Source organism: Lactuca saligna, chromosome 8 (assembly GCF_052625555.1).
Source record: "Lactuca saligna cultivar CGN05327 chromosome 8, ASM5262555v1, whole genome shotgun sequence".
Lineage (NCBI taxonomy): Eukaryota > Viridiplantae > Streptophyta > Magnoliopsida > Asterales > Asteraceae > Lactuca > Lactuca saligna.
The window spans coordinates 24027605-24099693 of record NC_136424.1 but is presented as its reverse complement, the minus strand read 5'-3'; the positions used below and the strand labels follow the sequence as shown (position 1 = coordinate 24099693).

Here is a 72089-nt window from a genome sequence, read left to right as displayed (position 1 = left end):
GCCTGGGATGTGTTACTCTGATAATAAGCTTATGTTTGAATTAATCTGAGCCTCATTGCATGTGATGGTATTCAGGTGGTGGCTAATTGGCATTACAAGGAGGCCGTCAGCACCTGAGGATTGGTTTGGGTGGAGTCAGAGGTTCCCTAGGGCAAGCCTAGGATGAGAGTAGCAAAGATTAGCAGTAGAGAAAAGGGACTTGGTGGAGTTGAGGTAGCTCTTGAGGAAAGTACGGATAGATGTGGAAGGTAGTATGGGCCCGTACTACTGAAAGCAGAGGATCCATACTCGATTCAAGAGGGGCCGAGGAAAAACCAGGGAACTAGTAGAGGGTGTGAGAAGTCCCTCTGCAGTGGTGTGTATTGGTTAGTAATGTCTTATGTTTTTAGCATGGTGACGTTGCGTGAGATATCAGTTGGCAGTTCAGGTGCCGGGGAGAGATTTGGCTCAGGTTCTAGAGCTGGGCAGTTTACAGATCGGATGAGGGATTTCGTTTCCGCAGAGGTCTTGCGCAACATCATTGATCAGACTCCAGTGATTTTTGGTTCAGTTAGGGAGGCCATTATGGAGCTTTTGGACAGTCGTCTTTAGGCCTTTAGGGCCGGGATAGTTTCAGGGTAGTTTGGGCTTGTCTAGAGCGTGATTCTTATGGAGTTCAGGGATCCATCAGGAGGGACATCTGCATGATTGGATAGTTAGGGAGGTTTTGAGAGCCATTCGCGAGGATCTGCCCTACGTTGTCGTGAAGGTCACTGATAGGTTGACCGCGAAGCTCCAGACTCGGACAACGGTTATTCAGACGACGAGGTAACGCATGAGCGAGAGTCGGGCAGGAAGTCGGAAAGGAAGAGGAAAACGGATGAGACTTAGATAGCCACAGGTTTGGGAAAGAGGCCCAAGGGGTCGGATTTGAGATCGAGGGACTACTAGAGCGCAATCGATGCAGGAAGTGTGGTAGGACGCAAGAGGGTACGTGCAGGCGTAGAAGTGGTGGCAATGGTGGATGTTTCAAGTGCGGCCGGATTGGCCATTTTAGCAGAGATTTTATTGTTACCATTGCCCAAGGACTTGACCCGATATGTTTCCATAGCAGTCAGAAGGGCCACAAGAAGGCCCACTGTCCGAGTTTGGATACAGCAGGGCAGGTGCCAGCTTTTGCCCCTGGGACTTTGAGAGCCACCAGTAAACATCAGGTTCAGGCATGGGCGCCTACGGCTCGGATCCGAGTATTCTGGTTGATTTCATCAAGGATTCGAGCAACACTGAATAATGGGGGACGTATCTTTTACCTTCCTGCCAACTATTATTCGTGATATTATTGTTATGTTACGACATTGAAATCAATAAGCATATGTGTTGGGGTATTATATTACATGCCTATGGTTAAGTCATATGCCAGTTGCATACCTTGGGATTAGAATGGTGAATTGGAGGTCGTCCCTTCTAGGGCAGGTTACTTTGGATACTGTAACTGTAGCATGTATATGTAAGATTCAGTAGTGCCTCACTACTTGCGGAAGGTGTTAGTCGGGTAATGATCAGTTATATTCTCAGTAGTGACAATCCAGAGTTTCTAGTGGAGTAGCTAGCAGTCGATATGGAAGTGGGTTTGAGATGTTCACCTAAGCGCAAGCTCTTAGGATGCAGTCATTAAAACAAGTACAATTAAGGATTGAAGGGTGCTCGGTTAGTTAGCAAGAATGATTCGGATCTGGTAAGGGTTAGAGGGAACGCCATCAGAGGTAAACGTGGGCGGGAAGTGGATTGCCCTTTTTATGGAAGGAATGTTGGGGAATCCTTTCGACCAGTAAGCAGTAAGGAGTTAGCTAGATCCAAGTGGGGGAGAACCCTTCGAGTATTCAAGGGTAAGAGTATGCAGATCCATAATGGGTACGCGACCTCTGAGAAGAAAAGATAGTAGCAACGATTGATGGATTGAGGAGTTCAGGATTGGGAGTTTGAGGAACTTCCCAACAGATAGTTCATATATTCAAGGTGGTTAGTAGCTGGTTGGGAATCCAGGTTGGAGGACCACCTGTAGGACTCTAGTAAGTCGGGATGAGGATCTTGAGAACAGTTAGCAAGAGATGCTTCCGTGTTAGTAGTTAGTAGCAGATACAAAGCATGGTAGAGCGGTGGGAAAGCCGCAACATTTTTTTCTAGCAGTCAGATAGTAGTAGTAGTGTTGTAAGTCTGCGGGGGTAGCCGTAGCATACACTAGCAGTCAGGTAGTAGTAGTAGTGTTGTAAGTCTGCGGGGGTAGCCGTAGCATACACTAGCAGTCAGATAGTAGTAGTAGTGTTGTAAGTCTGCGGGGGTAGCCGTAGCATTCACTAGCAGTCAGATAGCAGTAGTGTTGTAAGTCTGCAGGGGTAGCCATAGCAGTTACTAGCAGCCAAATCGTACTAGGGAGTTGTGAGCCTGCGGATGTAGCCATAAAATTCATCAGGTCAATAGTCTGCATGAGTGCATTGTTTGAACGCGAGGGAAGCAGTAGTACCCACCAGTTTGGGTTTAGTAGTAAGGATATGGGAATCCACCGGTTAGATTTCGGATTTCCCAAATGGTTCAGTTATGGTTAAGCCGACGATTCGATAGTTGGATTGTCTCCACAATTATAAGATCAGGGAAGCAGTGGACCGTTTAGGTTCGTGTATGTTAAGGGCTACCGTTAGTCTGGGAGCCATCATTTTTAGTCCTGGATATGATGACATCAGGATGTGACGTTTGGACCTGATCGATGGATCGGGAGGTTGATAGAGCCGCAGTGATAGGATAACTAGTGGAAACTAGTTCCAGAGAAAGATTTTGTTCAGGAGTCATGGGAGAGACTAAGTGAGGAGTCCTTGGACTCCACAGTTGAGTTGGAACTTGGTGTTGTAAATAACCGATGAATGATTGGAGAGCAGGAAGGTCTCGAGATATTTTGGGAAGCAGCCATATAGCAGTTCAGTGCTTCAGTCAGTTTAGTGTTTCAGGCAGTTCAGTATTTCGTGCAGATCAGTGTTTCAGCCAGTTCAGTGCTTCAGCCATATCAGTGTTTCAGCCAGCTCAGTGCTTCAGCCAGTTTAGTGTTTCATCCAGTTCAGTGCTTCGGTCAGTTTAGTGTTTCAGTCAGTTCAGTGTTTCAGGAAGTTCAGTATTGCAGGCAGTTCAGTGTTTTGGGTAGTTGCAGTGTGATGTCCAGTATTAGTAATTGTGTTGGAATGCAAGTGCTGATAGTATAGTTGGTCGATTTGAAATGACAAATCCCTCTCAACAGGATCAGTTGAGTCTTCTGCCAAGTATAAGTGATCTGAAAGGATGATTGGGCAGGTAGCCTTTCTTTGAGGATGGAAGATACGAGTTATTAGACGTTGAGTAGTCGGATGAGAAATAAGCAGGCTAGTTCCAGCAGCATCGATTCAATATGGGTGGCAGAGTGGATAGAACAGTTATAGATAGTCGAAGTATCTTCAGAAGCCGCTGGGAGCGACTAGGAGATTACGATGGGATGTAGTGATCGGTGGGAGTCCGGTAATCCAGGTATTGGCAGATTAGTTGGACCAGGGTGGTCTCAGTGCATCCGGTAGGAGGATGAGGGGCAACAGAATTTTGAGTCAGAGGCAGCAAGTTGACAGATGGTGTTACGCCTCTCGTAGCAGGGTTGGATAATCTCGGAGTGGAGGGTTTGACCTTGTTGCGCAGCTCTCGTATGAGTCTTAACCATTGCAGTGATGAATCTTTCACTCGAAGGATTGTCTGATCCATTTGCTGGGACGGGTGCTCAACACTAATATATGGAAATAAGAAGCATTTAGTATGTTCCAACAATAGTGACCAACACTGAGAGTGGCTGGAGTGATGGATAAAAGGGTTAGAGTCACCAGGCAGGGTGTGGAAGGCGGATTGTAGGTCAGTTGACCGTAGCGGACTTCGAGGATGAAGTTTAGTTTAAGTGGGGGAGAGTTATAATGCCCTGTTCTAAAATATTCGTTTATGGAATTTTATAGGCCAAGGCCAGGGGCGTTTTAGTCCTTTATTAAAATTGGAGTTATTATTTAAGAAGTATTCAGGCCAGAGTGTGTTGTTAGAAGCGTAGGATTTCTCGCCACCTTTCCGTGGATATAAAGTTCATCAGAAACGGATCTAGAATGAAGGAGTTATGACACTTTGAAGATTTGGCGAGAACGTCCCTTATAGAGAAAAGTTTGCATGGAAAGCCAGACATGCATGTTTGGAACACGCGTGGGTACGCCCAACGTAAGCTGGCAACTTGGTCGCGGATGTCTAAGGCGTACACCCAGCGTACGCTAAAAGTTATGAAACCCTAATTTCGGATTGAGCACTATATAAAGGACATTATGGTTCCAACCCTAGCCCCCATATCAGCCTCCCTAACCTCAAAGGAAACCCTAGAACGTCCCTACCTTCATTTTATGAGATCTTAACCTTGGAGAACCCATTTTGGTGGATTAAAGCTTGGAAGAAAAGAGAAGAAGGTTGGTAAGGAGGAACCTTTGAAGCTAGAGCTTGTAGATCTAGGATAAGTGCTTCATTGTGGACCTCTGTAAGGTAAAAAGTCTTGAGCTTGATGATTAACCTCTTAGATATCCTTAGTACAAGTTTATGGACCTTTTTGGTCCCAAGATTGATACTTTATGACTTAAGCTCGTTTCTAAGACCTCCCTTATATTCATATGAGTCCCATAAGCAGTAAAGTTCCAATCTTTATGGTCCCAATGAGCTCATGCATGAGATCTAGCCTTGGTTTTAGAAGTGTATGGTCACCTTTTGAGTTTGAATGTATTTGGTGAATTGCAAGTCACCAAGTTAGTGACTTTATGGACTAAGACATCAGTATGGACCTGGATCTGAGTTAGTAGCCTTTGGAGTGGGAAATTAAGCACTTAATGGAAAAGTGTCTTAACAGGATGGTTACGCCGAGCGTAAGTGAAGGTACGCCCCGCGTACTCACCAACAGGCCAGTACGCTTAGCGTACAATGGAGTACGCCCAGTGTACTCAGCGGAGTTGGGCTTTGTGCATATTGGGCCTCGGTGTGGGCTGAGTTTCAAACTTAGGGTCCTTGGGCCTTAATGGTCCATCATCGGTTGCTAAGGACCAAGGATTTAGTATTGGTCTTGGGTAAGGCCCAATAAAGGGCTTTGGGCCCAATATAGCAAGTTGGGCCATTAATGGGCCAATAGTAAGCTTGGAAAGTCTATCATGTTGTTGGATCTCCAGAAGTTAGATTATTGGGCCAAGATTATTGTGGGCTGGTAGGGCCCATATGAGGGCATAGGCCCAATTCAAAAAATTGGGCCATTAGTGGGGCCATGGATGGACTTGGAAGGAATTGAGGGTTTGGGCTATATTGTGACCCATGCCATAGCATGGGTAAAATGGTCATTTTACCCATCAAATGATTCCCCTTTTGATTTAGTGTTTGACTTCTCATGATAGCTGGAGAGCAGCCGGGACAGCAGTCGGGGATCTTTCACTCGAGTTCTCAGCAGACATCATTCCAAGGTGAGTTTCCTTCCAGTGGAACGGGTCTAAGGCCACAATGTTGGCCCATTAAGTTAGCAGTAGTTTCCGGACTTTTGTCCGATGCAGTAGTTAGTATGTTTGATGCCTTCGTGGCTTAGACAGGATTTATGTGTTATGTGTTCCGGGTTACGGCCCGATGCAGTATGCAGTATATGTGTGTTCATGCTAGTTGATATGTTTATGTTATGCTTTGTTCAGTTAGTTCCGGACTTCGGTCCGATGCAGTTAGTCCGGACTCCGGTCTGATGCAGGGGAAAAGGTCCCAGTCAGTTTTGGACTTCGGTCCGATGCAGGGGGCAAGGCTCCAGTTAGTCCGGACTTCGGTCCGATGCAAGGGACAAGGTCCCAGTCAGTTTTCGGACTTCGGTCCGATGCAGGGGCAAGGCCCCAGTCAGTCCGGACCTCGGTCCGATGCAGTGGGCACGACCCAGTATGTGCTTTATATGTTATTGTATGGTATGTGGTACTTTGGGGGAGCTCACCAAGCTTCGTGCTTACGGTTTCAGGTTTTGGTTTCAGGTACTAAGTTTTCAAAAGAGGAGGTCGGAGGAATTGCAGTGCACACACCATAGTCAGCTAGCCTGGGATGTGTTACTCTGATAATAAGCTTATGTTTGAATTAATACTATGAAATTATGTATGACTTATGATACAATTTTATAAATATGGTTTCAGTAAAGTTTTGTTTTTTAAATAAATTTTTTGGGTCGTATTTTTCGGACGTTACACAGTGGATCTATCCTCATGTTATGCAACCATCCTTACTAATTCGTGGAAGCTCGTAAATGAAGAAGTGGTCACAACCTTCAACGGGAAATAGTTCCAAGTAGGCATCAATGAGAGTGAAAACAAGTCGGAACCATTCCTCGATAGAAGCTTTCCAGAAGCCCCTTTGTCGGAAGTTAGTGATTCTGAGGATAATGATGCCATAAATGAATAAGGTGACATATTTGGGGAAGATTCAGACGAAGAAGGTATCTCATAAATGTGGATTAACCGGGACATGATGGAAGGGATCGAAGACGGTGAGATTAATATGAAAGGATATGAGGCTTACGGAATAGCCACCGAAGACGGTAAGTAGTTGGCGGGAGAAGGTGAGTTTTCGAAAGGTCGTGATGAGAGAGAAGAATTAAATGCAAAAGTCAATTCATCTGAGGAAGGGGCAGTCCTAACTCTGGGTCGTTCAAAGTCCTCCCAACCAAATAACGGGCCTTATGACCCACCATCTCCAGGTAAATTCTGCAGTCCAATGGATAACAACTCTCACACCAATTCGGTAGCCCATATGATGCATACTAACACCAAACACACAAAATCCCAATCCAAAAAAAGGAAACTCATCCACCTTATCCCCAACTCTAATCTCAATACATCAGTCTTTCGTAATCTCGACCTTGAGTTCCAGCCAAGTAACCATCTCACTTTAGTTTCTGATAAATCCTTTGATCTTAATGTTGCACTCTCAGTTGGAAGCAACAATGGCGATCATGTGGATATATGTTCTTCCTCAAATGAAATTTCAAGCATTAGTAAAATTAGGAATGAAGTCGGATTCCATATTGGGGAGGATAACACTGGAATCTTGGAAGATGTTTTGGAGGTGGATGCAAATGGCGAAGGTGGTATTCATGTTTCCAAATGAATTTACCAAGCATCAATATTAGGGGGTTGAGTGAGCCTCGAAAAATTAACTGGGTCAAGGAACTGAGAATTAAACAAAAAATTGATTTCTTGGGGGTACAAGAAACTCACATCGCTAAGTTATCAAGAGACGATGTCTAAGGCTGTTGGGGTAACACCGATGTGGAATATGAAATTATACCTCCACATGGGAAATCCGGTGTTGTACTTTGTATGTGGGATCCAAAGTCTTTCCTCAAATCAAATGTCATCTCCTCGAGGTACTTCCTAGTAATATCAGGTAACTAGATGGGAATACCAGGATACACCACTCTTGTTAATGTATATTCTCCGCAATGAATCACTGACAAGAGAAAACTATGGGGGGGGGGACTCCTAAATATCAAGAACAGTGGCGGGATTTCAGTGTTTTTTGGCAACTTTAACACAGTTTACAGGAGGGACTAAAGGCTCAACTCAGCCTTCTGCAAATACACTACAACAGATTTTAACCAGTTCATTGCCAACGCAGGGTTAAAGTAACTTAAAATGGGTGGTTTAAAATACACTTATTATAGGGAGGAAGGGCATAAATTCAGCAAAATTGACCGGTTCCTTGTTTGCTCAAATTTCATCTGTTCCCAACCATCTTCCAGTGTCACAGCTCTGCCTAGGTTACATTCTGATCACTCCACGATTGTCTTAAAACCATCCATAGCATATTTTGGGCCCTGATATGTGCATATTTAGTGTGTATTAAGTATAGTTTTTTATTCATATATTAGCTAAATTATCGCATATTATGGACAAAAGATACTTAAAAGTGTTAAATTATGTTTTTCAGTCCAAAGATGAAGCTCGGAAGCAAAAGGAAGCAGGAGAAGCGGTTAGGAGCTCGAGAATGGAATGAAGAAGAAAAACACTAAAAATGGCACCTACTCGTCGAGTCAGATAGCCTACTCGACGAGTCCAGTCGAAGGATCATTAAGATAATGACTCGGGATTCCAGATAGTTATCGCAATACAGGGAATGTGAGAGGGACTCGACGAGTCACCACTTGACTCGACGAGTCGATTCGCTTATTTAAAGATAACTCCACAGATCGATTAGAGGGAGTTCTGGGACGATTCAGAAGTGTTTTGCTGCGATTTAGAAGCCATAAAAACCCTAGAAGTCGACAAAGAAAGCTAGAATTCAATTTCGGGGAGTAATTAAGGCACAATTTCATCATTCCACTTATTCTTTTGTTTTATCAATATGATTAAGCAACTTGACTTTGTTTGTTTGCTGTTATTTACTTTAATTATGAACTAAAACCTTTAGACTTCTGTTTGGGGATACAAAGTTGACAATATGGTTTGATTGATTGGTAGGATTAATTCCAAGTTGGTGAATTTTTGTTATTTTAGCTTGCTAAAGAATCTTGTGTGTGAATAATAATTAATTTTCTGTTAATAGGAAGATAATTGATTAGCATGGACATCTATTGATTATTGACCTCATATGATATGTGACCACTATACTATATGTCTAGGATTAATGAATATGAAACTAGAATTAATAAGAAAATTGAGTAAATTCATGTGCAAGCTTGTAAGATGACCATCAAACAAGAGGTTAATTAAAAATAATAAATTAATTAGCTATTGCAAGTCTAACTTAACCCGAATAATTAATCTAGTAAATATAATTAAATTAAACAATTGGCCACTGTTTGAGTTAGTTTATTTGCTAAGGATTAGGGTAGTGAACATGAACCTAATCACTTGAATCGGTAACCAACCAAAGAATTAATCTATTGCACTATTACCTTGAAATCAACCATAGAGTTAACCAAGTTGAACTAAACAGAAGTTCCTTTCCAATTATTGAATCTAGTTAAGTCGTTATTTTCTAGTCTTAAATTAGTTATAGTTAGTAAGTTTCTAGTCTTGTAAAACTAGAGAAAACCCCCTATTTCTTAATTAACTTAGATAGAATTAGTTTTTAATTTAATTTGTCGTTCCCTGTGTTCGATACCCTGCTTATTTAGCTATACCACAATTGATAGGTTCACTGCCTTTTGTGTGTTATTTGATAATTAAAGTAGGTTTAAAACTAAATGAGTTTTACACACATCAAGTTTTTGGCGCCGTTGCCGAGGAACGGTTCTAAAATTAGCATTAAAATTCTAATTCAATCGATCCTTTGTGTAAGATTCATCTTACACACAGTTAATTTCTGTTTAAGTTTTTAGGTATATAAAAATAAAAATAAAAATAAAAACCCTGATTTTACCTTGGACTCGCCGAGTGCATTCGCCCAGACTCGGCGTGTACAACGCAGAATCAGATTTAATTTTTTTTGTTCTTTTTACGCGTTTTCTGTTTTGTTTGCAGTTGTTCATGACCCGAGGATCTGATACGCCTCTGGTTCCCCCTCTTGAAGATCCGGAAACCGCATTAAGAAGGAACAAAGGCAAAACCGTTGGAGAATCCGCTTCTTCAAAGAACTTACCACTCAAAAACCTCAAATCCATTTTTAGCAAGAAAAGGAGTAGCAAATCAGGAGCATCCAGTGTATCGTTGACAATCGAAGACCCGATTCAAAAAGACACCGAGTACGAGACCGAGGAAGAAAACGAGCCCACATACGAGCACACATCCGAGTTTGAAGACGATTTAGCCACCGCTATGGCTAATATTGACGAAATCCCCATGGGGGAATGGAAGAAGAGGATGCGTGATGACACCGGCCCGAGACTTGTGCAACCCGCAATTCCCACAACCGCTACTTTTGAGCTAAAGGGACATATTCTCGCTCAACTCAAGGAGATTCCTTTTCACGGGAGAGATCACGAAGACGCCTATAAGCACTTGGATGAAGTAAATGATGTGGCAGATTACTTCAATGTACCCAATGTGCCTCGCGAGATCCAGCTTCTTCGCATGCTTCCTGTCACATTTAAAGGAGCTGCAAAAGTTTGGTTAAAGTCACTCCCTCCCGGATTGGTCACCACATGGGCCAAGATGAAAGAAGAGTTCATAGACCATTTTTGCCCACCTTCCAAGATAGCCAAGCTAAAGAAAGCCATTTCCAACTTCGAGCAACAACCCGGAGAATCTCTTTATGAAGCTTGGGAAAGGTACAAGAGCCTACTTAGAAATTACCCACACCATGACCTTAATAGCCAACAAGAGGTCTCCATCTTTTATGATGGAGTTAATGTCACCACGAGGCAACTACTCGATTCACAAGGCCCACTCACCAGAAAGCCACCTCCAGAAATAAAGGAATTAATTGAAGAATTCTCCAAGCATTCTAGAGAATACCACAATCCGAGGAATGAAGTGAGTTGTGGAGCAGTGAACTCGGTGAACGATAGCATGGCGGCAATAATAGCTAAACTCGATAGCCTAGACCGAAGAATGACGATAATGGATCAAACAATCCATGCTATTAGGGTAGGATGCAAAAATTGTGGCGGCCCCCACCTCACCAAGGATTGTGATCGAGATGAAAACGGAAATAAAAAGGCTCAAGTATTTTATTCCAGTGGCGATAGATACGATGAAGATTGGAGGAAACCGAAGAAGGAATGGCTCCCATACGAAGAATATAAAAAGGCTAAGGAGGAGAAATACAAACAGAGGGAGAGGGGATTCTATCAAAAGGAAGAGCTGATGACGGAAAAGAAGGCCAGTTTAGAAGATATGCTCACAAGATTCATAACCGCGTCCGAGAAAAGACACAATGATCATGATGTAGCAATGCAAGAAACCAGAAACATGTTGAGGAATCAGCAAGCATCCATTCTCAACATTGAGAAACAGCTGGGACAGCTTGCACATCAAGTGAATGAAAGAAGACCGGGCCAACTTCCGAGCAACACCGAACCCAATCCAAGAATGGAGAACGTAAGCGTATTAACCTCCAGCAGTGAAGGAAAATTTACAGAAGCACTAAGGATCTCCAAGAAGAAGGAAGAAAAGGTAGAAGAATCGGAGCCAGCAAAACCCGACCCGACTCGCCGAGTCACTCCATTGGACTCGACGAGTCCATGCGAAATTGAAACACCTATCAGTTCTTCAAAACCTTATAAGCCTCCGCTGCCATACCCAATCAAAGCCATGTCTGCAGAAAAAGTAGAAGCATACAGAACCTTCATGAATCATGTTAACGCTCTACAAGTTAATGTGGCATTTGTGGAAACAATACTTCAAACACCTAAATACTTCAACTTGCTTAAGGGCCTTTTTGCTGCTAGGAAGGATTTGGCTGAAGTCGCAGAAGTATTGATGAGTGAGCTACCTGAAAAGAAGGGTGATCCAGGAAATATTGTGCTTCCGTGCCAATTTGGTAATAAGGTCTTCACCCGAGCATTAGCTAACTCGGGGGCAAGCATCAATATGATGCCTTTTTCATTCTTTAAGAATTTGAATTTACCAGAACCAAAACCGGTGAATATGAAGATCCATTTGGCGGACAAGACAATAATTCATCCACAAGGCGTTTGTGAAGATCTCCTTATAAAAGTTGACAAGTTTATTTTCCTAGTAGACTTCGTGGTAGTTGATATGGAAGAAGACCCCGAAATTCCAATTATTTTGGGGAGATCCTTCTTGAACACCGCGTGTGCTTTAATTGATATATGTGAGTCTACATTGACATTAAGGGTGGGTGATGAGGCTGTGATGTTTAAAGCTACTCCAGAAATCAAGCAAAAAGAAGAAAAGATTGAAGAAGTCTCAATGATCCAACTGGATGATGACATATTAGAAAAAGAGCTTGCACGTTTGCTAAAAGAGGATCCAAGCAAGTTTGTGATACACTCTGAAGAAGAAGGAGATGTTAACAAGGACTTGGATGAATTAGAAAAGCTACTGGAAGGAGCCCACTAAAAAAAACCCAAGAATTGATGGAATTCGTTCCGACTCGCTGAGTCACTTTAATGGACTCGACGAGTCCAGTCGACTTGGGCAAACACTTGGCCGACTTAGATCTGCTTGTTACTAGTTCTTCACATACCTTGGATTTCGATAATATACATGATTCTTTAGAAGAACAAACAGCTGAAGGAGGAAAGGGAAGGAAAGTTCAATACGCCGATGTAGCATGTCTTGATACGGTTCATTTTGAGGATGGGTTAAGCACTGGAAAGGACGAAGAGATAAAGGAAAGGAGGGAGGAAGCTGATCACCTATTCACTACTAAACCTAAAGCACTATCCATCATGAAATGTGAAGTAATTAAATTTAAAGAGAAGGAGGTTCAAGAGAAGGTGAAGAAGAAGGGGGTAAAGAAGAAAAAGAGGAATAGGGAAGCCCAAGCAGCTGAGGATGAGGCCGTGAAAAAGAAAAGAGATGCATTGAAAAGGGCTTACAAAAAAAAGATCCACGCTTACAAGACCAAGTACAAATCACAAAAAGTTAGGCGTGCGTTCCCGATGCTCGGAGATGACGAAACGTAGATGGGAAGGAGTCTAGCTAATGACTCCTTAAAAAGAAGCGCTTGGCGGGAGGCAACCCGTTATATAGAGTTTGCTTTCTTTTACTTTTTAGTTTTTTTTATTTATTTTCCCTTCGTTTTTTTTGAATCTTAATCTTCCAAATCATCGTACATGTCTGCTTGAGAGTGTGCATAGGTTAAGTGTGGGGTGAAATGATTTACAATAAATAGCAAAATTTTGAAAATTATGCATTTTTTTAAGCGACTCCCCGAGTTGACCACTACTCGATGATTCCATATGGGTTTCAGAAAAAAAAACATGAATTCGCGACCAGACTCGCCGAGTCTGACCACGACTCGACGAGTCGGTATTATTTACAGAAAAAAAATAATTTCGAAATTACTTTTACAATGGGTAACTAGGGTTTTAACCCTAAGAATCAATTTTCACAAACATACTCGCCGGGTGCCGTCATCCTCTCTCTCTCTCAAGCATTCATCATTGTTCTTCAAGTTTCTTTCAAATTTCTCAAGCCTAATCTCAAAAGGTAACAAATTTCTTCTTGTTTTTTGTTAAGAACATGATTATAAGACCATCTATGGTAGCAATTGCATGAAAAACCCGTTTTTGAAAAGTACTAAATTTCTAGGGTTTTGATTTTTCATGAATTATGTTGTTTTGAATGCTTATTTTGGCCTTAATACATTAATACTAAGTGCTTAGACAAAACCCTTGACAAAATTTCCAGGTTTTATGGTCTAATCTGCATCGACCCGTCGACTGACTCGTACAGTTCGCGCGACTCGCCGAGTCGGACCTGGACTCGACGAGTCCAGTCGAGTAACATATAGCAGAAATTTTTTTAATTATATTCTGTGTTTTCTGGGTTTTGTGTGTTTGTTTTGTAGAAATCATGTTCAGAAGGGGACAAAGTTCCAATGGCAACCAAGGGGATTTTCCATGGCTAAACTTCCCACAAATCGAGTCCGCTTCGACAATGCGGAAATGGAAGAAGAAGCTGGATGATATCAAGAAGAAGGAGGTTTATGTGCCCAATCGGATAGATTGGGAGTGGCTGCAAAATTTTCGATATGAGGAGGAATTAGCTCCTTACCTTTTGAAGGAGTTTCACCATGAAGGCGAAACAATGGTCTGTGACGGGTGGAGCCGGGTCTTCCGTATTCAAGAGCCGGTTTATTTGGAGCTTTGTTTGGAGTTTTTCTCCACGATATCTTTCACCGGGGGAGTGGATGTTTATCACCCAGCCAGCTTTAGTTTTTGTCTTGGGGGCGAGTTTCGTCAATGCTCTGTGGTGGATCTTTCCTGTCGATTAGGGATCTACGATCAGCCCTTGGTTTCAACACACATCTTTCAGGCCTTTTTGGCACAAACCCATATGGTGTTTCCCGAGGGGGTTACGAGTACGGGCTGGTGGAATACTATTGGTAATAAAGTTTATATCCCAATGTCTGCACAGGAAGGGAGCATCCGATCCCCAACACACCACCTTATTTCATCTACCATCAATCAAAGAAAAGATGATGACAAGGTTTCCAACCTCGACGTCTTCTATTTAGGGAGCATCATTACACCCGGCGTCTTTTGCAACATTCCTTGGTGTTTAGCTTCATATCTCTCGGAGGGTGTGGTCAAAGATCGCAAAACTTCCCGAATTAATGGTGGGATGTTTGTCACCCGGTTGGCCAACTCATTCGGGATGATGAACCGCGGTGCATGGAACTTCATGACATTGATCCCTACACCTCCGTTCAATCCCATTCTTTTCCGAAGAGCGAGGATTATTGAAGATTATGGAGGTGGCCATTATGTCATCCCGAATGATGACCCCGTTGTTGGTCCCGAAGCACCGGGAAGGAGGGTAAGATCAAGAAGAGAGCGGGATGTGGAGGACGAGCCGCCGGTGATTCCGGTTGAGAATGAAGACGTACCAATGGATTGGTACAATGTGGAGATGAGGCGGCTACAGGATCAAATGGCGCGGGGGTTGAATTTTAGCAACCAATCTCATATCCGACTTTTTGACCACTTCAATATCCCACATATTGATGGTGGAAATTACCCATTTATTCCGTCTTGAGATGAGGTGATTGGTGCGAGAAGAAGTGGTGCCGGAGGAAGTGGAGCCGCCGCGGATGATGATGAGGAAGAAGATTGATTTGTGTTTTAATCAAACAATTTTTATTTTCTGTTTTTTTTTTTTTTATTATTATTTGGTGTGTATGATTTGTTCAAGACTTTATTGTGTTTAATGATTGTATGCATTAGTTATTTTTCAGGATTGGATTAGTATTGCTTGCTTAGGAAGCGTTTAGAGTTATAGCGAACGGGTGTTATTACAAGTGAAAGCGAGTCAAGGAAGCGGAACGTTAACGTCAAAGTGTCGAGTCCGGTCCCTAGGGGTATGAGCAATTAAGTCTATACGTGAGGAAGAGTTAGAGAAGTTCTTAGAGGCTGAGACAGTTGCAAAATGCCAATTTTTTTCGTTCAGTGGCCTACTCGTCGAGTGCACTTAACTGACTCGACGAGTCGCCTTGTATTTCCACATATTCTGAGATGGCGCGCTGGTACTCGACGAGTCGACCATATGACTCGACGAGTCATTCATTTTTTATACCGACGGACTGCTGATTTGATGCTGCTAAGTGTACCACTTGCTCACTTATTCTTCCATGTCCATTCTTGAAGATCTTCCATCGATTTCCGCGTATTTGGAGCGACCCACACGACACGAGACACCCAAGGCATGGATGAGATGTTACCATGTCTAAAGTTAATTGAAGTTGGAGCTTAAATGAAAGTGATCAACCTATCCACTGCTATCCCAGGGGAGTTTGTTCCAATTCCCTCTTTAGTTTTTTTATGTTTTTATGCATACTATGCAATGAGGGCATTGCATCACATAAGTGTGGGGTAGGGGGTTGGTTACATAATAGTCAATTTTATAGTCAATTTTAAAAAATTTTGCATACCAAAAGTATTATTTAGGACTTAATTAGAGAATTTTGGTAAAAAATTAGGATTCCATGTTAGAATTGTGTTGATAATTGCATGAAAACCCAAATGTTTAGTTGAGCCTATATACGTTCTAGTGCATTTGTGGCTTCCTTATTCCAGTGAAATCATGAGACAAAAACACGACCTTGCTCAGCCTGAGGGATGCAATATGTTTAGCAGCCTAAACCTGAAATGTATCCAGGAAATTTTTTATCGTTAGCCAATAAAGGTTGAGATTGAGCGCCCCTGCTTAAGCATGTAGGGATTTGAGTGACAAAAGTGAGGTATACATGTAAAAAAAAGAGAGAGAATTACAAGAAAAGTTGTAAGAATTTTGGAGCAAATGAAGTGAAGATCTAAAGATCAAAATTCCAAGAAATCCAAAAAAGTTGAAGATACCAAAAATAAATCAATACAAGTTGGTGAATTCAAAGAAATTAAAGATCAAATTATCAAGGAAGTGAAGAATTCAAAGAGCTCCATAGTCGTATCGAAAAGTTGTAATTCTAGAATATGTATGCTTGGGTTGCTCAATTCAAAATACCTTGAGGGTAAAGAGGTTTTCTGAGGATGGATTCGGAGGGTTGCATAAAATGAGCATAGTTTGGGGTGAGTGGGCGAATGTTTATGACGATTGTGAGTATTTGGAGTATGAGGGGTTCTTTAGGAAAATTTTTAGACACAAATGCATGCGTTGCAGTCTTGGCATAATGGCTGGGTTAGATTGGAGTTGTCATACATAATTCTAATGTGTTAAAATTCAGTTTTGCTTGGGGGCAAGCAAAAGTCAAGTGTGGGGTATTTTGATATGTGCATATTTAGTGTGTATTAAGTATAGTTTTTTATTCATATATTAGCCAAATAATCGCATATTATGGACAAAAGATACTTAAAAGTGTTAAATTATGTTTTTCAGTCCAAAGATGAAGCTCGGAAGCAAAAGGAAGCAGGAGAAGCGGTTAGGAGCTCGAGAATGGAATGAAGAAGAAAAACACTAAAAATGGCACCTACTCGTCAAGTCAGATAGCCTACTCGACGAGTCCAGTCAAAGGATCATTAAGATAATGACTCGGGATTCCAGATAGTTATCGCAATACGGGGAATGTGATAGGGACTCGACGAGTCACCACTTGACTCGACGAGTCGATTCGCTTATTTAAAGATAACTCCACAGATCGATTAGAGGGAGTTCTGGGACGATTCAGAAGTGTTTTGCTGCGATTGAGAAGCCAGAAAAACCCTAGAAGTCGACAAAGAAAGCTAGAATTCAATTCCGGGGAGTAATTAAGGCACAATTTCATCATTCCACTTATTCTTTTGTTTTATCAATATGATTAAGCAACTTGACTTTGTTTGTTTGTTGTTATTTACTTTAATTATGAACTAAAACCTTTAGACTTCTGTTTGGGGATACAAAGTTGACAATATGGTTTGATTGATTGGTAGGATTAATTCCAAGTTGGTGAATTTTTGTTATTTTAGCTTGCTAAAGAACCTTGTGTGTGAATAATAATTAATTTTCTGTTAATAGGAAGATAATTGACTAGCATGGACATCTATTGATTATTGACCTCATATGATATGTGACCACTATACTATATGTCTAGGATTAATGAATATGAAACTAGAATTAATAAGAAAATTGAGTAAATTCATGTGCAAGCTTGTAAGATGACCATCAAACAAGAGGTTAATTAAAAATAATAAATTAATTAGCTATTGCAAGTCTAACTTAACCCGAATAATTAATCTAGTAAATATAATTAAATTAAACAATTGGCCACTGCTTGAGTTAGTTTATTTGCTAAGGATTAGGGTAGTGAACATAAACCTAATCACTTGAATCGGTAACCAACGAAAGAATTAATCTATTGCACTATTACCTTGAAATCAACCATAGAGTTAACCAAGTTGAACTAAACAGAAGTTCCTTTCCAATTATTGAATCTAGTTAAGTCGTTATTTTCTAGTCTTAAATTAGTTATAGTTAGTAAGTTTCTAGTCTTGTAAAACTAGAGAAAAACCCCTATTTCTTAATTAACTTAGATAGAATTAGTTTTTAATTTAATTTGCCGTTCCCTGTGTTCGATACCCTGCTTATTTAGCTATACCACAATTGATAGGTTCACTGACTTTTGTGTGTTATTTGATAATTAAAGTAGGTTTAAAACTAAGTGAGTTTTACACACATCAGACCCCCACCATTTCGTTTCTTTAATTCGTAGATCCTAAATGAGGAATTTATAAAGAATTTACTAATGCATGGAATAGCTTTCATGGATATGGCACACCCGATATTCTTCTCAGAGCAAAATTAAAATATGTAAAGAATCAAATTTGAAAATGGAAGAAGGATGACTCCAAAAATGGTTATGGTTCATTAACCGCAATAGCATCCAAGGGGAATGTCATGGAAAGAACAGCAGAGACCAGGTGCATTTCAGAATCTGAAAGAATAACATGGCAGGATGATAAAGCTAAATTAATGGAGCTAGAACACATTGTCAAACTCGAACTTCAACATATGTCGAAAATCAAATGGTTGACTGACGAGGACGAGAAATCGCGCTTCTTTCACGGCTCGCTAGCAAATACGAACATGAAAAATAAAATCCATGGTCTCTTGATCAATGGTTCATAGGAGGTGAACCCAGAGTTATTAAAATAGGAAACTTTCCAGTTCTTTTCCAGTAAGTTCAAAGAAAATTGGCCAATCCGACCCCTATTAATTAGCCCGCTCTTCAAGCAACTATCTATGGACCAACAACAGTCACTGAAACTTGATATTACCCCCGAGGAAATAAATAATGCAGTGTGGAGCTATGGTGGCAATAAGGCTCTGGGGCCCGATGATATTACTTTCAAAATCATAAAAAAATTAGGAATTAATGTCTGGTGACATCATCAATTTTGTTAAATACTTTGAGCAAAACACATCATTGGCAAATGGATGCAACCCGTCTTTGATAACTTTGATCCCCAAAGTTGGTGACCTAATTTCTCTTGCAGATTATAGACCTATCAGTCTTATCGGGTGTATGCACAAGATCATCGCCAAAGTTCCTGCCATAAGGTTAAAACCAGTAATTGGATCCGTAATCAGTTATATCCAATCAGCTTTTGTTCCTGGTAGGAACATTCTTGATGCTCCCCTTGTAATCAACGAAATCTTCTCGTTGGCCAAACGGTTCAAGAAAAAATTATTCCTCCTCAAAATCGATTTTGAAAAAGCCTTCGAGTGTATTAAGTGGAATTAATTAGACTCAATTATGATGCAAGATTTGGAGCTAAATGGAGAACTTGGATCAGGGGATGTCTTGCATCATCAATGGCTTCGATCCTTATCAACGGGTCCCCAACAACAGAATTTACCATATCACGAGGTGTCCAGTAGGGTGATCCCCTACTGCCTTTTCTTTTCATAATAGCAATGGAAGGATTGAACATAGCAATCAATCAAGCCTATAGCAAAATGTTAATCAAAGGTATCAAACTCCCAAATGGTGGTGCACTAATCTCCCATCTGTTCTATGCAGATGACACTATTTTTGCGGGTGAATGGTGCATCGAAAGCATAAAGAACTTATCACGAATTCTCAAATGTTTTCATTTATTATTTGGGCTCAAAGTTAACTTCCTCAAGTCCATACTTTTTGGCATAGGAGTGTCTTCTCAGGAGGTTCAATGAATGGCAAGATTCCTAGGGTGTACAGAAGTTACATTCCCATTCACCTATATGGGGGTTCCAGTTGGGACGAATATGGCACTAAAGAAAAATTGGCAGTCTATTGTAGATAAGTTTAAGTCAAAGCTATCAACCTGGAAAGCCAAATATCTTTCATTTGGTGGGCGCCTTACCCTAATAAAATCAGTTCTAAACAGCCTCCCAACCTACTATATGTCCTTGTTCAAAGCGCCAGAAGGCATTCTCGACCTTAAAATTAAGGCGCAAATTCTTATGGGGAGGGGTAAAGACAAAAACAAATTACATTGGGTGGACTGTCCAAGGTAATCGTAGAAAAAAGGTTGGAGGCCTCGGGGTTGGGTCATTAAAAGCTCAGAATATATCTCTTCTCACAGAGTGGTGGTGGAGGCTACGAAACGATCGAGATCAACTATGGAGAGATGTAATAACAAGTATTCATAACCTAAAAAAGAAGCTTGCAATGTATATTACAAGAGAAACATCGGCAGGGGCATGGTGTAACATATACAAGGTGATTCGTTACTTAGATGAGTTTAACATTGACTGGAAATCATTATTCAAGCTGAATCCAAGATATGGTTCCAACACCCTCTTTTGGAAGGACACTTGGTGTGGTGATTCCCCTTTTCAAGATCGGTTCCTGGGCCTATACAAGAGAGAAAAGGTAAAATCTTGCAGGTTAGAGGAGAGACTATCAGCCTCGGGATTCAACTGGAACTGGAATCAGGACCCAAATGACACTGTAACCTTAACTGAGCTTTGACAGTTATACCTATGTATCGGCTCTATGGAAATCCCACCTCAATCCCCCTTTGATTTCAGATTTATGCTAAATTCAGATGGATATTATTTTGTCAAAATCATGTGAAGATTCATAGATGCAAAGATCAACCCCCAACACGGTTCACCTATCTTTTGGGATAAGATGGTACCATTGAAAGTTCGTTGTTTCATATGGAGAGCTTCGTTATCTAGAATTCTTGTAGCAATGACACTAGCTGAAAGAGGCGTGTTAATCCCTAACCAATTGTGTCAATTGTGTTACAATAAGCCTGAATCTCTTGACCATCTTTTAGTTAAATGTGAGTTTGCAAAAGGGACCCATGGGTGGATCTTTAAATGGTGTGGCATCAATACACATGATTTCTCTCATATTATGGAGGTCATTGACTTTGCATCATCATGGGGGAACTGTCCACAGAAACGAATACTCTTCAACTCCATTGTGTACTGCCTACTTTGGAACATCTGGAAGGCAAGAAACGACAAAGTATTCAAGGAATTGAAAACATCTCACACAAAGGTGGCAGACAATGTTATTTCTATTTCCTACTTATGGTGCAAACATAGAAGTAAGTTCGGATGTGGGAACTGGGTGGAATGGAGCATATCACCATTTCTCTCTCTGTAATTCTATTATTTAATTGTCACTTTGAACTGTTGTGTACTCTGCTATTTGCTCCTTAGCATCTTGTGTTGGTGATTTAATCACCAAATATATTTTAGTGTAATGGATTTAACAAGTGTTTCAAGAATAGTGTTTTAGTTATAATACAAGTTAGGAGGTGTGGGAGTGCACACTTGTATTTACTAAACATTGTTAGAACAGTACAAGGACTAATCTGTCATTCTTTACAGATGCAAATTCAAGGACTAATTTGTCCTTTCTAAAAGATGTAAACTGTTCTCGTTTATCCGTTGAGTGGATAAATCCGGGAAATACAACGACTTCGTTGAAACACAGAAAATTGAAAAAAACGCCTTCTTATTCATTCTCTCTCAAAATTGATTATGTGTTTTGTGCCTAAAACAAGAATCGTTTCTTCAGGAATTATCCTAGTTTGGATTTCGTGATACCCAAGGCAATTAGGATCGAAATATCAAACAAGGAAAGTATATTACACGATTCCTGTTTGTGATCCAAATTTCCTATAACCCAATTCGAAATTCCCCAACATCTTGCTAAGTGTAGCGCATTTTATTTAATATATACTAGTTTATAACCCGTGATAACCACGGTTATAAAATTAATTAAAATTTCGTATTAAAAAATCAAAATTATTAATCAATTTTTTTAAATAAATTATTAATTAAGAGATATTTTTTAAGTTATATAAAATTAAAATCGTTTATTTAAATAAATACATGGAGTTATATCATTTTATAATTTATATTAATTTTATTTTATTTTTTAATCTAATCGTATTAATTTAATATAATTAAAGGGAGAAATTTTAAAATAAAGAATCAATTATTAATTTAATAAAATTAGAGTAGAAAATTTAAAATTTAAAATTTAAAATGAATAATTTATAGGTGACAAGTGGCATGATAAATGATATATAACATTAATAAAGGTTTCTAATTGAATGACACTTGTCAATATGTGATTAAACCTATTCTTTTATTAGAATACAGATTTCGTTTGCTGCTTAAAAAAAAAAGCAAAAACCAATTATATTTACCCTTTTAAGCAAGGTTGTCAAGATCGGGATCCTACCTAGGATCGTTTTTGGGTTTGCAAAATCGGAATCGTAAGATCGAGATCGAGATCCTAAGATCCCACAAAATAGAATATAATTTTAATTTATAATATTAATCATAAAAAATATTTTAAACATTTCATTTTTCGTTCAAAAGTTATAAAAACTTTAAAATATTAGTCGTAAGTCACAATAAAAATGATAAATGGTAGATTGGTAAAGGGTAAAAGACATAAAATGGTAAAAAAATTTCATTTGAAAAAAAAAATTAAAGGAAGGTAGGATCGGATCGGATCTCGATCCTACGATCCTACCTACGATCTTACGATCCTACCTGCGATCCTACCCAAAATACGATCCTTTTACGATCCGGATCGTTTTTCATACATAGGATCGTAGGATCGTACGATCCTACGATCAGGATCGCGATTTTGACAACCATGCTTTTAAGACGTCACTCAATGCTTTACAGGAGGCCAAGACTCCTTTCTTTTAGGCTTAAATTTTTTTGAACGGTCTTAATTTTTAATGGGTTTGTTATGTGAACATTATTGCAAATCTCTTTCATATTCATCATTGTACCTCTCTGCGATGATGCCATTAATTAATAGATTTTTTTTTTTGAGTTATGGACAACCGAAAATAATAAAAAAAGAAAAAGAAGATTGGAACAAAATGATAAATTTGAAAACAATAATCTAAATAGTAAAAAAAAAAAAAAAAAAAAAAAATCGTTTGAGATAATTTTCGAAGAAGCATTTGTTGTTTATGCTTCATGCCATACATTTTGAGCATTTAACAACCATGTAATGTCAAATAAGGATTTTACAAGTAAATAAAAAGAGGAGTGGAGTGGAGATACATGTTGAGCATTTGAGTGTGTGGGGATTGCAAAGAAATTATTTATGTATAAGAACCTTACCTACATATTTAACCCAAATCTTTTCAAACAAAGGCCATCCTATATTAAAATTAAAACGATGGTCAATGCCTGAAAACAGCAAAAAAAAAAAAAAAAAAAAAAAAAAAAAAAAAAAAAAAAAATACCACACAATGCATTAATGATTAATAACTGCAAATAAATCATTCCGGTCCTGTCGATTAAAAGTAGGTTAGGCCTTACGAAGATAAAGTTCCTAAACACCATTTTTAGCCAAAAAAAAAAGTCATTCAACTTTAATTTCATCAACAGGTAAATATGTATCTTCTTAATGAGGTGAAGTATGTTTGGTTTATATAAACATAAGTTTTTCCAGGTATTAATGAATATATAAATAAACAAATATTTTAAAATAATTAAAAAAATTGAAACAAGTTTTTTATTAAAAAATAAAATTTTTGGCGGTCACTAATGGTTGAGCTCGGAGAGCAAGCTGTGTGTCTCACGTCATTGTTAGTTGTCAGTAAAATGGATAGAACTATGTCAAAAATTACGAAAATATAATACCGAAAGCTTATTAATAAAAGAATTGGTGAAAAATTTTGTAAACATCATCAACTAAGCTATATAACTTGTTTTTTACTTTTAATGCAGAAAGGACGATCTAATATAGAAATTTAAAGAAAGAAGGCATTCCCCTTTAACTCCCAAAAATGTATAAAATTTCCTTTATGTATTAACCTTTTGATTTTCTTAGCCATATTTTAAACATAATGTTTTGTTTGATTTATAATCTATTTTGTGAAATATATAAATGAAAATTAAAGTTGTTTGTAAACAAATACTATATTTGATTTTGACCATATATATATATATATATATATATATATATATATATATATATATATATATATATATATATATATATATATATATATATATATATATATATATTCATTTGAAACCAACTATATTTTGTGAGATTGTGAGATGCATTTTTTTATTTTTTTTATTATTTTTAATTTTTTTTAGTTAATTCAAGTTCTGAAAATAATATTTAAAAAAAGAATTTTTGGATTTTTCCATTTATTTTGCATTTTAAAATTATTTTTTAAAATATGTAACGTGTAATATTCTATTAGAATATTTAACGTATTTTTCAAAAAAAAAAACCAGAGTTTTTTTAAAATTTTTTATAATTAATTCAAGTTCCGAAAATAATATTTAAAAAAAGCATTTTTAGATTTTTCCATTTATTTTGCATTTTAAAATTATTTTTTAGAATATGTACAGTGTAATATTCTATTAGAATATTTCACGTATTTTTCAAAAAAAAAATGGGATTTTTTATTTTTTTTTATTTTTTTAGTTAATTCAAGTTCCGAAAATAATATTTAAAAAAATAATTTTTAGATTTTTCCATTTATTTTGCATTTTAAAATTATTTTTTAGAATATGTCAGTATAATATTCTATTAGAATATTTCATGTATTTAAAAAAAACAGGATTTTATTTATTTATTTATTTATTTATTTATTTTTGTTAATTCAAGTTCCGAAAATAATAATTAAAAAAGAATTTTTGGATTTTTTTCATTTATTTTATTATAGTTATGAGTTTAGACACATAATCCAACAAAAAACACATGATCAAGACAAATGACCATGCCAAAAACACATGGGCAAAAGCTATGACCATGATAAAAACCCATGGCCTTATGGAAAGCACGTGAGTTTTATTAAAATATGGGGGACATCGCCATTTCACATGTGCTCCCCCTAATCGGTGCTCCAGGCATGGTCACCGCTAGGTATAGTCGAAGAGCGTGTTTTGGTTAGATAACTTGACAAGCGAGAGATTAACAGACGATACATTTACCTGGAGCGCCGATTAGGGGGAGAAGCGGTAAAAGACGATGAGAAGCAGAGAAAAGACGGTGTGAAGCATCTAGAGTCGGTCATTAACAGACGATGGGAAGTGGGTTAGGGCGGTGGTGGTGACAAAGCCTTTTTGGGTTTAATCGAGAAAAAAGAAGTAAGCAATGGAATAACAATAGAGCCAAGCGGTGACCATGGTATATTAAACTAACCCTACTTATGGTATCAGCATTTTTCTTTACCTCTTTTTTTTAGGTCTTTTTGAAATGAGATGGCCTGTAAGCATCAGATGTCAATAAACTCCACATCAACATAATTGCATAAATTGATAACAATGTCGGCCAAAACTGTTAAATGGAGTCCACCCCAGCCCAAAACGTCGTCCATCTTCCACTATTTTCACAGTCACACCACCGCTTCCCTCATCCATCATTTACACGAAGCAGCTCTCCTGTCCTCTCCACCGCTTCCCCCTTTCATCGTGAAACGCATATATATCTACCAACAGAAATTCACTGCTAGCTTCATTTCCAAAATCATTTTAGATTTTTATAATGGTTCTTCCACAATTTAATTGGGTTATCTTGATTCCTTTTATATATTTGCAATTGGTAACTGATGAGAGAGTTTGATAATTGATGTTTGATGATGCCTAATAGGTGTTCCATGAAATTGCCTTCAACGATCGTGATTTACAAAAGTGATTTATATATGGCCATTGTTATCATTTTATCAACTAATTGAACATGTGTCTCAAAGGTCATCATCACTATGTTGAAAAATTGAAGATGGGTTCAAACGAAACAAAATATTTTTCTTACTACAAAGATAAAATAAATGCGGGAGACTTCGTCTTCCTCCACCGACTAACTTCTCAAAATCACAAAGCATCGATACTCAAGCATTTCTTCCACTCTCACTGCCTGTCGACTGGAACCTATCCGATTCAATCGATTTTTAGAAGCGAGGCCGAGAATCCACTCTCCTCTGTTAGGGTTAAATCGGAAGTGTAAAATAATGCGGTTGCGTGTGAAAAATCAGATAAACGATGGATCCCCAACAAGAGAGATGAAAGTGCGATTACGATGGCGAAATTTTCAATCGGCGAAGACGATGACGATACTCCACTTGCCAATAAACGGCCAAGATTCGCTGAACCCGCATCTCAATCGCAACCCCGGTCTCAGAGATTTGTCCCAGCGCAACCGCTGGTTGTGGCGGAGGAAGACGAAGATGAAGAGTTGATTGCAATAGAAGATGTAGAATCGGATTCGCAAGGATCTAAAGAAGAGGAAGACGATGATGAAGACGAGGTGGAAGCGGAAGCCGTGGAAGAGGAGGACGACGATGAAGAAGACGAAGACGTTGGAAGCGAGGACGGTGGTATTCAATTTACAGAGGTGCAGCCAGTATCAAAGGGGCAAAATCGGCCGGTGGCGGTGCGTTCGTTACACATAGGGTTATCAAATAGCACCGCTGCGATTAAAAGCTCTACTACTGCTCCGCCGGTGTTCTTGATCCATTGTCTTCCCCTGTCTTCTAGGTATTTCATCTCTCTTTATATACGTCTCTACATCTCACTTCATCTTCTTGTATTTGGAATTCAATTTTCATCAGTTTCGTAGAAGTATTGGTTAAGTAATTTGTGTTTTGAGATGTGGTTTGTTGAATAGTGTATAAAGCTGTTGTTGAAGGTGATTATGATTTTATTACACGCATCATTAATTAACTGTAGATGTAATCGATTTGAAAATATGTAAAGCAATGATACGTGTTCTGTATTTGAATTACTTATTCTAATAGTTGTATTTGAATGATACGTAAATAATAACGGTTGATTTTGTTAAAAATTTCTTCTTGTAGTGTAAGCAGTTGATTTGGTAAGTTAATTTGGATGTTAATGGCGACTTTTACAGAATTACTTTGTAGGGATGAGCAAAAACCAAACTGAAAAACCAAAAAAAACCGACATAATCGAAACCGAAAAACTGAAACCAAAGCAATAACCGACGGTTTGGATTTCAATTTTACAAAAACCGAAAAATAACGGTTTGGTTCAGTTTTGACGTATAAAACCGCCCATAAAAACCGAACCGACCTTCATATATATTATTTATATTATGATTTAAACTTTTAGTTTTAGACTTTAGATTTTATCTCTTTAATACTTTATGTTTATTTTCAACAAACTTTTGATGGTGTTAATCTTTAATCTTTTGAACACTTTTATGCTTTTATAATACTAGAATTCGTATTCTTAATTTTAGTATATTTAAAGTCGATACAATATTATTTATCGCAACGTATTTTCACTAGGTTTGAACCCAAAAACTAGAGAAAAAAAAAAAATAGGAGTTCATAAACCCACGGTTTAAAACCGAAAACCCATAAACCCAACCCGGAAAACCGAAAAACCGACCCATGCAAAAACCGAACCTATATGAGTTTAAAAACCTAAAAACCGACTTTCTACGGTTTGGTTTGGTTTTAGCCAAAAACCAACCCAAACCGACTCATGCTCATTCCTATAACTTTGTTGTTTTTTCAGTTAAAAGGAACGTGAATTATTTCTGCCGTTTATATAATGTTAAATCTGAAAATCCTTAAGAACAGTTATGTTGGGGGTTTCAGAGTTTCACCACAACAGTTTATGGAGCTTGGCAATTTTCATCCCTCAACTATCGATTTTTAGTCTGTGTCTTGGATCTGCCCAGGTTACTGTTTTGTGGTTATGTGATGTGTATGATTAAGAACTTTCAAAGCCTAGAGGAAGTGTAATACGAATTACTAAAAGATGGTTCTTTGAGGAACAATTACTAAGATGTTTTTTTTATATGTTTTTACAGATTGCTTAAGCTAGTTAATATTTTCAATTTTGTTATGAATTCATGATTAAGTATCAATTTCTTTTCACAAAGGTCAACCGGTTAACTTCCATCTCTTTTGGATCAAAATTTAGTCCATTTTACCTCTTGGACCAAATAGCATCTCAAATTTGGAAGCATTATTATTATTATTTTTTTTATTATTTTTTTTTTATCATGTGTTGTGATGCAAAAATGCTTGCTTTAACCTTCTCTCCTTTCTATTTTAGTTTCTTTGTGAAGTTTACTACTTATATCTCTTTACTTTCAACTCCTATAATGATTGTGTGGTATCTCCTATTCTAATAAAACAATATATTTATTGCCACGTGGCATCTCCTCAACCATCCTCAGTGTCTTTTTCCCACCTAAATTTATAAAGTGAAGTACCAAAAATACCCTTGTGATAGTTTAAAATATGGGTGCATTAAATCAGGAACCATGAATTAGCAGGAAATCAGCAACAAAAATCGCATCAAATCAGGATCATCTCCAAATTTGAATTAATCGGATTTCGTATGTAAATAGATGCTTTCTTTAATACAAGAAGAAGAAACCATAAAAGCTATGCAGAACCTATAGTCGTTGAAAGATTATCAAAGTTATTGATGATGGTTTGTAATCATAGAATCAATGTCTCAAAGTTAAACGAGTTCAAAAGAAATTGATTACTAGATCCAGATGAATATCTAATAAGAATCATACCTAAACATGTTTTAAGGTTACAATTGGTAACCCTCAAACTGGTTTTAGCGAAATTTCTAATAATTCAATCTGAAGATGTTTATTTTGATGTCCAGACTATGTGATACGATGATATCCACTGATAAGGTTAATTGGTATTCGTGTGCACGAAGTCAAGTCAACAAAGCCCTCTCTCATCATATTCTTTCTCCATCAATTTCTATCATTCCAACCAGGTTTATTAGAATAAGCATGCTTGATGAACATATCTGTAAATTTAAATGCACACCAAATCTTTGATGAAACGCCTTAATGGAAATTTTTTACTTTATTGCATTGTTTGATGATATTGTAGTGTATTGATTTCATAGATAATCTTCAATTATACATTTTTAGTGACTGACGAGAATGAATTCATGATTTTTTTTCTTTCTTGAAACTGCAACAATTGAATAAATGAAATCAGGGTAGTTATGACTGGCTCCACAAATTAGTACAATCATGGGCGATCTTTCTCGATTTTTAAAAAGTGAGCTCTTAGTCTTTCTAGATTTCTACCATAGCATTGCTCTCTGAGTAACTACCCAATTATAACATTGTATTTCCTTAATTTTACATCCAACAAATGTTTTGAGAGAAATAAATAATGGAATTTATAATCATGTCATGATGTAACCCAGTCACAAATATATTCAACATCTGCATTATTTTGTATGTTTGTGTATCTTTTCTGTTTTTGTGAGCAAATTATTATTCCAAAATTTTAATCACAACTTTAGAATAACCAGAAACCAAATCCCAAAGTAAGTTGTTGAGAAAGATCACATCAACATCCTTGAGAAAGGTATATAAAAGTAATTTATGAGTCATCAAATTAAACATTATGAAATGACCTGTATACTCCTATGATTTTATTAGATGCTTGAGAAAGTTGAATTATATTTAAATATCATAATTTGATGCAACCGTTTGATTAATACTATATTTTATACTGTATGCTAATGACTTAGTGAGTTTTAATTAAATTTACATGAGAATATGATCAATTAATTAAAGAATTTGAGCTCCTGATTGTAGAAATTAATGAACAAAATATATTTTTTACCTTAACTTGCCATTAGCTCAACCATGCACAAAATTGTAATTTATTTTCGTATAATATTGGTTCATAGTGATAAAAATATTGTTATAGAAAAGATATTGTTTTACCATTATTTTGTAAAATGGTCATTTTTAAAAATGATCTGCTTTTGAAAATTGATTTTAAAGATAATGTATTGAAATGCACAATTGCACATGTTTGATAAGTATTTGAAATCTGAAATGATTTTTAAAATGATTTTTTGAAAGGGACTTAATCTTTATATAAGTTTGCTTTTAGAATATCTAAAAATGTAGGCTATTCTTTTTTATTTATAAACTATAATAATTATAATTTCAATAATATTATTTATTATTTATAATTAATTTATAAATTACTTTTAAATAAACATAATAGCATCCTAGAGAAGTGTCCCCCGCTTTGCGGGGGCCGGAAGGCTTCAATGTCGTTTTTTGTTATAACTAAATGGTATTGTGTTTAGTAGTCATTAGTTTGATTACCACGTTTCTGGACCGCAGAGTAAGCTCATGTTCTTATTACAAACAGAACCAACAAAATTTGGTAAATGAAACTCAATTTCTTTTCAAAAGAAACCAGAAACCAAATTCAAATCTCTACAATACCATATCAACGATAAAGCATGCCCAAATAGTAATGAAAACATAAAAAATTATTGTTCCTTAAAATAAAGCCATTAATAATATGCATGTAAGCCCACAACGTCTTTGTTAAAATAAAGCCATTAATAATATGCATGTAAGCCCACAACGTCTTTGTTTTGTAGTCGATCCAACACCCCTATACCCTTGTGAGAAAATTCACAACCACCCTCTTATGCTACCTCTCCTTAACCCTAGGGGTCGATAAAATGATATTTCTCCATTCATGCATGCTATCTCAAAAACACATAATCAAGTTCATGATTGAAGCAACTATCCATATGTTCGTATATATAGTAATACACGTATTCTATATTTTATACGATAATTATAAAGACACAGGTTAACGTAAACACTTACCAAAATATAATGCAAAAAGCGATTCATTGGGCCATAAATAGTGGAAAATATATTTAAATGGCTGGAAAATTCGTTGTAAAGAATTAAGATTTAACATAAACAGTGTCATTGAAAATACCTCAGCCCTAACAGGAAAACCAACTTCCATAAATCATGCTGCAAAAACAATAAGCAAGAACACATTAAACAATTAAAACAAAGTATACAATTAAAAGAAAACATCAAGTTTTGACACTAGTCAGCACCACATAGGGTGGGTGACCGTTTGTAGGAGGTAAGAATCGGATAATGGGCAAAACTGAACATATTTTCGGAAATGTAACGACATTAATGTACCAAAAAACAGACTTAGGACGTAACTGACTATTCTATGTAAAAATGGGGGCTTTTATAGCAATAACCCTAAAATATAGGTGGCAAGACAATAAGAACATATTTTATTATCACACGTAATACCAATGTAGTTAGCCTTTAGATAACACACTTCACAATTTTTCAATGATTTCATGAAGATTAAGAAAAAAAACATAGAATTGCCCTTGTCCCATGTGATCATGCCAATACTCTAAAAACCTTTCTATAAGCCCTTTAACTCTTCTATTAATTTCCTTATTGCATCAATATCCCATCTAAACAAAATGCAGTCTTGATAAGGAATAAAAAAATGCACATCAAAATGACTAAAAACCCTTATAACCATCCATTTTCTTCCTAATTATATCAGTGTCATTCACATGCTGAAAAACCGAATGCTATAACAGTGTTGTAACGACCCAAAAATCACGACTAAAAATTTCTTTTAAAACATTACTAAAACCATATTTATAAAACCGTATCATAAGTCATAACATAATTTTTGAGTATTAATTCAAAACATAATCTCATTATCAGAGTAAAACATTCCCAGGCTAACTGACTATGGTGTGTGCACTGCAACCTCTCCGAGCTCCACTTTTAAAAACTGAGTACCTGAAACCAAAATTGAAAACCGTAAGCACGAAGCTTAGTGAGCTCCCCCAAACTACCACATACCATACAATAGCATATAAAGCACATACTGGATCTTGCCCACTGTATCGGACCGAGGTCCGGATTAAGGCCTTGCCCCCTGCATCGGAACGAAATCCAGAAACTGACTGGGACCTTGTCCCCTGCATCAGACTGAAGTCCACACTATCTGGGGCCTTGCCCCCTGCATTGGACCGAAGTCCGGAAACTGACTGAGACCTTGTCCCCTGCATCGGACCGAAGTCCTGACTAACTAGGGCATTGCCCCCTGCATCGGATTGAAGTCCAGAAACTGACTGAACAAAGCATAACATAAACATATCAACTAACATGAACACACATACTGCATACTGCATCGGGCCGTAGCCCGGAACACATAACACATAAGTCCTGTCTGAGCCACGAAGGCATCAAACATACTAACTCCTGCATCGAACCGAAGTTCGAAAACTACTGCTAGCTAAACGGGTCGGCATTGTGGCCTTAGACCCGTTCCTACTGGAAGGAAACTCACCTGGTACTACTGAACTTGCTGATAACCCTCTGGCTGCTTGCTAACCGACAACCTTCTGAGCTGCTGCTCCTCTAGCTCTTTGAGCTACCAATATCAAAATGATACTTAGTCTGACAGTCCTTCAAAAGTCAACTAAGTCAACTCTGGTCAAAGTCAAAGTCCAGGTCACAGTCAACCTTCGAGGTTGATCCTACTCGCCGAGTCAACCTACTAACTCGCCGAGTTCATAAGCTCTGAAATCCCTTTCATTCGCGACTCGACTCGCCGAGTCAGACCATGACTCGCCGAGTCTACTGATTTCTGAGTCCTGACCTGTCCACTCACTGGGTCCCCACTCAACTCACTGATTCGAGTCTTAACTTGAGGGGTTTCGGGTTTTGCGACTTGACTCGCCGAGTCCAAGAACAGACTCGCCGAGTCCAAGGCAATCTTCAACAGACTCGCCGAGTTGTTCTTCCAACTCGTCGAGTTGCTTCCTAACTTCATCCAACTCACCGAGTACACCCATGTGACTCGCCGAGTCTCTTCAGTTCTTAATCCATATAGTGGCTTTTTGAGCCATGTAGGGGCTCAAATCCATAGATCCATTCCTCTAGAGCCTAACCCCCACGTAAAGTGGCAAACTTTACTTGTAACCAAGGAGTTATAGGCTTAGAACACTCTAGGGCTAGGGTTTGTAACAAAGGAGCTTCACCAACAACTTATTGGCCTAAACTTAATGACTTTCTGGGTTATTACCAACCTAGGTCTGAGGTAGCAACCTCAGATCTACTCCAAACTCGAAATAGATCTCATCCATACTTAAAATGCCCAAAACTCAAACATAAGATAGATCTAAATGCACATAACCCAAACAACAGACTATTACCTCAAATGAAAGCTCCAACTCAAGTAAATCCCGGATCTACACCACTCCTTTGCAGCAAAGCCCTTGCTCTTCAAGCCCCTCTCTAAGATTCTCTCCTCCAAGGCTCTATTCTCTCAAATAATGAAGGCTCACTCAATTCTAGGGTTTCTGGAACTAAAAAGGGGAGCAAAGAGGCTGAGGGTGGATTATAATGTGCTTTATATAGGGCACAACCTCTGGGATTAGGGTTTTTCTCGCCCATACCAAACTCGCCGAGTCCACTCACTGACTCACCGAGTCGATCACTTACTCAGTGACCCGGATCCCGCTACGACTCGTCGAGTTCCTCCCTGGACTCGACGAGTTGACTCTTGATGTAGAGCTTAACCTTTCTTTTCTTGGTCTTCCTGATTCTTGGTGTTACAAGTGTAGATTTTTCAAAGTACAACGCCTTAAGAAGAAAAAGAGCAATGATTTAATAGAAAGGAAAGAAAGTATGATGCCATAATGAACCACTAAAAGAAAGTATGTTTCTATCTCTTGCAATTTAACCATAAATAGAATAGATTGTACCTTGTAAGAACCCACATGGATGCCATTTCGATGCACAAACTTGTTATCGGGAAAAAAAAACAAATTAAAAAAAAACAAATTTTTTTTAAAAAGAAACTATAACCTTATACCTGGGACATTATTGTAAAGTATGATGGTAGTAAATTTTTATACAAAACAGGGATAAGATAGAAAGGCTTACATATGTTTAACATCTTCAAGGCCTACAGGGCCAGACCGACTTAAACCAAGGGTAATTCTAACATTTGTAAAATCTATTTCTAATTTGTTTGACATATATAAATATCCATCGTCACCTTCAAGATCATCTTCACCCACATGTCAATGTCCGAATAAAGAATACCTATAGTGAGTTTAGTTGAAACCAAATCCAAAGTCAAAACCACATAAGTTACTTTTTTTGTTTACCAAAGCCATAACAACAAAAGGAGTAGAAGAAGGGTTACCTTATCCATTTCTGAAAAGAACCCGATATGGTTTCATTTTAAGTGTTGGATTTACAGTAAACAATTCCACATGTTGTTTTTGATGCTAAAGTCTGTAATGTTGGTAAAGTTCCCTTTGTATCATATCCATCTCCTACATACAACCTATCAATCTACATAAAATGAAGATTTATTATCAACAAAATCTCAAAAATACTGTGATTGAATCAGAAAATGTTACATAACATGGAAGATGAATAATAAGAATCAAGGAGATTGAGAAAGGAAAATTGAAGAAAGTATTGACATATCATCTGATTTGAGATATTAACCGATAAAATAGTTACAGCTATATCATCTGCCTTTTTCTTTGGCTTAAAATCGATAACCATAGGCGATCATTGATAATTAGCAGACCTCCAAAAGGTTTTAAGTACCTACCAATGGAGGGTTTTCACATGCTGGAACTTGGTTGCAAACGAAAATGTTTAAATACAATCTATCGTATTAAATCAAAACAGGAAAACATGAGAGAAAAGAAAGGCAAAAAGATTGAAACCATTCAAGTTACATATGTTTAGAATTCGAAATCAAATTGGGAATATTTTGGGAAGAACAGGTCTCTTAAACTATCCAAAAGTAGAAAAAAGAACAATCAATACACTTCCCAAAAGCTGGCACAATCAGAATTTCATAATTATCAATAAAACATAAACCCTAAACTTATAGAATGACAAAATTTCATAGAAAGAAATTAACCTTGAAGGTAGGCAAATTCCCAGCAACTACTCATCTATATATTCGACTTTTCTACAACCTAATCTGCATCAAAACACATAAATTTCAACTCCGATGAAAAAACTGAAACAAATTCAAAGAAATTCAATTACAAAATCTCCATCGTCATATGAAGTTGAGTAAAAATCAACTAAAAAAACGTCTAATAGATAAAAGATGATATGATTAGACACCTTCAGCGAAGAGCATATAAACAAAGTTGACGATAAATATTGAAATTAGGTTAAATCCCCAGGAACCACTCATCACAATATACCTTTTTCTACAACCTAATCTGCAAAAAAAAAAAAAAAAACACACACACACACACACAAATTTCAACTCAAATAGAAAAACACAAAAAATTTCCATCAAATTCACCTAAAAAATCTACATCTTCATATGAAGTTGAGTAGAAATCAACCGAAAAAAATTCGAACAGAGTGAAGAGCATATGATCAAACATATAGTGTACACATTAGATTTGAGGTCGGGTAATTACAACCCCCAATCAATTCTTCGTTCACCTCAAAAGGATATGTTATCCGTCATTTGGGAATGAGACAATCTTTGTCGCCCAAAACTTCTTGGGCTAAGGAGGCGGTGGTCGATTGAGTCAAACGATGATGGTGGGTGATAATCGATAGTTCAGGACGGTAAGCGGTGATGATGATGGAGGTAGATAACGGAAACCGATCGGGTTAAGGAGAACCTAGCGAAGAAGTCAAGCAGTGGAGAAGATGGAGTAGACATCGGCTGCAGCACATAGAAACCCTAGGAAGATTACGTTGCAACAATGAGCATTGGTGGAGCGGTGGTAGGGAGTTAGACCAGTGGTGAGTGCACAGAAAAGCGGAGGATAAGCATAAGCGATCAAGAAAAGAAGGAAAAACAGAAGCGACACTTCGATTGCAGCACATAGAAACCCTAACAAAATCACTTTTAAGTGATGAGCATTAGTGGACCGGAAGGATCTGGAAGCATTGACAATGGTAGATTGCTAACACGTGTGAAGAAGCAACCAAAGTGGTGGTGCTCGTGGAGAAGCCAACAAACAGTAGTGGAGAAGCCAACGAACAGTACAATCGATTTATTTATGAGAAAGGGAACCAAAATTGAAATGGCTTTTTGCCTTAATGGAGGTAAAGGCAGAGGTGGTGGTGGAATAAAGGAGTATTAGATTAGGTGGTGGAGGAATAAGCAAGAGATTCTAGAAGTTGGAAGCGGTGGGATAAGAGAGGCAGAAGCAACCCAGGTAAAGTAAATAACCTAATGAACAATACCTAACCATTGTTCCTAAGATTCACTGTAAACAAGTCAAGCCGAGTCCGAGCCCGATCAAGCTCGAGCACGACTCTTTTAACTTTATGGAAGCTCGAGCTCGATTCGAGCCTTAAAATCAAGCTCGATCTTGGCTCGTGAACAATTTAGTGGGCTCTCTCTCTCTCTCTCTCTCTCTCTCTCTCTCTCTCTCTCTCTCTCTCTCTATATATATATATATATATATATATATATATATATATATATGAGTGTCTGTGTGCATGCGTGTATGTATGTATGTACAGATGTACGTACGTATGTATGTGTGTGTGTGCATGCGTGTATGTAAGTATGTATGTACAGATGTACGCACGTAAGTATGTGTGTGTGTGTGTGTATATATATATATATATATATAGAGAGAGAGAGAGAAAGAGAGGATCGTTTAGTATCGCGAGTCCATAGAACCGAATCTCGGCTCGAGCTCATTTAATAAACGAGCCTCATATTTAGGCTTGAGCTCGGCTCAGGCTCCTTTAATTCGAGCTCGAGTCGAGCTTTTAACGAATCAATCCCGAGTAGCTCATGAGTAGCTTGACTCACTTACACCCCTATTCACTTACATAATATATATATATATATATATATATATATATATATATATATATATATATATATATATATATATATATTCCAATGTGTTTTACAAATATTGGTTTTCAAAATTTGTGATTGATGCTTAACAATTATCTAATATTTTTATTCTTTTAATATTTTAACCGTGTGGAACACGGACTATAACCTAGTAAACTATATAAAAACTGGGAAGATACCCCTGATAGCTTTTGTGGTAATAAAGGCAACTCTACTAACTAATTGTCTAATTCCAAAATTTTTAATATGCCATTCATTTTACTTTATTTCCTATTTTCTCTTACCTTTTGAAAAATTAAATATCCTCTTACTTTTGTTCCTACAAATATTTCTATCTAATTATCTAATTAAATGACGACATGTGTCATATTAATATACTAAAATTTCATTAAATTTCATTAAATGAGTATTAAATATTACACACATTATTATTTAATCGGATAAGAGCATTTGTAAGAACAAAAAGTATAATGATATTTAATTTATCTTATCTTTTTCTTTCTAAAAAAATTGAGTAAATTACTGAAATCGTCCTTATGGTTTAGTAAAAATTATACGTTTGGTCCCTAACATGTTTTTTGCACTCGAATCGTCCCTATGGTTTGATTTTGTTGCGTTTTTCGTCCCTGTGGTTTTGTCAAAATTGCACGTTTGGTCCCTAACTTTATGTATGTAAGGGACGAAAAATGCAACAAAATCAAACCATAGGGACGACCCGAGTGCAAAAAAAAGTTAGGGACCAAACGTGCAATTTTGACCAAACCATAGGGAAGATTTCAATAATTTACTCTAAAAAATTTTGTGAGAAAAAATTATTATTGTCGTGTCATTGAATTTTGTCCAACAATAGTTATTAAAAAACCTATGTAAAGTTGATGGCAATATATATAATATCCGAAACATACTAATTAAATCTCATGACAACATGACGAAATAGTCCGATCCAATCTAATGAATTTGAAAGAACATTTCCAACCCATGCGAAGCATGGGTCTTTTTTTAGTTAGATTACAATACGAGATATGGGATCCTACATTGTTGAAAATAAGAAAGAAAAGGCAATCCAAAGTTTTATAAAGTAGAGATTAAGTTGAAAACACAAACGACGTGTTCGGCATGAGGTGTTTAGGAGCGTTTGAGAGCTTTAATTCTAGTGATTTGACAAAATGTTCATTTTTGAACAGAAAATCTCGTTTGGCGCTACAAGTTTCTAGCATTTAGTCTAAACAAAACGTTCCAAATCCAAATGCTACTTTATGTAGCATTTAACAAAATGCTACAAGCTACAAGTTACGAGCTTCAAGCTAGTTTTATCGAACATGTCATTTGAATATGCTATTCAGAAATAGGTCATTCTCATTCCTCCCACCTCCAAAAAGACATATTTTTGAAAAATGTTTTCTTTTATCGTTAATCTTCCATGAATGGTGTTTCTTCCATGTTTTCTGAACAGTGACTGCAATTGTGTCTTGGTGCATGCATAATATGTTTACAAAGTTGTTTTTTGATATCAGCAGGTAATTCAGCTAATTGATGAGAAAAATTTTCGAAAGGTTATTCGAAGATTTGAATTGCTTTCATTGCTTTCGGAGTGATTTCACTATCTGTTAACGAATAGATAATGAAAGTTTTACTATCGTAATTCACTCTAATTCTTGACTTTTGATCTTTAACGTTGCCTATGCGTGATGATGCTAAATAGACACCGGCGAGTGCAAAAATTAGATGATCTTGTGTTGGTGATTCTCGTGGTAGATCATCTTTTGTTGGTTTTGAGCCGTTGCTTATTCCCATGTTTGTGAAAGTAATACTTGGGACAATTAGTTGAGAGTCTTCATCAAAAATTGGATAGCTAGAATGCATTTTAATGAATAATCCTCTTTCCTATTTTGCAAATCGTATCTTATAATTTCTGATGATAGTTTGCACAACAGAAGGGAACTCGCTGATGCAGTGTAAATTGGTGCCTTCTAGATAGATGGTGTCGATGAATCCATGAATAAAATAATCACATAAAGTCATAGGATCTGATAAGTCGGCTAAGAAAACTGCTTTAGGACCTGGGCGTCTGGCTACTGGGTAAAAGCCCATCAAGGAATGGACTTCGGTGTATGAAATGAGGTTGTCCCATAATTCGGCAAATTTTTTGGCAGATGGTTTTTTCATGGCTTCTTTTTCTTTGGTTGATAGAATGGATTAAAGGGCAATTTTTGCATTTAATTGGTTAAGGGATCTTGGGATGGATACAGGTTTTTGTGGTGTGAAGTTGGATATAGGTTTTTGTGGTGTTAGGAGAACTGTTTTTGAACATTCGATGTTATCTTTTATTACTGCTTTGTATGCTTTGTTGTATGCGGTTTCTGCTTCATTTTTCGTTCTGTAACTTTTGTGAATGATATTTTTTCCAAGAATATATGAACTAGCGATTCCCCAATCGTCATATACTCCTTTGTTTTCTCCGTTGAAAATTACGTACCATTTCTTTATATTTTTATGATCTGTTTGTAGTGGTGGATACTCCTCCTGGTTTAGCGTCATAGTTTGTTTTTCTGTTTCGAGTACTATTTGTGGTTGACTTTCATCGGATGATATTTCTTGAATTTCTTCTTTTGGTTGCTTTGTTGTTGAGCTGTTGGCTGCTTCTTCTTTAGATGTTGAATAAGATGATAGAATTTGTATTGTTTGTTGTAGTTGCTCTTTTTTACGTTTGACTACTTCAAGCTGTCTGATTAATGATGCTTCTTGCTCCTCTTTTGTCTGAACTGGTGTTTGACTTGCTTCATGATGGCTTCCATTTCAATATTTCTGCTGAATGAATATTTGCGCCTTTTGGGTACCTGAATGATTGCTGAATTTTGTTTGCTTTTAATATTTTAAATGATGATATGAGAATTTTCATATCAATGTATGCTTTGGTGATATTTTCATATCACTGTATACTTTATCATTGTTTGCTTTGGATGGTATTTTCATACCAATATATGCTTTAGCAATGTATACTTTGGATAGGTTAGATATGAGGTTTTCCTCATGTTCTAAACCCAATAATGCTTTCTTCATAGGACTATTTATCTGAATCAGAATCAGTATCAGTTGTATATGCATAAATATCTATATCTGAATCTATTCCTGAATCTTCTATAGGTTCATACCCGAGATCATATGCAATTTTTAATAAGTTTGTTTCTTTTTCTTTTTTAGTCTTTTTTGGACATTCGTAGGCTTTGTGTCAGTCTTCTTGACATATCCAACATTTACAATCTTTTTTATTAGATGGACAGTAATTTGTGTTAGATTGATATTTTTTCTTATATTGTTTTCTGTCTCGAAAATATTTTCTTTCACCTTGTTTATAATATTGTTTATATTTAGGTTTATAAGTTTGTTTTTCCAAATTTTCTTTTTATATTTTTGTTTTTTTATTGTCTTTACAACCATATTGATTGACTTTATTAAATAAGGTATCACAGCATAAATCAGTTCTTGCATCTTGTGTTGTTTTTGGTTCTAAACATTTTTTCTGCATCCATGCTTTTAATATACTTATCCTTGCTCCTAAGGTATCTGCAATTTTATTTTGTTGTAATTCTTATTGGAAATCTTTTATTACACTTTGACTTACTAATGATGGTAATTTTTGGTAAAACATGTCTAATGCTATCTTTTTTCTAGTAAAATCTAGATTATAATAATGTTCAGAATATTCGCATATAAATGGGTCTAAATAACACATGTTACAAATTCGTAAGTTAGTTAGATGTCATAATGATTCTAATTGAAAAGCTTCTTGAGATGTTTTATCTTCTATTTGTTTTCCTATGAATTCTTGAATACGCCGATTTAATACATTTTTAAATGTTTCCATAGCATCAGTGGTTGCTATCATCATCGTCTCTGTTTCATCGAGAGATGAAAGGAAATGATATGCATTGCCATGTGTTTTATGTATAATATAATTAAGAAAATTTTTTGGATGTAGATTTCTTAATTCTTCAGTTAGTTGAATTTGAATTCCCATTTTATTACTCCATTCTTGAATTTTTGCTTCGGGATTTTGCTCACAATCAATAAAAAGAATATCTGAATTTGTTGGAAAAGTAAATAGTTTAGGTATATATTGTGGAGGTATTTTTTTTCCCATTTGTTTTGTTTATTTTTGACCATTCCTTGCCTATATAAAAAATTTTCTTCTAACGAAGGTGGTCCATAAATATATTGACTTTGATAATCGTCTTCAACATATGATTGTTTTCGTTTTGATCCAAAATTGTGTTATGAATCTCTATATGGGTTTGAATAAGGATTTTCATCATCTGAAGAAAAATCATATATTACTTCTGCATCATCATTATCTGAATTATTTTCTATTATATTATTTTCTTGAGTTTCGAACGAAATTTCTAATGCTGCAAATAATTTAGTTAGTATTTCTACTTTTTCCTTGTAAAGTTTCCATATATATTAAATAAAATTTTTAGTTTCTTTTTTCTAGTGAATTAGTTATTATTAACGCTTTTTCTATTTTTTGAAACTTATTTAACAAATTAATTTTGTTATCTTATCTTCAAGGTTTTTTATTTGTTCTTGTTTCCAATTTATACTATTATTTATTATATGTATTGCTTCAATATTAGATATACAATTTATTATTGATATGTTAGAATCTATTTTTAAATTTAGAAAAAAAAATTTAGACTGTTTTAATGTTTTACGAAAAAAATTTAATTATTGTTTATTTGTGTTTAGGCTTGAAAAACTCATAATTATAACGTTAATAACTTATAATGATGATTATTTATATAATGTTTATGATGACAAATAAAGACGGTCATACCAAGAATAGAAATAATAGTACAAATGAATGTTTATTAATATTTAAAAGTTATATGTTTTATTTTAAAATACAAATAGTTTTGTTTTTAGATGATGTATTTGCTTGTAACGAATTTTAATACTAGTTCTTATAAAATATGTAACATCATGAATATGGTTATTGTTTAAAACCGTACCTTGATTATTAGGTTCGTAAGAATCCTTGAGATTTTGCTCAGAATTACTTATAGATTCATGGATTTGCTGTATTCTTAAAATAGTATCTCTATTAGGAATATAATTCATCAAAATTTTGTTAGACATAAATATATATTTCAAGCATGAATTTGATTATTATTAAAAACGAGTATTATTTTAATAAAAATTTCAAATTTTGTAGAATTAATAGTTAGAAAAACTCGAAATGATACTATCATGGAGAAATAAAAGTAATATAACAATTGAAAATATCTTGAGACATATTTATGATATTAAATCTTCTTATGATAAATATTTTAATTGTTGGTGATGACTTTTTAAATATGAGTATTTAAAAACAATGATTTTTCGTTATTATGTTTACGATGTTGCATATGTTCATTTTCTTATTGACGATAGATTGAATATGTAAAATAATAAGAACGTTACTTAGTTCTGATACCAAATTTTGCAACATTACGAATAAATGAATATTATGATAAGATTATACCCGAATGATGCGTTGAGATGGATTAACGATGGATTGTATGATTTATGTTACGTGATTATCTTGGATATGTTTGGATAGAACTCTGCTATTCAGAAATAGATAAACTATTTTAACAGATGAAGAACTTTGAGATCAACTCAAGTCTTAAACACTCAAACTTAACTTGTTTATTTCATATGAGCGAAGGCCCTATTTATAGACTCGAAGGAGCCGGTTACAATTATTGTTACAATCTTTTGATTGCAATACGGCACACATAATTTACAATATAGACCCCTAGACTATGGAGGGTCTTACATCCTACCGACACTATTTTAATACAAACGACAAATACAAATTATTCTTGCCGACACTTACATAATTACAAAAGACAAGATAGAATTATTATCTTCTATAATGTTTCGTTATCTTCATTGATGTGTTTTCTTTAATAATGATTGCTTACGTCATTCTCATTCTGTTCTTGCCCTGGAAAGCCTTCGAAGCTATCAGGTACTTTTTTCCATCTTATTTGTGTGTCTCAATCAATTCATGTATCTATTTTTTAAACTCGACTCTAGCGACATTTTGACACAAGTAGGTTTTTTCTCTGATGTTAGTTGCTTAATTTTGTTGTACTTCTTTTTTATCTAATACCTAATCGGAACTTTTTTGTCCGTTTATTTGACCTTCCAACATTGACATCGGCAACTCTGTCTGGCAGCCGTCTCATCATCACCAACGCACGATAAGCCAAGAATGGTTTTAGGTTTCTGGTTGGGTTGGGTATACATTGATAAAAAGGATCGACACTGGTGTATATGATGGCGTCTGTGTTTTCCCTGATGTCTTGCCCTCCCAATCGTACACTTAACCGCTTCCTGCTTTTTCATAAGATATTATCAAGGTTATACTTCATTTGTTTTAGGGTTGATAAGTAAGATTTAATCGATTTTTGTTTACGAATCATGTTTTATATTTGATTGATTTCATGTTTCTTTTTTCAGGTATCGTCAACACATAAGGTATTAAAAATACAAGGTTTTCTTGTGTGGTTTTCCCCAGCTATGTCTCTCAATCCAAAGTTTTGTTTTTGTTGATTCAGATAATGTTCTCTTGATGTAATACAGTTCAGATGGCTTTTGGTAATTAGTTCTGATATTAATGATTTATTGGTTAATTTAGAAGAATGTTTGATTTGTATATTTAGAAGTATTTTTTGGAGTTTATTTTAATTTTCATCATTTTGGTTAGATATTTCCCCTCCTACTGCTAAAAAGGCAAAATTATTATAGATGTCCTCAGTTTTAGTTTTTCAGAAATAACAACACTAACTCAGGGATGTCGTAATGTGGTTTTCTTTCGCCATTGGTTTGCATGTCCATTGTAGCCCTGCACTTTGGTTTTATGTGTAATAAATGGCATGCCCTATATTTAATAATAGTTAACTTTTAATTAAAACCAAAATCAATACATACTATCTTTTAGCAGCATTGTTATTCAATTTCATAAATGCGTATTTACCTTCAGCTTATATTGTCCCTAAACCTGCACAAAACAAAATTTTCCCCCTGAATAGCACAAAATCATTTATAATAATTAATGTTTCATGTGTGATTCTTTTTCAACATATCCACATCTTCTAGGTTTTATTTTATTTAGAGTCCATCATATATGATCTATTTCAACTCAAGTTGCTACTTTGGTTGCAGATCAAAGGGCAACACGACATTGATACTAGCAGAAAGGAAATACAATAAATATGTTAGCTCCATAAAGCAACTCCTGATGGTATTCATTTAGTGAAAATAGAAAATTAAAGTTTATTATTAGAGAAGGTAACAGAATTGTGAAGAAGAAAAAGTGACACCTTTTACACAACATATATTACTCATGAATCATGATACATTTTTTTTATATTGTAGGATAAATTAAGCAATATACAAGAAGATCTTCTACCTGAGAAAAAAAATCAAAGAATGCAAATGAAAAAGAACAAATTACTATACAGAATAAAGTACTCAGAAAGCAAACATGATTTTGAGGTATTTTAGATTTTTTATTTTATTTTTCATGTTAGATATATTGAGATTGCTATTTATTATATTTAACTTTTAGTAAGACAAGCAACACTCTAAACTTTACACTAAGTTTTTTTTACAATCATTTATGGTTAGTTTCATGATTATGTTATGCCATTTTGACTTAATTTTACATATAAAAACTCATATTAGATAGTTATATGATATTGTTTAGTATTTTCATTATGAACAAACATTTAAATAGTTTAGTACCTTTATTTGTGTATATAATTCTTCAGTTAATTCAATCTCTCACCGTTTTAACAAAATCATCTTATTTGACGTATTATTCAATCACAACAACCCACTATTTTCTTAACAAATAATTGATTTAACATGTAAATCTTCTTCTTAAAGGATTACACTTACCCATTTGTTGACTTGGTTTACCTTTGTTTTACCAGTAAGTTCCTACAATAAGTTATTGTAGTCGGAGATAGTCTTCTTTGACTAATAATAATCTAAAAGTTGGAGGCTTACATCAACGTGCTAGAAGTTGGAGGCTTATATCAAGGTGCTAAGATAGATTTTTATGCTACATAGATAAAAGCTCAGGGGCCAAAAAGTTAATAATTTGAAAAAAAATCACAACAAAAAGTGATACGCATTTGTTATTACATTTATTGCAATTATTACATTTAAATATTATAAGAAAATTAATAAAATGAAAAAAACCACAAAATGTCATGTGAAAAAATATTAATTGAAAATAACCAGAAAATGACATGTGGCCAAGTCAATAAGAGTATTACATGTGTCAAAAAGTTCTTTATTTATTAGGGAGGATTATCCATGACAGGTCTTGGAGTTTCTGGCTGAAGGAAAGATTCTTAAACTGGAAAATATCTTAATACCTTCTCCTAATGGACCATCAGGTTTGAACAACACATTATGAATACACTTATTTTTTCTATATTAAGATATAAAATATTTTATAGTTTTACTTCTTTCGATAATGAAACTCCTGTTGGCTTCTTTTTCAGCTCCAGGGAATCGATTTTGTCATTGACAGAGCATACTGACAAACATGTTGATTTTAAAATGTTAGACTCCAAAATAGCAGCATACTTTTGTGTATATGTGCATTATAGTTTTTTTTTTATCATGACATGTTTTATTTTTTGTCCAATAGGTCCATTAAATTACCCAAAATTCCCGTGACAAGTGGATTCCACACATGACAGCCTAATCGATAGGTACAAAAATAGCACATTTTGTTTCTTTAAAATAGAAGTTATACAAATGCCTAATTATTTGTGTGTCTTGGCCTTTTCCCTTTATGTTTTTTTGTGTTTCTTCTTAATTTATCAGTTTGGGTTGAATTGTTTCTGACACAACTATGAAAGAGGAAAAACACTTCCAATGGAAAGTCTTAAGAAAATTTTTGCAGTTGGACCCTTGCTTATTAAAAAATGTTTGAAGTTATCGGCTTATTTCACCATTTGTTTTCTTTTTTGATAAGTTGTTATGATAAAAATATCAATTTAACTATATTCTCTTTCTTGCATTTTATATTTAAACTAATTTCAACATTGTTGGAGGTTTTTTAAAGAAATTATAGGTAAAAAGCAAACCAGGTATTAGGTTTGATTCCGATGCATCGCTTATTAGGCCTATAAACAACAAAGTTAAATAGGAGAATTCAAGAGATTAGCAACATACAATTCAAACAAATACCTTCCAGCCCCCGCAATGTGGGGGAAACCTTTCTAGTTAGTATTATAATTATTGCATTGTTTGATAAACAAGTCAAAATGGAATTGAGCCCGAGCCTCTTAGATCAATTATAGGTTTAGCTCGAGTTTTGTATATTGAGATTGAAATGAAAGCTTGAGTTTTAGCCTTATGATTTTAAAAGTTGAACTAGATAATTAACAAGATAATACTCTGATTACCTGATGGAGATCCCGTTTAATTGGGGATTTGGATGTAGACAGATTTAATACCTGTCGCGATGGGGAATACGATCTCCGGTATATCTATCGTCGGTGCCATCTATAGTAATCACTTGCCATATAACCAAAATAACTTTCTAATTCTTTTGATATCCTACTACCATTTAAGGGCATGTTCTTAACGAATTCAGTGGAATCAAATATGGGATTACTTATTTATACTATACTAGGTAAATGTTTGAATGGTTGAGTATTGTTCAACAAAAATGGGTTTGGATTAATAGAAAAAAAAAATATGGGACATTATCCTTATTTTTAAGGATAAATACCATGTAAGTCTCAAGTTTTATATGCCTAATTGGGAAAAGTCTTAATGTTTTTTTGGTTGGTTTTTACCACAACTTTTATGCAGAATTATCACTTACCTATTTAACCAGAATTCATATTTAGAGAACTTGTTATAAATAAACACTATCATAAACTTGACATTGGTCTTAGATAGACCAATAAATCATCAATAAACACTATCACAAAGTGGTCCAACATTGACTTGTACGTCCGATTCATGAGATCCATAAACGATGTCGGTGTGTTGGTGAGCCCGAATATATATATATATATATATATATATATATATATATATATATATATATATATATATATATATATATATCTTAAAAATATATTAATTAAATATTACATTATCACCCTTATATTTTTATATATACAATTTAAATTATAAAATAAAAGATACAATATAATTAAATATATATTATGCTTAAAAATATATGAATTAAATATTACGAACCCTAAAACACACAATATCTAAAAATGAAATTCAATGAGTAAGTGGTCATATTTTAAACTAATATATTTTGATTTTTGTAGGTTTTAATTTTTAAATATTTTATTGCATTTAATGATTTGCTATTGATTTAAAAATAATAATAAAACCTAGAAATATAATACATTATTAAACAATAAGAATGTTACATATTAAGTAATTAACTTTTCGGATTGTTTACGTTTGGGTAACTTTTTGGCGAACCAATACCACAACACACTAAAAACGAAGAGACAATGTGTTGTGGTATTGTTCGCAAGAGTTGAAGGACCGAAAAAAGAAAGACAAAATTACAAAAATGGTCCCTGTGGTTTGCCAAAAGTCACAAAATCAGTCCCTGCTAATTTTTTTTGATGTAAATGATCCTTGTGGTTTGTAAAACTTGCAAAGATGACCCTTTTTACTAACACCGTTAGTGTTCAGCCGTTAGGGACTGAATCTGAAAGGGCATTTTCGTCTTTTCAAGTATAAAAGGGCTGAATTCGTGACATTTAGAAAACCACAGGGACCATTTTTGAAGTTTGTTTGGAAAAATAAATTAATTGGCTAAAAGAAGTTGAGAAAAATCGAACTCTCAACCTCCCCTTTGCATTCCCAAGCATTAACCACTAGAGCTAAATGCTCACATGGTTACATTCTCCTAAAACCGATATATATTATAACGAAAACATTAATACATAAATAAAAAAAACATTTTTTTACATAATTTTTTTCAAATAAAACGAAAAAGTATTTTAGGTGTATTATAAAAAAAAATAGTTTCTTACAAACAATTTCTATGTATTTTTATGTATTTATTTTACGTAAAAAATATTTTTTGTATGTATTTAAAAAATACGTTTTCTTATAAAACATATGTTTTCGTACACGTTTTTTTTTTTTTTATTTTTTTATTTTTTTATTTTTATGTCAAGAGTAGTATTGATTATCGTTATTTCATAAAGATATGTCACTATTTCTTTTCATTTTCATTTTAACCATACGATTTAGAACTTGCAATTAAGATGAAATGCGTATTTTAAATAAGATATATAACCGAATAGTTTTTTTTTTATATTTTTTTAAATACATATAACCCAAAAACGGTTTTCAGAAAACCGATTTTCGATTATATGTATTTAAAAAAGATGAAATACATATTTTAAATAAGATGAAATACGTATTTTAAACAAGATATATAACCAAATTGGTCCAATCGATTTTCTGAAAACCGTTCTTCGGTTATATTTATTTAAAAAAAACATAAAAAACCTATTCGATTATATATCTTATTTAAAATATGTATTTCATCTTAATCGCAAGTTCTAAATCGTATGGTTAAAATGAAGATGAAAAGAAATAGTGATATATCTTTTTGAAATAACGATAATTATTACTACTCTTGACATAAAAAAAAACCGTATAACTTGTTTAGATACATAACAAAAGCGTTGTTATATTGTTTCTAATACATATAACCGAAACAACGGTTTTAGAATTAGCTACTTAAAAGAATTTAAACATTTTTTTATATCATGAGTAGCGTTAATTATTTTTATTTCAAAGACATGAAAAAATATATTTTACGAAAACATATTTTTTATACTAAAACGTATTTTTTAAAGACATAAAAAATATATTTTACGTAAAATAAATACATAAAAATACATACAAATTGTTTGTAAAAACTATTTTTTTTATAATATGGATAAAATACATTTTTGTTTTATTTAAAAAAAATTATGTAAATTTTTTTTTAATTTATTTTTTATTTATGTATTAACGTTTTCGTTATAATATAAATTGGTTTTAGGAGGAAATAACCAAGTGAGCATTCAGCTCTAGTGGTTAAGGCTTTGGGAATGTAAGGTAAGGTCTTGAGTTCGACCCTTGTCCCCCTTCCTTTAGCAACTAAATTTAATTTTTCAAGCAAACTTCAAAAATGGTCCTTGTGGTTTTCCAAATGTAACGAATTTAGTCTTTTTATACTTGAAAAGACGAAAATGCTCTTTCAGATTCAGTCCCTAACGGCTGAATATTAATGGTGTTAGTAAAAAGGGTTATTTTTGCAAGTTTTACAAACCACAAGGATCATTTACATAAAAAAATTAAGAGGACTGACTTTGTGACTTTTGGCAAACCATAGGGACCATTTTTGTAATTTTTTCAAAAAGAAATGATATTGAAGACGTCAATTTCACTGAAGATTGGAAGGAAATAGAAGTTGAGGGAGATGAAATATAGGATGATAACTGGTGGGAGCCAGACTAAAAATTTTCAAATGTGATTTCAGGTTTAGGGTAAAGATGTACAAATATGTAGAGTTTATTAATTTTTTTAAATATATAAAAAATACATAAATAAGAAAATTAATTAAAAAATAAATTAATATAAGCATTATAGTCTTTTTAGGTAAGACAGAGATCAAACGCACAACAAAAATAAATAATAGGATCATCCAAGTTAAAAAAAAAATTAAGGATCAAACGCACAAATCCCCCAAACTACAGTGACCATTCGTGTAATTTACTCTTACTTTTCGTTGTTCGTATTTGGTTAAATATTTTTTTTACACATCTATGTAACGAACTTGTTGAAAATGTTCATATATGATATTATGACCTGCTATATATGAACACTTCTAATAAATTCGTAAAAAATATAATTACTCAGAGAACAAATCAAAAAGTTAATTATTAAGTAATATTTAATTTATATGTGGTTATTTAATTTATGCTTTAATTAAAAAATATAAAAATCAAATGCAAAAGTAATATAAAAATACGATTATATTGATTTTTGATTTGAAATTCACATGAAAAAAAGATATAATTCTATTAACCATACAATGATCAAACAAGTCACTCTTCATCCTCTTTAAAACTCTTGTCATAGCTGCCCTATTGAAATATTATTAGTCTATCGAAACGTAAAACTAGATAAATAAAAGGAGAAAAACCATCATATTCAAAAGAAAACAGTAACATTAAAAATGGAAAAAGAAAGGTTGTGACTTGTGAGAGGGCCACACGTGAGTAACTTGTATAAAATCAGAAACCAACAATTTAATAAATACTAGACACATGCTGGTAACGCCATCCACTCATCCACCCCCTCTCAAATACAATTTTTCTTCTAGCAAAGTGACATGACCGGTCATATCATTGTTATTCTTTCAATATCTCAAGGCCCTTTGTAAGACACATCAGCTTCTAATTTAATTCTAGCTTTTATTTCTTACTTTCTCTCTCTTATTAATACCTTGTTATTAATACCTTGGAAAAAGGTAACCATATATATATATATATATATATATATATATATATATATATATATATATATATATATATATATATATATATATATATATTTAATGTGAGAACGTGATAACACTACTTTATGTTACTATTCTACTATGAATTTTGTATATACAACGATATGACATTATTCATCAACAAATATACGAACAATTACACATTAATATTCACATTAAAATTTTGTATGTACAACTTTATGACATTATTCATCACTGAATATAAGAACAATCACATATTTAACATTCACATTAGAATTTACTAAATTACTATATATATATAAAATTTATAGTAGAATAGCAATATAAAATTGAATATATTCATATTATAATTACTACAATACTATACATATTAAATTCATAGTAGAATAGTAACATAAAGTATTGTTCTCACGTTCTCACATTAAATTGTATTCTCATTTAAATTTAACCCTATATATATATATATATATATATATATATATATATATATATATATATATATATATATATATAGAGAGAGAGAGAGAGAGAGAGAGGTGGGTTCAATTGAAAAAATAAAAAAGGTTGATATTAGAGGAATCATTCTCAGCCACTCATTTTATCTAAGCATAAAAAGACACGATGGCAAACTTGTAAATATGATAACAACCTTCAATCTCAAATACGTATCTATAGAGAATTAGATTACAGTTCAAACCCATTCATCGTTCATCATCCAAATTTCTTCTCCAACTTTCAACAATCATCGAGATTTCTTCAATTAAACCGTAATCAACATCATCTAGTGCTAATCAATCATCGATCTTCGTCAATAATCAACACGATTCAACAGTTAACAACAAAAATTCATTTTTGGTTCTTTTAATTCAACCTTCAATTGTGCTTGAATACTATCAGATCTTCAACATCTATGATTAATTATACTCCCAGCGTTATTAGATCAACATCATTGATAATCAACAAAAATCCACTTCATATCATTCATTCAACATCGATTATCAAATAAAACTTCAAAATTGAGGTTAGAAAAAGATCAGATCGTTTTTTTTTGAAAAATTTCATATAATTCTCTATCAATCTACTCTTTTGTAAGATTTAAATAGTCAAAATATCATGTTTTTAATATTTTTAAAAAAAGTTAAATTATATGCACTCCAACTGTTTGATAAAATGCATAAACTAAATTACCACGTTATATTTATATATGAATATGTTTTCTCAGTATATGATTATTAAAACTAAAAAAAAAATATGCAAGTCTATATGTTATTCATATGTGAATAACATATAAAAATTATATATATTTGTGAAAATACCGTGTAATATTCATATGTGAATATACTGTGTAATATTCATATGTGAATATATTGTGTAATATTCATATGTGAATATACTGTGTAATATACATAAGTGAATATAACATCTAATATTCACAAATGAATATACTATGTAATATTCACATGTAATATACCATGTAATACTATGTAATATTCAGATATGAAAATAATATCTAATATTCATAAGTGAATATACCATCTAATATTCACAAGTGAATATACTATATAATATTAATAAGTGAATGCATCGTCTAATATTTAAATATAAATATACTATGTTTATTATATGTTATATTCATATATGAATGATACTTAAATTGTAAAAAAAAATTAATAATAGTTTTTATTCTTAACTGAATACCGAATGTACTGTAGTAAAAACTTGATTCATTTTTATTCACTTATGAATAACAATAGCTGATAATATAAAAAAAAAAAAATTATTTTATCTTAAAACTATATCAATATGGGTGTCTATTTGTAGAGAATAAAAAAATCATAAATTTTGGTATATTTAAAATCATTTTTCGATAAAAATAGCTTCTTAAAAATTAAAAAAAAAAAAAACGAAAAAACTATGTTTTTGTATATATTAAGGTAATGATTAGCATAGTTGAAGGAAACATGTTTTGTTGGAAAATACATGTCTATTCATTTTCCATTTTTGCTGGTACGACGGAGGCTTTTGCAGCAAAAATAAATGAGTGGTTGAGAATGATTCCTCCATTCTCAACCTTTTTTTTCTCAATTGAACCCTCCTATCTCTCTCTCTCTCTCTCTCTCTCTCTCTATATATATATATATATATATATATATATATATATATATATAGAGAGAGAGAGAGAGAGGAGGGTTCAATTATATATATATATATATATATATATATATATATATATATATATATATATATATATATATATATATATAACGATGTTGCGAATTTGCTATTGGGTATGTGTTCGGTGAGTAGCAAATGCTCAACCTAAATACCTAGAAATGATATTTTATAAAGAAATTAATTTTGAATAAATTATATATATATATATATATATATATATATATATATATATATATATATATATATATATAATGTTGTTGCGAATTTGCTATTAGGTATGTGTTCGGTGAGCAGCAAATGCTCAACCTAAATGGGAAGTACCTAGAAATGATATTTTATAAAGAAATTAATTTTGAATATATATATATATATACACGTTAAAATGAATATACCTAACAATCTTATATAAGGACAAAACTGAATATTTAGTCATTGTGGTTTGCAAAACCTTTGGATAGAGTCCAAAAAGTTTTAAACTTGCATGGAAGGTTCAAAATCAAGAGTTTTCTGTGGTTTTGGTCCAAAAATTAAGAAATGTTTGTGGTTTTGGTCCTTAGAATAACCTGAAATGATGGTTTTGACCTTTTAATTTTTTTTATATTTCTTTTAATAATTTATTAATTAAAAATAAAAATAAAAAACAGGCGCACCCACCGCAGTCGTACCCTCATACCTCTCCCCTGCCTCATCTCTCTCTCTCTCTCTCTCTCTCTCTCTCTTTCTCTCTCTCTCTCTCCTAACTCCCTCTTGCTCTCTTTATCATCTCTGTGTCGTCTTCTTCATTTCATATGCAAGAAAAACTCAATAGATGAGCATGTAAAAAGTCAAGAACATACAACATTTTGATCAATTCTTCTTCCTAACGCCATTAGAAATTAAGTCTCGATGGAATCGCATCTCACTGTCGAGGAATTGATTCGTTCCGCGTGGCTACAACTTGGTTCAACACACACTTACATACACACATAATCAAAGATCTGGGTTTAGCTTTATAAACCCGAAAAAACTTGGTGGTTATGTCGTTCCGATCTGGTAGAGGTTGAAGCATTGATTTCATCCAAATCGATAATTCAAAACCACCCATCAATCAAGATTCCTTCGACTGATCCTTCACAAGGTCTACGATTGTGAATGGAAACTCCATCTCCACCATTTCTCCATCAATAACCCCAATACAACCACCATTGACCCTTTCTCAGCCTCCTCTATGACGTTGAAATACGGTGAAAACTTGGTTGAGAAACCCAAACGATAAAGCACGAAACTAGTGTGTATGTGTATGAAATTTGAGCTTCTAATTGAAATTTGAAACTGGGCTTTGTATACAATCACAAATATGGAAAAAAAACCCATAAACTAGTGTTTTTGTGTGAAATATGTTTGTGGGGTACGAAGAGAAAGGGAAGGGTGGTCCATAAGATAAATTGGAGGATGAGATACGCTGCTGAATGTTCTAGCCTTCTGGGTTTAATTGCTTATGTGTGTAGATGTGTGTGTGTGTGTGTGTGTGAGAGAGAGAGAGAGAGAGAGAGAGTGATAAAAAGTTTTACCCATTTTCTTTTTTATTATTTTGAAAATGTTTAAAATATGTAAAAAAAATTGTAAAAACAAATAAATAAGGGTATAATTGTCTTTTCTAGTTTTTATGACTAAAACCAAAGGAAATTCTTGATTTTGGACCATCCATGCAAGTTGAAAACTTTTTGGACCCTATCCAAAGTTTTTTGAATACCACAGGGACCAATTTTGTAGTTTTGTCTTATATAAGCTTAGGTACCTAACCACATCATACTATGTAATTTTGTATCGTATTTGCATTGTAATCACCCAAAGTTCTTTAAATTCAACCTCATAACTTGATTGTTTCCAAAATCTTTGGACTTTCACCATTATCTTCATTCAAATGACGTCTTTCTATCGGAGACCCCCTGGTGGGCTTCATATACTATTGTTACAAATCAAATGGTGTAGGAGGAATATAATGGTGAATGTCTGAAAATCTTGGAAGTAAATCAAGTTAATGGTTGAAGTTTTAGAATTTTAGACGATTGTAATGGAAATATAATGCAAAACAATGTAGTATAATGTGGTTAGGTACCTAAGCATACATAAGGTTATTAGGTATATTCACTTACCCATATATATATATATATATATATATATATATATATATATATATATATATATATATATATATATATATATGTGCTAATTTTGTAAGACCGTGAGACCAAATCTAAAAATAATTTTAAAATGCAAAATAAAAAGAAAATTTAAAAATTCTTTTTTTAATTATTATTTTCGGAACTTTATTTAACTAAAAAAAATTACAGGGTTTCTTAAATACGTGAAATATTCTAATAGAATATTACACTGTATATATTTTAATATGATATTTAAAATGTTAGAATGCTCTACTAAATTTGCCGGATATGTAGAATATTCTAATATTCTACTAGAATACGTAAAAAATGTATTTTTTTAATTAATTTTTTTATTTTTTCAGTATTTTTTTTGGAAAATATATATTCTGAAAATAATATTGGAAAAAAATTGAAAACTTTCAATTATTTTTCATTTTAAAAATATTTTTGTTTTATCTAACTAAATGAGTGGCTAGGATTGCGTCTCACGGTCTCACAATATTAGACCGTCTCGCATAAATATATATATATATATATATATATATATATATATATATATATATATATATATATATATATATATATATATATATATGAAAAAGGAATATACATTATAGCCCTACCTAAGCTTATGTACATAACTAATTAAACTGTGTCGTTTTGGGCTAATTACAACACATGCTTGTTTTTCTTTTCCATCATCGTAATATTCTAAAATTGATTGTTTCCTCTATTTTCGGTATTGGAGGATTTCTTACTTCCAGAAATCGATCATGTAGGTTAATTGAAAAAAAAAATTCATCGTATTTGCAATTGGAATTGGCATGTTCGAAATCGCACAACAACATACAAAGGGTAGAAATTGGCATCTGTTCATATTGTTTCCCACTCACTGCACTATCAATTTGTAATTGAAATTGCCCATTGATTACCGAATTTTGCTGCTAGTAGAATTTGTAAAGCGATTTTTGTATGGTTCTCGATTTTTGTTGACTGGTTGTTCATTCTCATTTGTTGCTGCTCAAATTTTCTACACCATATTCAACTCGGTACCTGTTGCTTACTGATTTCTGAAAAAAGGTAATCTTTTTTTTTTTGTAAAATCTCATGATACATCTTGAATTATTTTTTCTAAATGTTGGTGAATGATGAAAAAAGAATTATAAACTTTGCTTGCATGCGTTCATGTTGTTTCCTACTTAATGTGCTATCAATTTGTAATTGAAATTGCCAATAAATTACCGAACTTGGCCTCTATTTCGTTTTATTCACTATGCTATTTTATTTTATATTAATTATTGATTTTGTCATTGTTGCTGGTTATTTATTTTTTCTAATAAGCAAACTATCATTTTGTAAATATCTTAGTTGGTAAATTATATTTTCTAATTCTTGATTATTGTTGGATGTAATGTATAGTGAATGATGTCTGAAACCGAAGCAGATGGGAATATCGAAGCACATACAACTGAAGATGTTGATGCAAATGATTTGTTAGAAGCAACATATGAAACTCAAGAAATAAAAGATGCAAATGTTGAATGTGAGGAAGATGAACTGAACAATGAAAGTATTTTAGGAAAGGTTTTCGATACAACTGATGATGCATATAACTTTTATAATGATTATGCATTTGTACATGGATTTAGTATACGTGTTCATACCACATGCAAAAATAAGGGAACAAACGAACCTTATCAAAAGACACTTGTATGCGACAAAGAAGGTTTTAAACGGGAGGATGGTAATACATCAATTGGAAATGAGAAAAAACGTCGTAGAGAAGATAGAATCGGATGCAAAGCAATGTTTCGAATTTCAAAAAAGAAAGATGGGAAATGGTTTGTGGACTTGTTTGATGACACACCCAATCACGAATTGAGCATGACACCAACAAAAGTGATGAAGCATCGGTCTCATGCGAAGTTCCACCGTACAATGGAATGTAAATCTCTCATGGTGGAACTTAATCAAGCAGGGTTGAAACCTTCTCAAATTAAAAAGGCTATTAATGCAATGAAAACCTCAAATGAAGTTGATGTTACTTCAAAACTATGTGTTAATGCATTATCTGAGCAACGAAAACACAACAAAGGAAGGGAGTTTTATGGACTAATAAAACATTTACAAGATAAAGCATTAGTGGATAATGATTAGTATTATGTTGTGGATTTTTGCAGTGATGGTTGTCCTAGACATATTTTTTGGGCTGATGGAAGATCAAGAGGCGATTTTACTAAATTTGGAGATGTTGTTGTCTTTGATGTAACTTATATGACAAATAAATTCAAGATGCCTTTTGCTCCATTTACTGGGGTGAACCATCATGGGCAGTCTGTACTTTTTGGTGGAGCGTTGCTAGAAAACGAAAAGGAAGAAACTTTTGTATGGTTGTTTGAGCATTTCCTTAAATGTATGTTTAGCAAGTACCCAAAGGCTATTATTACTGATCAAGACAAAGCTATGGGTAGCGCAATAAAAAAGTGTTTCCAAACGCTCGACATCGCTTTTGTGCATGACATATAAAAAACATGAATTAGAGCACCTTCGACCATATGTTGCTCATTATAGTGATTTTCAAGAATCATATAAAGAATGGGTAATGAGTGACACAATTGAAGAATTTGAAACTAGGTGGGAAGTTATACGTGATAAGTATAAACTTGAAAGCAATTGTTGGATAGCTGATATGTATAACCAACGAGTACATTGGGCTAAAGCCTTCTTAAAGGATATTTTCTTGGCCGGTATGTCAACAAGTGGACGAAGTGAGAGTATTAATTCATTTTTTGATGATTTTGTTAACTCGAGTACCATGTTGAATGACTTTTTAGTGCAATATGACAAAGCAGTCGCTTCACGAAGGGCCGCCGAAGAAGATGAAGATTTCAAGACTATGAACTCGAGGTCAGTTCTTTCGTCAATACATCCAATTGAAGCAAAAGCAGGTGAGTGTTATACTAGAAAAGTATTTGAGATTTTCAAAAAAGAATGGATGGAAGCTACTAGCAATTTAACGCATGAGACTATAAGCAAAAGTACAGAAGAAATCAAGTATCGAGTTGGACAATTGGACATTGACAAAAAATATTGGCGGATTGTTACCTTTTATTTGTCAAATAAGATCCATGTCACATGTTCTTGTGCTAAGTATGATGCTTGTGGGATTTTATGTAAACATATCTTATATGTGATGAAGAAAAGGCATGTTAACCCACTTCCGAGTCACTACATTTTACCTAGGTGGACCCTTAATGCTAGGTACAAGGTGGGTAAGCGTAGTATCGGACTCGAAGAAATGAATAACGGAAATGGGGTTAGTGCTTACACTTTATGGTGTGTTCGTTCAAATTTTAATAAAGTAATTGAACAAGCAAAAGACTCCCCTTCAGAAATAGAAAATGTCAATAACGTATTGATAAAGCTCTTACAAGATCAAGCAATATGGAAAAAAACCTTTACCAGTTGAGAATGTATCTCAAGGTTCTTGTGTGAGAATTTCACAAGTCGATATGATGCCTCAATTATTTTTCTGGGATCCTCATGCTCCAACCAACACGAAAGGGCGTCCTAAAATTGCTAGTAGAATCAAGTCTTCTTTAGAAGTGCCAAAAAACGAACATGCTCTTATTGTCAAGGATTAGGTCATTATGCTACTAGTTGTTCTAAAAGAAAGGTGCGTATAGTAGTAACTTACTTTGTCATGATTTTGCAGTTCTTATATTTATATAATAATCTATTTATATTTTCATGTATCAGGTAGATGAATCGTTGCAAGAGAAACATTGATGGGATATGTAGTTGCTATGATTTTGGTTAATTATACTCATTTTTCTAGCTTAGGTTAAGCGTCCCTTTTTTTAGTTTTAAGTACTTGTCTTTTTTCCAGTTTTGGACATAAATCGTGTACGTTGCTGTTCTGGAATGAAAATGTTGAATGGTTACTGCTATTATGTGTAAAAAAAGGAAGTACGGGGGCATTAGGTGTAAAAAATGAAAGTATGATGTTATTATGTCTAAAAATGAAAGTACGATGCTATTATGTGTAAAAAAATGAAAATACAGGGGTATTATGTGTCAAAAGTGAAAGTACGTTTCTATTATGTGTAGAGAACGAAAGTATGGGGTATTATTTGTAAAACACAGAAGTACGAGGGGTATTATGTGTAAAAAATGACAGTACGATGCTATTATGTGTAGAAAACAAAAGTATGGGGGTATTACGTGTACAAAATGAAATTACGATGCAATTATGTGTAAAAAATGAAAGTAGTGGGTATTATGTATAAAAACTGAAAGTACGATGTTATTACGTGTAAAAAAGGGAAGTACGGGGGTATTATGTGTAAAAAATGAAAGTACGCGGATATTATGTGTAAAAAATGAAAGTACAATGCTATTATGTGTACAAAATGAAAGTACAATCCTATTGTTGAAAGTATTATTTTGTTAAAAAGAAAATTGATTCAAGTATAATGTTGTTAATAGGTATAATGCAACAGTAGACTGCTTCTACTAATCAACATATTCTTTTTGAGATTTGAAATAAGAATGTTGTTATAATAAAAAAAGCCCAACTAATGGTCGGGAATGTACATATTACAAACCGGAACAAAAAATGCCAAAAATATGACAGCACCATATATAAAGTTACCAAATCGTTACAACTAATTACAACTAATGACAACAAACTTATAAATCTACCAAACAAGAGTGATGAACATTAAACCCAACGATGACTGTTTTCCCTTTTTACCCTTCCTGCCTTAAGTTTCATAGTAGTCCCCAAATTACCTCTGTTGCCCGTATTGGTCATTGGTAAGGATTGTTTTCCCTTTTTACCCTTCCTCTTGAACCGAACAGTAGATTATCTACCATAACGATGACCTGCAAAAAAATCAATGAGGTTTTGAGAAAATTGTAACCTTCATATGTAAATTACTGGAGAAACTTATATCCACATGGAACCCATTCATTAAGACCAACAAAATAGCTAAATGTTAGCAATAAAAATCTTTGTATGATAATTCCTTAAAATACAATAATCATGGTAAAACGACAAACTTGTCTTTTACTAAAATGTCCAACTTCTTTGCCTCTTAAAATAGCTTTCTCCTTGCATCTGGATTTCTATCCATCTAATATATATCAATTAAAATCTTCAAAAGACATGAATGCCCTTACAAGTGTTTTTTGATAAAGAAAATGATTACTTACTGGAGCTAGAGAAGGATTGCAATATATCATGACTTTAATACGTTTGGCACTAAGATCCTTAATAATTTGTTTCCATCCTTGATACAATGTTTCATCCACTTCCCAATTCCACCATAATTGTGATATAATTATTATCTTTCTCTATCCTACCCAATCTTACACAATGCCAAAATGTATTAGCATCATAAAAAAGGGTAAAAGGAAATGAAGAGGCTGAAAGATTACCTGCAACAAGAATGTTGATAATGATAAATTGAAAGAATTCTCACTTTCCTTAACTGAAATAGAGAAAGCGCCCATGTTTTCCAAAAGGAGAATTGACACACAGATAGAAAATTTTGTATCAATTGTCCCAACTTATACATGATGACTTCAATCGATGAAGGTAAGTGGCCATTGAAATTTCAATTGTCGATTACAGACTTCAACTGATACCAGATCGATGTAAATAGAACAAGAATCAAGGGAAAAAATCAGAAAGATTCACTATTGAATCATTCCCCAACCATCTGTAGTCCTCTTTCACCAAAATTGTTACAATTTCTTCAATCCAGGTCATGTCGTCGTTACTGACCTGGTGGATCGAAACCACAAATCAGAAAAAGGAAGCTTTTATGTTAAGAAGGAAGATTGAGAACCCAAAACCCGCACCTTTTCCGACGATTTCCAGTTGGGCGGCATCGCTTGCGTCGTCGTTTCCCTCTTTGGTGACCAGTGACGCCGCCATCGGCGACTACCATCCTCTTAGTTGTGTTCCCCTGACTACACAACAACACAGTGGGATTGATAACCCATGTACGCTCGATATGCCCTCTGCATCTCAATTTCTTTAAACCAAATAACCTCAAATTGTGTTTCCTACTTTGATCTGCTCCTATCTCCTCGTCTCAGCTCCCCCCTTGTTACTTCTGATTTTTATGACCGCACACACCCAAACACGGTGTTTGTTTTGTTTTTTTCCCCAAAATTGGGTTTTAATTGTAAAGCAGCAAACGATGTCGTTTATAGGGTTTTGTATGCAAGCTTATCTACGGCTGTAATGTATATTCCCTATCCCCTATATATATATATATATATATATATATATATATATATATATATATATATATATATATATATATATATATATATATATATATATATATATATATATATAGATAACGTATGTGAAATATCAATAGAAAATATGCATGTTTCCAATGTTAAACATTTTACTGATTCCCTGAGAATACAAGTAGTTTTGAAAAAGTGTCAACAATTAAGTTGGTGAGTTCATAAGCTTTTGAATGAAATGTTGAAATCATTTCTTTGTAAAAGTAACGATTGTTCCAGAAAAATCAAATATTTTCCTTTTTAACAATGTGATGTAGCCTTAAATGCCAAAACTATTTGTGTACTAGAATTTTTCCATAGAAATTATATATCATGCAAGTTTACATTAACATAAACTTTTTTGTTTAAATGGAAATCTCGTAAATCTTATGTTTTGTTAATACCCCATGTGAGTTATTATAACCATATTATGACTTAGTCGGCCTTGTATACGATGTTCTTCAGGCGTCGGAATGTAAATGACATTTGTCACCCCAAGCCTCTACCGGTCTAGCTGTTGCATGCAGCTAAGGTGTGGGTTTGTCAGACCCAGTATAGATCTATACACAACTATCATTCTCTCCCTTCAAGAGATTTTGGTTATAATTACAACACTTTTGTTGCGCTACTTTGGAAGTAACGTGAAGCGAATGTCTCACAAATTTATTTATTAACTGATTTACGTAGTGTGAAACTCAAAACCCCTTTTTGTAGAAATATACCTTTTCATAATGTCTATGAAACATAAACTATACCTATTATAGTTTATCAAGATGTTTGCAATGTACAGTAACCTTTTCTATGTAAGTAGAATATGTAGCAAAACATAACTAAGTTTACTATGCCTCATCATGTGTTAATTGTAATACTAAAGGCTCTTACAACTTAGTGAACATTTTTCTGTTATATATTTATATCCCAATAGAAAATGCATGCAAAATATGAAGTCATCAAGGATTAACACTTTGCTCAACATGTTACAAAGTGATATGAAAGTTCTAATCCGTGAATTCATTTTTACCATTTCTGCACCAATTTAGAAAAATCACAGAAAATTCATACAAAATCAAAAACTAAATCCATAAACTCTAAGACTTTAAAAAATGTGTCTAGTTTGGTCATAAATTTTATTATGATTTTTAGAACTCTCTAACTAGTGTGAAAATGTTCATATTCACAGACCGGTCCGAATTCGTAGCTACAGTGTTAGGCAGTTTTGTAAAAATCATCATATTGTAGAAAAATCAGATGGACATGTGAAAGTAGTTATTTTAAAGGTATAAAACTTAAATATTTGAACCTAATACAGTTTTGAAAACTAAAAAGTTTAAGATGTCCAAAACAGTTCGTGAATGAACATTAACTTTTCTGTTGAAAGTTTATGTTTGGGTTTAGTTATTTTGTTGGGGTTTTAACTTGTATTCTCCCCTTAAAATTTGAAGAAAACATGAAAATGTGGGGGTATGAACTCACCTTGACTGATTTCAATAGATGGATGATGAAGAAAAGGAGTTTCCAAGTGAAGAACACTTGGGAGATACTTAAGGATTTGAAGATATAGTAACAAATATGATGACCTTTGTTATGAGAGATTCATAATCTGAGTGAAGGAGTGAATAAGGTTCAAGGTAGGATGAGAATACTGACTGAATGAGGGTGAAAAGCTCAAAGGAAGCCTTGGAGTCTCGAGTTCCTTGAGAGAGGGAAATAAGAGAGAGGTATTTGTTTCTTAGTGAGAGAGTGAGTAAAGTGGTAGGAGAGATGGGGGTTTCCATCCTTTGATCAAGATACCAGCTGGAGGAGAGGTAATAGAGGAAAAATAGTTGACTAGGTATGGATGAATAGTGACTAAGGGTTGTCCTATTTGGGTATGGGGATTAACTTGAGTCATACTTCATGGAAAGAGAAACACTCTATCTCAATATCTTACCCACTAGATATTGTTCTTAAGTTGATATTTCCTCCAAAATGTGATTAAAATATGAATATATATTGTCTTATATGTCAAATATAAGTTTTGGTGAAAATCCCACGCGAAAATCATGAAAAATGAGCTTAAAACGCCAAAGTGGTCGAAAACTGGGAGAAGGATGCGAACCGACAAGGGTTCCGGAGGTACTAGGTGAGTTTCGAAGTCAAATACTAACTTCCGGATTGGTTTCAAGAGATTCCAAAGCAAGATTGTCCGGAGCATGCTAAAATCCGAAGTGAGAACCTTCTTGGTTCCTTGGAAGGTTTCCAGAAAAGAGGGGAAGGGTTCCTTAACAAGAGGTTCAGGGTTCCTTATAAGGCATTCCAGACTAAGAAGGTTTCCGAACAAGAGGTTCAGGGTTCCTTAACAAGAGGTTTAGGTTTCCTTAACTAGAGGTTCAGGGTTCCTTATCAAGAGGTTCAAGGTTCCTTAACAAGAGGTTCAAGGTTCCTCATAAGGCATTCCGGACTAAGAAGGTTTCCGGACAAGTGGTTCAGGGTTCCTTAACAAGAGGTTCAGGGTTAATTAACAAGAGGTTCAGAGTTCCTTATCAAGAGGTTTAGGGTTCCTTAACAAGAGGTTCAGGTTTCCTCATAAGGCATTCCGGACTAACAAGGTACTTGGAGAGATTTGGGAGAGATTTCACATACTTGGAGAGAGATAGATTGATAAAGAGAGACTGAGAGAGACTTCGCTTTTGACCCCCTTTTTATGTTTAGCTTCGCAATGCAAGGTTTGTACACTCCGTTAAGCCTCGTTATGATTGTTATATGTCCCTGAGGGGTATGGAATAATGTTTTATCGAATAGTTTCATCACTTACCACGATTAGGGTTTAGAATTTCTGAACATGCGAACTTTCCAAGTGATAAATTCTTATTAAAATAGCGAGTTGTACAATAGTAACATATTGTAAACCCTAATATACAAGGGTTAGATGGGTTGACCGGTTTGACCTGTTGACTTTATTTGACTTTAACTTGACCAGAAATTGACGGTTGTCACATCATTCCCCCGTTAGAAGGAATTTTGTCCCGAAATTAGCATTTTGACTGGGACCTCATGAATTTTGGAAGAGATGCGAATAATTTTGTTTCAATTGATCCTTGCGTTCCCAGGTGAATTTGGGTCCTCGTTTAGCGTTCCAACGGACCTTCACGATAGGAATACGACTTTGCTTTGTTCTTTTGATCTCCCGATCCATGATTTCAACCGGTTCCTCCACGAAGTGGAGACTCTCGTTGACTTCAATTTTGTTGAGTGGTATCTCGAGGGTCTCTTCGGATAGGCACTTCTTTAAGTTTGATATGTGGAAGGTAGGATGTACGCTATTAAGTTCCTGTGGTAGTCGGAGTTTGTACGCCACAGGGCCAATCCTAGCAAGGATTTCAAACTGCCCGATGTACCTAGGGTTTAGCTTCCCACGTTTACCAAAACGTATCATACCCTTCCAGGGTGAGACCTTTAGTGGTACACGGTCTCCAACATGGAATTCTAAAGGTTTGCGTCACTTGTCAGCGTAACTCTTTTGTCGGTCACGAGATGCTTTCAGTCTTTCTTGTATTTGAATGATCTTTTCCGTGGTTTCCATTATGATTTCAAGACCAATGAGGGTGATATTTGGGACATGTCCCTTTGCTAGCTGAGTGTCCCCCACTTCAGCCAACACAAGGGTGATCTACACTTCCAACCATATAGAGCTTCGAACGGAGCGAATTTGATGCTAGTATGATAGCTATTATTGTAAGAGAATTCGATGGGTGGTAAGCGGGTATCCCATGCCTTACAAAAGTCTATCATACAAGCTCTCAACATGTCTTCAAGTGTCTGTATGGTTCTTTCGCTCTGCCCATCGGTTTGAGGGTGGTAGGCTGTACTCATGTCCAGCCTAGTTCCCAGAGATTTTTGTAAAGACCGCCAAAATCGTGAAGTGAATCTACTATCTCTATCAGAGATAATAGATATTGGTACCCCATGGAGTCGTACAATCTCTTTAATGTAGGCTCTGGTCAGTTTAACCATCTTGTCGGTCTCCTTGATTGGTAGGAAGTGCGCTGATTTGGTCAGTCTATCGATGATTACACAAATGGTATCCATTCCATCCGTTGTCTTGGATAACTTGGTTATGAAGTCATTGGTTATCCGCTCCCACTTCCACTCGGGTACTTCTTGTTGTTGAAGTAATTCTGATGGTTTTTGGTATTCTACTTTAACCTTGGCGCAAGTCAGACACTTGCCCACGTAAGTAGCAATCTCTACTTTCATGTTGGCCCACCAGTATAACTTCTTAAGATCTAGATACATTTTTTATGCACTTGGATGGATGGAGAATCACATTTTATGTTCTTCACTCATGAGAATGTCTCAGAACCCACCAAGCTTGGGGGTCCAAATTCGATTCATGAGAGATGAGCTTCGTCATCTTTTACTTCAAGATTCTTATCCATTCCACGCAATGCCTCTCTCGTCACATTTTTTGGTTTCAAGGCCTCTAGTTGGGCCTCTTTGATTTGCGTGGACAGGTGTGAATGGATTGTCATTGTTAGTGACTTTACTCGACGTCTCGAATATTCTTTTCTTCTTAAGGAATCTCCTACTACGTTGACCTTGCCCGAATGATAGTAAATCTCGCACTCATAATCATTCTGAAGTTCTACCCATCGTCTCTGTCTCATGTTGAGCTCCTTTTGATTGAGGATATGTTGGAGACTCTTATGATCAGTGAAGATAGTGCACTTTGTGTCGTAGAGGTAGTGTTTCCAGATCTTCAAGGCAAACACTACTGCTCTTAACTCTAGGTTGTGGGTAGTGTAGTTAAATTCATGCGTTTTAAGTTGTCTTGAGGCATAGGCGATGAACTTTCCTCTTTGCATGAGTACACATCCAATACCTTGATTTGAAGCGTCGCAATAGACCACAAAATCCTCAGTCCCTTCTAGGAGTGACAAGATCGGTGCGCTGCACAGGGCTTGTTTCAATGTTTGGAAGGCAGCCTCTTGTTTAGCCTTCCAATTAAACGCTACACCCTTCTGAGTCAGGGTGGTGAGTGGTTTTACGATCTTGGAGAAGTTTTGAATGAATCTTCGGTAATATCCCGCTAACCCTAAGAATTGTCGGATTTCCGTTGGTGTTGATGGTGTAGCCTAGTTTTCGATCACCTTGATTTTAGAGGTATCCACGTGTATCCCTTTTTCACTAACCACATGGCCAAGGAAACCCACTTCTCGAATCCAAAAGTCGCACTTAGAGAGTTTAGCATAAAGCTTCTTGGCTCTTAGTGTCTCTAATATTAGTCGTAGATGCTGTCTGTGCTCTTCTTTGCTCCGTGAATAGACTAAAATATCGTCAATGAATATGATTATGAATTTGTCTAAGTAAGGTCGGCACACTCGGTTCATTAGGTCCATGAACACCGCAGGCGCATTCGTTAGACCGAAGGGCATCACCACAAATTCATAATCACCGTAACACATTCTGAAAGCTGTCTTGGGAATATCATCCCCTTGAACTCGCAGTTGATGGTATCCCGACCTTAAGTCGATTTTTTAAAAGTAACTCGCTCCTTGAAGTTGGTCAAAAAGGTCGTCGATTCAGGGTAGGGGATATCGATTCTTGATGGTAAGTTTGTTTAATTCCCGATAGTCGATGCACATGCGAAAAGATCCGTCCTTCTTCTTCACAAAGAGGACTAGTGCTCCCCAGGGTGAAAAGCTTGGTCTAATGAACCATTTGCTTAATAGCTCGTTCAGTTGACTGGACAATTATTGCATTTCCGCCGGTGCTAGGCGGTATGGAGTTTTGGCTATGGGGACCAAGTCGATTCAAAATTCGACTTGTTGTGCAAGTGGTACACCTGGAAGGTCTTCTGGGAACACGTCCGGAAAGTTAAAGACCTCCGGATGTCTTTGATGTCCTTGGTTTCTTGTTTCTTATCAACCACGTGGGCTAAGAAGGCATGGTATTCCTTTCGGAGATACTTTTGAGCCTTGGCGCAAGAAATGATTTGCAAGTTTGTACTCGGTTTATCGTCGTAGATGAGAAGGGTTTCGCCATATGGCAGATTAAGGCGGACGACCCTTTCGTAACATAAAATGTCGTTACGATCAAAATTTAACCAATCCATACCAACGATGATGTTGAAACTTTTTATTATGACCAACATTAGGTCGATTTTGAACGAATGGTTGTCTAGAGTGAGGGTACACCCTGTGTAAATATCACTAGTGCACTCTTCCTTTCCGTTTGCCATTTCTACGACATATGAATCTTTTAGTGACTGGGGATTTTGTTTAAGTAATTGTTTGTGTTGATGGCTCATGAAACTCCTCTCTGCCCTACTATCGAAAAGTATGCATGCATATGAGTTATTGAGGATGAACGTATCGGTAACCACTGTGGAATCCTTGACTGATCTCTGTGTCCTATAGCTAGGACTCTTCCTACACCCCTAGCATTGGCGTTTTGTGCCTTTGGGCAGTCTCGCTTGAAGTGCCCCGTTTCTCCACAACCGTAGCAGGTTTGACTTGCATCGGTGTTGGTGACTTGAGTGATGGGTTAGGCTGGTGCTTTGTAGAATCGAGTGGTGTTCCCCTTCTTGTTGCAGTTGTTGCAGTGCATTTCCCGAAAAGCACTGGTGTGGTGGAAGTTCAACTTGTTGCACTTGGGAAGGGTCCCAACATATTGCCTCAGTGGTGCTGGAGTGATAGAAGTAGTGGCAACACGAACAACAACTGTTTGTTGCTTCTTTGCAGAGTCTGGTATTGACTGCTTATTTTTGTTGCTCCGAAGTTTTCTTTTATTGCTTCCCCCTCTTGCTTGACCAGGGGTGGTGGTCGCAATACCATGGCTGGCCCTATGGTCGAGAAGTTGTTGTACCAATTCCTTGACACTGTCAAAAGTAGTGGGTCTCGAGGCCAGAACACTATCTTGAATATGGGATGATAGTCCCCAAAGGTATCGTTCCACCCTCTTCTATTCTAGAGTGACCATTGCTAGAAAAAGAAGTGCTAGGTCATTGAGTCGGACATTATAAGTTTTAAGGTCAGAGCCCGACACCTTGAGATTCCAGAGTTCTTCAAGTTTTTGCACCTCGCCCCTCGAGCAATACTCCTTTAGTATCAAAGCTTTCAAGTCTTCCCAGCTTATGGAGTTAGCCACTGTGGGAGTAAGTGACTTAACTCGCCATTCCGCCAAGTGAGAGCTCAACCGGTGAAAGTGAATGTCGCATATTTGACTTTGCTCGTTTCGGGACAAGCACAAATTTAAAAAATAGCTTCGGTCCTCTTGAACCATTGCATTAGTGTGACGATCCCCCCACTTCCATTGAAAGAATCGGGTTTGCCATTTGTGAAGTCTTTGTAAGAACATTCTTTTGTATGCCCCGTACTGTCCCCATGATTAGAGTGCATAGCACCAGATCCAGAACCACCGGCACCAATGGTTACCATTTGTGGCATTGCGGCCACCATGACCGCTATTACCATAGCTTGAAACATCGCGGAATCAAACTGTGGAGGCGGTGGTGGAGGAGGTGCTGGTGCTGCTCTGTCGTAAGGTCTGGGATTTTTCCCTGGCAGCGTAGTTCTATCATAAGTTTTAAAGATGACAAGTCGGTGAGTCTTCAATAGTAAGGATGAGTCGGGTGTTATTTGAGCTACATTATCAGTATTATGTCCACACTTCATTGTATTTGAAAGCGACTCAATTAAAGTCTATACAAATAAACTTATGAATTTAGTAATAGTGACTCAACCGAACACTTGTGTTCTACTCTATGCCTGATCCACTCCTAAAATTCACTCGACGTACGCCGGTTGCATGTAATTAAGTTTTGATAAACCATTGAACCTAATGAGTCTTTACTAAGTCCACAACCAAACAAGGAAGAGGTCTTAAGGTGGACTCACCATTTCTAAGTCGATCGCCCCTTAATTACACATAACCTCAAGGTACACCTTAAGAAGTTTAGAGTTATCATTTCTAATTTGTTTGTATTATCAAGTTATGAGTTCCCATGCTGAAATATCCAACAAAATAAAATGCAAGGCAATCTCATTGATATACGTTTATTACATATTGCTTAAGAAAATTTGACCTCATAAGAGGTCTATATTACATCAATGTAGAAGAAAATTTTGACAGCATAACGACCCGTCAAATAGTGTAATCACTTAGACGTAGGGTCGAACCTACCTGCAAGAAAGAGTAGCTCCAACGCATAAGTGTAATCACTGCTCAATCTACCCGAGCATTGTATGGTCAGTCCAAATGAAACTATCTAAGTTCATATTGTCTATTCCTTTCATTGTCAATCAATGTCTAGTCCTTTTTGTATTCTTTGTGCCTACCAGCACATTAAACACAAAGTCTAAACAATTCGACTTTAGTGCATTACACGCATCATAAATCGCCCTTTAACACTAGACTTCATATCACTTCCCAAACAATACCTACTAACGAAAGACTATAAGAAAATAAAATATTATCTTTGAAACGAATCGATATAAGAGAAACTTAGGAGTATCGAAAAGAAAACTCAAACCGTAAGTCACCAATTGAAGTTGCATCCAGAAGGTCTAAGAACAACATGCATAATCTCAGAACAGATCCAAAAATTCTTCTCATCGTTAAGCACAAACCCCATGTGTGATCCTTTCCTTTCTTCCCTTCCTGCAAAGGACACATACTATCAAACAAAGTTTTGAATGTCGTGCAATTGAGAGATGCCTCCTATCAAGTGCCTGGAACAGCTACTATCAAAAAACTGAAGTTTGATGATATGCCGCCATAGCTGCTCCAGCACAGAGTGGGATCATTTGGTCTTTGGAACCCAATCCATTTTGAATCTGGGTCGACCTTTGTCATCCTTGCAAGGTACTCTCTCCCAAGTGTATATCCTTTTCTAAGTGTATATCCTTCATATTTTAGGTCCTCATTTTCTCTTTTTAGTAATCATTTTGCTCACGAAGAAATTTAATTGTAACTTCACAAGATTGAGAATACGAACCTTCATTGACCAGGATGTTTGTGGAACTCATTGTTTTAAAAAAAATATTCCCTTTGACTAAAAATTCAAAAGTCAAACTTAAAAGTCAATTTCTAAAAGTTAAACTTAAAAGTCAAATTTGAAAATTTGAAAGTTAAGCGATAAAGTCAAATGTCAAATTTGGAAGTCAAAGTCAATTTTTAAGTTTAAAAGTCAAAAATGAAAGTCAAAAATTAAAAACCAACATTTTGGGTAGAAAATGGAATTTTAAAATTTGAAAATTTTGAATTTTGGGCTAAAAGTGTTAAAGTGCGAAACTAGAACCGACATTGGGAGCCCTTTTATATTAAATTGGGAACGAGAGTAACACGAGGCAACCTAGCCCAACTGGTAAGGCGGTGAACTTAGAGGCAGGGACCCGGTTTCGATTCCTGGCCACCCCAAAATTTTATTTGAATAAATGCTGAAGGCGAGGACTAAACGTTCAAGGACCGATCACGTGTTGGAGCTTGCTGGCCGAGAACTATCCGAGAACCGAACACGCTCGAGGTGTGCGACCGAGAATGTCCGAAGTCGGAAACGCTGCTGGGCCGTGAACGCTTCTTCGGTTCGGCCGAGAACCCTTCTTCTGTCCGGCCGAGAACCCTTCTTCTGATCGGCTGTGAACCCTTCTTTGGAGGCCATGAACCCTTCGAAAATTTCGAAAAAAAACAACGCTTTTCACCCCTTTTTGCTCCAAAACTCGATGAAAAACTCATTTTTATGAAAATTCAAAGAATAAACCCCCAATATTTTTCTAAAAGCTATCCAAAAACAAAAAATCCCTCAATAAAAAGTGCAAAACATGCTCCAGATGTTTCCAATTTGATTGATATAATCCAAGCTCTGATACCAACTATAAGTCCCAAATTTGCTCGAGGTATCAATCAAATCCAATTGATGGTGCGGAATCACAATCAATTGGATGATGCAAGATCAAAATAAGAAGAATGAGAGGAAGAATAAGAGGAATCTTCAATGTTTATATGATTAGAATGATGTTCCAACATACAAGATCCAAAAACACACACTAGTTCTCTCTCTTCTAGCCATTAACTCCCTCTACCATCTAACATCTATTTATATGGAACATGGGCCGTGAACAGGTTCACGGCCATGAACCAGTTCATGGCCATAAACACCCACCTGGTCGTGAACCCTCCTTACCGCACATACCACATGGACCGAAAAATATTAAAGCTTAGAAAAGTAAAGTATAAACCATATTTTTGACCCAAGAGTACATGATGTGCCATGTGAAATATTGTTGAGCCATGAATGTGATAATGTTGATCAATTGACCTGAGTTGAGCCACCAAGTATTCATGTTGATCCATCAACCTCTTGTTGAGCCATAGTGTTGTGGATGAGCTAACAATGATTCTGATGAGCCATTAATATTCCTAATGATCCACCAATATCTTGATGCTCTATATATGATCTAGATGTGCCATGTGAGATCATGATGATCCAACTTGATTTCAGCAGGTGCTCTATGTAAGCTATAAGTTCTCCATGTAAACTGGAAGTGCTCTATGTGTACAACAAGTGCTCCATGACAACTTCAAGTGCTTCGTGTCAACATCAAGTGCTTCTTGTCAACTTCAAGTGCTCCATGTCAGCAACAAGTACTCCATGTCAACTGCAAGTGCTCCAAGTTAACAGCAAGTGCTCCATGTGAACAAAAGTGCTCCATGTCAATAGCAAGTGCTCCATGTTAATAACAAGTCCTCCATGTCATCAACAAGTGCTCCATGTCAACTACAACTGCTCCAGGTTAACTTCAAGTGCTCCAACATCTAATTCTTCAAATTCTTGTTGAATCTTCGTGAACTTTCCAACCTGAAACATTCTGATAATGTTTGTTAGAAAATGTAAATCAATACTCAAATTATTTCAAGTGACAATCACATTAAAAAATTTCAACAAAGGTCAAGTACCATGATATGTTGAAGGAGGAGATATGAGAGTTTGTGAGCATGTCTAGCTTCAAGACATTGGAGGACATGATAGTTTAGGCTCGTAAGCAGGAGATAGATCTGGAGACTATGAAGAAGAGGAAGCCAGTTCAGGTGCACGTATCAGAGGGCTAGGGTAAGAAATCCAAGGTTGTTGCTTCGTGATTGAGAGGACAACATGGCCTGGGTTGATGTGGAAAGTGAGGTTGGACGCACGACGGAGCTTGTAGGGTGGGTGACTTTGGCTGCTACAAGTGCAATAAGATTGGTCACTTCAGCAGGGACTACACTACTACTACCACCACCTAGGAATTAGGTATGATTTTCTTTCATTACAACCAGATAGGCCATAAGAAGGCTGATTTTCCAAGTTTTTCAGAAAGGGGAGCGGTTGTAGCACCTACTTCAGTGACATTGAGGATCATCGACGACCTCCAAGGCAAGGCGGAGGTCCCGGTTATGAGGAATCAGGCTTTCTAGTTGATAGCCAAGGAGGCTCACGCATCGCCATATGTGGTTATAGATATGCATTTTCTCCTTATTTCATTTATTGTTCTGATGATTATGCTTATTATATTTATGATATTATTTAGGAATGTTCCTACTGAACGGTGTTCCAGCTTCAGTTTTGTTTGATTCGGGC

General features: G+C 35.2%; 2 protein-coding genes, 1 long non-coding RNA gene and 1 other non-coding gene across 11 annotated transcripts; 2 read left to right on the top strand and 2 right to left on the bottom strand.

The window, feature by feature from the left end:
* Positions 1–10211: 10211 nt before the first annotated feature.
* On the bottom strand, positions 10212–10318 carry LOC145013646 (small nucleolar RNA R71). Its single transcript, XR_013665194.1, has one exon. It is a non-coding gene; the product is annotated as a small nucleolar RNA R71 (small nucleolar RNA).
* A 20688-nt stretch (positions 10319–31006) lies between these two features.
* LOC145009044 (uncharacterized) lies at positions 31007–35596 on the bottom strand. 8 transcript variants are annotated; one of them, XR_013663729.1, is made up of 10 exons: positions 34885–35593; positions 34552–34652; positions 34340–34402; positions 33602–33753; positions 33337–33498; positions 33156–33194; positions 32604–33033; positions 31736–31819; positions 31272–31517; positions 31007–31182 (listed from the first exon to the last, which is right to left on the bottom strand). It is a non-coding gene; the product is annotated as an uncharacterized LOC145009044 (long non-coding RNA). The 8 variants fall into 8 exon arrangements; XR_013663728.1 differs by having other exon boundaries at positions 31736–33033; positions 34885–35595; XR_013663727.1 differs by having other exon boundaries at positions 31272–31819; positions 34885–35594.
* Positions 35597–55609: 20013 nt separating this feature from the next.
* LOC145009479 (protein FAR1-RELATED SEQUENCE 5-like) lies at positions 55610–56710 on the top strand. The gene is made up of 2 exons (XM_078968169.1): positions 55610–56286; positions 56365–56710. The coding sequence occupies exons 1-2, from the start codon at positions 55610–55612 to the stop codon at positions 56708–56710; spliced, it is 1023 nt and encodes a 340-aa protein (XP_078824295.1).
* Positions 56711–56786: 76 nt separating this feature from the next.
* Positions 56787–57653, top strand: LOC145009478 (protein FAR1-RELATED SEQUENCE 5-like). The gene has a single exon (XM_078968167.1). It carries the CDS (start codon positions 56787–56789, stop codon positions 57651–57653), a length of 867 nt encoding a protein of 288 aa, XP_078824293.1.
* The last annotated feature ends 14436 nt before the right edge of the window (positions 57654–72089 follow it).

Bases quoted from the DNA above. Each gene is read 5' to 3' on its own strand.
- LOC145009479 (XM_078968169.1), top strand. From the start codon at position 55,610: ATGTCTGAAACCGAAGCAGATGGGAATATCGAAGCACATACAACTGAA. The intron at 56,287-56,364 runs GTTTTATGGACT...GGATTTTTGCAG, and splicing joins AAACACAACAAAGGAAGGGA to TGATGGTTGTCCTAGACATA.
- LOC145009478 (XM_078968167.1), top strand. From the start codon at position 56,787: ATGAGTGACACAATTGAAGAATTTGAAACTAGGTGGGAAGTTATACGT.